Source organism: Budorcas taxicolor, chromosome 6, assembly GCF_023091745.1.
Source record: "Budorcas taxicolor isolate Tak-1 chromosome 6, Takin1.1, whole genome shotgun sequence".
NCBI classification, from domain to species: Eukaryota; Metazoa; Chordata; class Mammalia; order Artiodactyla; family Bovidae; genus Budorcas; species Budorcas taxicolor.
In genome coordinates this window covers 5,906,269-5,978,357 of record NC_068915.1, presented here as the reverse complement: position 1 = coordinate 5,978,357, position 72,089 = coordinate 5,906,269, and the positions used below count along the sequence as shown (strand labels likewise).

The 72,089-nt window shown below is 40.9% G+C and overlaps 3 protein-coding genes across 3 annotated transcripts; all 3 read right to left on the bottom strand.

Annotated features, from left to right (window-relative positions):
- Positions 1–11,419: 11,419 nt before the first annotated feature.
- Positions 11,420–21,132, bottom strand: LOC128049995 (rho GTPase-activating protein 20-like). Its single transcript, XM_052642299.1, has 7 exons — positions 21,105–21,132; positions 20,480–20,649; positions 18,539–18,700; positions 15,212–15,321; positions 14,512–14,698; positions 12,868–12,994; positions 11,420–11,541 (listed from the first exon to the last, which is right to left on the bottom strand). The coding sequence occupies exons 1-7, from the start codon at positions 21,130–21,132 to the stop codon at positions 11,420–11,422; spliced, it is 906 nt and encodes a 301-aa protein (XP_052498259.1).
- A 3,126-nt stretch (positions 21,133–24,258) lies between these two features.
- LOC128049994 (rho GTPase-activating protein 20-like) lies at positions 24,259–34,194 on the bottom strand. Its single transcript, XM_052642298.1, has 6 exons — positions 34,123–34,194; positions 32,182–32,343; positions 28,665–28,774; positions 27,965–28,151; positions 26,200–26,326; positions 24,259–24,308 (listed from the first exon to the last, which is right to left on the bottom strand). The coding sequence occupies exons 1-6, from the start codon at positions 34,192–34,194 to the stop codon at positions 24,259–24,261; spliced, it is 708 nt and encodes a 235-aa protein (XP_052498258.1).
- Positions 34,195–34,318: 124 nt separating this feature from the next.
- On the bottom strand, positions 34,319–45,408 carry LOC128049993 (rho GTPase-activating protein 20-like). The gene is made up of 5 exons (XM_052642297.1): positions 45,250–45,408; positions 41,921–42,030; positions 41,221–41,407; positions 39,866–39,992; positions 34,319–34,389 (listed from the first exon to the last, which is right to left on the bottom strand). The coding sequence occupies exons 1-5, from the start codon at positions 45,406–45,408 to the stop codon at positions 34,319–34,321; spliced, it is 654 nt and encodes a 217-aa protein (XP_052498257.1).
- Positions 45,409–72,089: the final 26,681 nt, after the last annotated feature.

The window sequence follows — 72,089 nt, the reverse complement described above, 5'->3', positions numbered from 1 at the left end:
GTAATGGGAGAGCAACATCTTTCTAAATTAGACAAGTACATTGTGCTATTTCCTCTTATAGGTCTCATATTTAAACTATGTATTATTAATGTTCTTCTGTGTATTCTTGCCACCTCTTCTTAATATCTTTTGCTTCTGTTAGGTCCATACCATTTCTGTCCTTTATTATGCCCATCTTTCCAGGAAATGCTCCCTTGGTATCTCTAATTTTCTTGAAGAGAGCTCTAGTCTTTCCCATTCTATAGTTTTCCTCTATTTCTTTGCATTGATACACAAAATACACAGAAGAACAATACAAAAAGGTCTTCATGACCTAGATAAACACGATGGTGTGATCACCCATCTAGAGCCAGACATCCTGGAATGCAAAGTCAAGTGGGCCCTAGGAAGCAACACCATGAACAAAGCTTCTGGAGGTGATGGTATTCCAGTTGAGCTATTTCAAATCCTAAAAGATGACACTGTGAAAGTGCTGCACTCAATATGCCAGCAAATTTGGAAAACTCAGCAGTGGCCACAGGACTGGAAGAGATCAGTTTTCATTCCAATCTCAAAGAAAGGCAATGCCAAAGAATGTTCAAACTGTTGCACAATTGCACTCATCCCACACAGTTGCAAAGTAATACTCAAAATTCTCCAAGCCAGGTTTCTACAGTATGTGAACCATGAATTTCCAGATGGATTTAGAAAAGGCAGAGGAACCAGACATCAAATTGCCCACATCTGTTGGATCATCAAAAAAGCAAGAGAGTTCCAGAAAACATCTGCTTTATTGACTATGCCAAAGCCTTTGACTGTGTGGATCACACAAAACTGTGGAAAATTCTGAAAGAAATAGGAATACCAGACCACCTGACTAGCCTCTTGAGAAATCTGTATGCAGGTCAAGAAGCAACAGTTAGAACTGGGCATGGAACAACAGACTGGTTCCAAATTGGAAAAGGACTATGTTAAGGCTGTATATTGTCACCCTGTTCATTTAACTTATATGCAGAGTATATCATGAGACATGCCAGGCTGGATGAAGTACAAGCTGGAATCAAGATTGCAGGGAGAAACATCAATAACCTCAGATATACAAACAACACTACCCTTAGGGCAGAAAGCGAAGAAGAACTAAAGAGCCTCTGATGAAAGTGAAAGACGAGAGTGAAAATTTGGCTTACAGATCAAGATGCAGAAAACTAAGATCATGGCATCCGGTCCTATCACTTCGTGGTAAATAGATAGGGAAACAGTGGAAACAGTGACTTTATTTTGGGGGGCTCCAAAATCACTGCAGATGGTGATTGCAGCCATGAAATTAAAAGACCCTTGTCCCTTGGAAGAAAATCTATGACCAACCTTGATGGCATATTAAAAAGCAGAGACATTACTTTGCCAACAAAAGTCTGTCTAGTCAAAGCTATGGTTTTCCAGGAGTCATGTATGGATGTGAGAGTTGGACCATAAAGAATGCTGAGTGCCGAAGACTTGATGCTTTTGCACTGTGGTGTTGGAGAAGACTCTTGAGAGTCCCTTGGACTGCAAGGAGATCAGCCCTGGGATTTCTTTAGAAGGAATGATGCTAAAGCTGAAACTCCAGTACTTTGGCCACCTCATGCGAAGAGTTGACTCATTGGAAAAGACTCTGATGCTGGGAGGGATTGGGGGCAGGAGGAGAAGGGGACGACAGAGGATGAGATGGCTGGATGGCATCACTGACTCGATGGATGTGAGTCTGAGTGAACTCCAGGAGATGGTGATGGATAGGGAGGCCTGGCGTGCTGCGATTCATGGGGTCGCAAAGAGTCGGACAAGACAGAGCAACTGAACTGAACTGAACTGATACAGTGGAAGTGACCAATTGATTCAAGGGATTAGATATGTTAGACAGAGTGCCTGAAGAACTATGCACAGAGGTTCATGACATTGTACAGGAGGCAGGGAACAAGAACATGCCCAAGGAAAAGAAATGCAAAAAGGAAAATCGTTGTCTGAGGAGGCCTTACAAATAGCTGTGAAAAGAAGAGAAGTGAAAGGCAAAGGAGAAAAGGAAAGATATACCCATTTGAACACAGCGTTCCAAAGAATAGCAAGGGAAGATAAGAAAGCCTTCCTCAGTGATTGGTGCAGAGAAATAGAGGGAAACAAGAGAATGGGAAAGACTAGAGACCTCTTCAAGAAAATTAGAGGTACAAAGGGAAAATTTCATGCAAAGATGGGCTCAATAAAGAATAGAAATGGTATGGACATAACAGAAGCAGAAGATATTAAGACGAGGTGGCAAGATTACACAGAAGTATACTGAAAAGATCTTCATGACCCATATAATGCTAATGGTGTGATCACTCACCTAGAGCCAGATATCCTGGAATGCAAAATCAAATGGGTCTTAGGAAGCATCACTGTGAACAAAGCTAGTGGAGGTGATAGAATTCCAGTTGAGCTATTTCAAATCCTAAAAGATGATGCTGTGAAAGTGTTGCACTCAATATGCCAGTAAGTTTGGAAAACTCAGCAGTGGCCACAGGACTGGGATAGGTCAGTTTTCATTCCAATCCCAAAGAAAGGCAATGCCAGAGAATGTTCAAACTACTGCACAATTGGACTCATTTCACACTTTAGCAAAGTAATACTCAAAATTCTCCAAGCCAGGCTTCAACTGTACATGAGCCATGAACTTCCAGATGTTCAAGCTGGATTTAGAAAGGCAGAGGAACCAGAGATCAAATTGCTGACATCTGTTGGATCATCCAAAGAGCAAGAAGGTTTCAGAAAAACATCTACTTCTGCTTTATTTACTATGCAGACTGTGTGGACCACATCAAACTGGAAAATTCTTAAAGAGATGGGAATACCAGACCACCTGACCTGCCTCTTGAGAAATCTGTATGCAGGTCAGGAAGCAACAGTCAGAACTGGACATGGAACAACAGACTGGTTCCAAATCGGGAGAGCAGTACGTTAAGGCTGTATATTGCCATCCTGCTTATTTAACTTACATGCACAGTACATCATGCAAAATACCAGGCTGGATGAAGCACAAGCTGGAATCAAGTTTGCCGGGAGAAATATCAACAACCTCAGATACACAGATGACAGCACCCTTATGGCAGAAGGTGAAGAAGAACTAAAGAGCCTCTTGATGAAAGTGAAAGAGGAGAGTGAAAAAGTTGACTTAAAGCTAAGTATTCAGAAAGGTAAGGTCATGGCATCTGGTCCTATCACTTCATGGCAAATAGATGGGGAAACAGTGGGAACAATGACAGACTTTCTTTTGGGGGGCTCCAAAATCACTGCAGATGGTGACTGCAGCCATGAAATTAAAAGTCACTTGTTCCTTGGAAGAAAAGTTATGACAGCATATTAAAAAGCAGAGACATTAGTTTGCCAACAAAGGTCTGTTTAGTCAAAGCTATGGTTTTTCCAGTAGTCATGTATGGATGTGAGAGTTGGACTATAAAGAGCTGAGTGCCAAAGAAGTGATGCTTTTGAACTGTGGTGTTGAATAAGACTCTTGAGAGTCCCTTGGACTGCAAGGAGATGAATCAATCCTAAAGGAATTCAGTCCTGAATATTCTTTGGAAGGACTGATGTGGAAGCTGAAAGTCCAATACTCTGGCCACGTGATAAAAAGAACTGACTCACTTGAAAAGACGCTGATCCTGGGAAAGCCTGAAAGTGGGAGAAGAAGGGGACAACAGAGGATGAGATGGTTGGATGACATCTCTGACTTGATGGACATGAGTTTGAGCAAGCTCTGGGAGTTAGTGACGGACAGGGAAGCCTAGTGTGCAACTGAGCAACTCTACTGAACCGAACTTACACACACACACACACACACACACACACACACACATTACGTTTCCCAGGTGGTGCTAGTGGTGAGGAACCTGCCTGCCAGGAGATGTTAGAAATGTGGGTTTGATCCCTGGGTCTGGAAGACCCACTGGAGGACAGCATGGCAATCCCCTCCAGTATTCTTGCCTGGAGAATCCCATGGACAGAGGAGCCTGGTGGGCTATAGTCCATAGGGTTGCAAAGAGTCAAAGACAACTAAAGCAACTTAACATGCATGTGTACATACATACATACATATATATCCATGCTTTATCCATTCCTCTGTTGATGGATGTTTAGAATGCTTTCATGTCCTGGCTATTGTAAATAGTGCTGCAATGAACATTGAGGGGCACGTAACTTTTGGAATTATGGTTTTCTCCAGGCGTATGCCAAGAGTGGGATTTCTGGGTCATATGATAGTTCTATTTTTAATTTTTTAAGGAACCTCTATACTGTTCTCCATAGCTGATACAGTGGCTGTATCAATTTATATTCCCAGCAACAGTGTAAGAGTGTTCCCTTTTCTCCATACCCTCTCCAGCATATATCTTGGGAATAATCCTCTTTGGCTCCACGCCCCACCTTCTGGACCCACTGGGGTGGCAGTCCTGTGGCTTTGCCAGGTGGAGGTCTCATCCCCAAGGCTTCAGTTGGAGGCCATATGACCTGTTGAAACCAAGGTGATGGCCCTACTTTCAAGCTTAAGAAGGAATCTGATGATCTCTGAATGGCCTTTGGAGTCTCTTTTTGTTTCTTAAAGGATAGTGTACATTTGCAGCCAAATAGCTCTGTGCTTCCCTCTTACAGAATCTAAGCAGTTTAACAGCCTTCTTTCATTTCATCCTGTTTCAGTATCCCTAATTGGCAGTGTTTCTGCTAATAAAATCCTATATCTATTCCTGGTTTTTGCTGAGGTGGTGGATAATTTTGTGATTCTAATCCCTAGTAGTCTTATTTTCAAAGGTTGTATAGCCATACCCTCTGTTTTTTCTTTAGCAAACCCTACTCTTTTTTTTTTTTTTTTTGTAAAATGTATAGATGGAAAATTTTCTAAGTGTTCAAGTGCTGCTTCCTTTTTGCGCAACAATTCCTTCTTCATTTCAGCTCCCTCTTCTTGCATTTTATTGTAAGCAGTCAGGAGGAACCACACTGGTCCTTTAACACTTTGCTGAGCAACCTGTACAGATAAAAACCCACTTTTTTGGATATTCCATTTTATTTTATTATAAAAATCAATTTTTAAAGTATAGTTGCTATATGTTGTCAGTGTCTGATACAGTAGTTCACAATTTGTAAAGGTTATATTCCATTTATAGTTATCATAAAATATTTGCTGTTATTTGCTTGTTGTACAATATCCCCTTGTAGCTGATTTTATACTTAATAGCTTGTACCTAATTCCCTATTCTTATCATGCCCTTCCCCTCTTCCTTTTCCCAGTTTGTAACCGCTATTTGTTCTCTATATCTGTAAGTCTGCTTCTTTTTTCTTTTATTCACTAGATTCCACATATCAGTGATATCATCCAGTATTTTTCTTTGTCTTATTTCGCTTAGCATAATGCTCTGCCCCAGGTCCATCCATATTGCTGAAAATGGAAAAAATTTATTCTTTTTTATGGCTGAGTGGTATTCCATTGTATATATGTGCATTCCATTCATCTGTCAATGGACCCTTAGGTTGCTTCTGTGTCTTGAAAGTGGAATAATACTGCTATGAACATTGGGGTGCATGTATATTTTCAAGGGAATTTTTGTATTTTCCAGATATATACCCAGTAGTGAGATTGCTGAGTCATATGGTAATTCTCTTTTTAGTTTTTCTTAGAAACCTCCAAAGTGTTTTCCACAGTATGAGTGGATGCACTACGTGAGAAGTTAAAAGCTTTTAACAAAGAGTCAAACAACCGAATAGAGGTGAAGAGCACAATAACTGGAATAAAAAATACACTCGAAGGAATCAACAGTAGATTGAGTGATACAGGGCAACAGATCAGTGAGCCAGAAGACAGAGTAGTGCAAATCACTGCCGCTGAACTAAATACTCATTTTTATTGCTTGCAAGTTCTTTTTTTCACAGAACTAGAACACCAGTTCAACCAAGTTCTTTGCCTTTTATCACGTGGTTATCTTTTCTTAGTTTCCAGTAACATGGTCTTCATTTCCATCTGAGGTTTCACCAGGATGAAACCTGGTGAATGTCCATATTTCTACTAACATTCTGTTCATAATTATTTGTTTATTCTCTAAGAAGATAGACTGCCTCTCAAGCTCTCCTCTTTTCTTTCTGAATCCTTACTAGAATCACCTCTAACTTCTATAGTTCTAACAATATTGTCGTCACAGTAACTCAGGCTTTTATTAGCATATATCTCAAAAACTCCTCCAAGCCTCTGCTCACTACCCAGTTTACCTTCCACATTTTTAGGTATTGTTACAGCAGCAGCCTACTTCTTGGTACCAGAATCGGAAAGGAAAAGGAATGATCAGTATTAAAATATATGTATATATAATCATTTGGATAGGAAAAAGATCCAGTTGGTAACCCTAGAAAATAAATCAGCATTTGAAAACTCATAAAATTTAAAACATAAACTCTGGAATGGGACAAACTTAAAGACCTAACAAACTGGAAGAGAGAACTAAGAATTGTACCCAAGATGCAGCATAAAGAAAAAAATTGAAAAAAATTTGAGATATGATGTTCAATAGAGGAATGTTACAGCAACATATTCAGTGAGATAATGTCTGAGAAGTTTTAATGTGTATAAATAGGAAAAATACTCATCTACAGTGTACTAATCCAAGAAAAGTTAGAAGAAGGAGGACAAATGAAGCCATTATAAACTGCTGATGAAACTAAACTATGGAATAAAATGGTGTAACTTCAAAATACATTGTAGTGACAACAAATGTAAATAGATTACATGACTGGTTAAATTAAAAATAAAATTACTAGCTTATATATTTAAAAAATCAGTTATATGGTGTTTATAGGAGACACTGACACAAAAACACACACACCACCAAATCGGTGCATACGCACCCTAACACAGAAAATTTAAAAGAGAAAACGCAAAAGAGATATTCCAGGCATATATGGACCAAAAGAAGAGCTGAAATAAAAATATTATTCAAAATAGAATATAAGGCAGATGCATTAACATTAATAAAGAATATTTATGAAAAGAGTATAAAAATTATAACTTTGTGTATGCTTAATATAGATGTAGGCTGTAACCCCCCTCCAAAAACAACTATAAAAACTCAGAATTACAAAATAAAATTGACAAACTTATTATCATAATGGGAGAGTTTAACATCTCTCTTAGAAACTACTAATTTGGAGAATATACAAAGAGGATTTGAGTAAAACATATGCTGCTGCTAAGTCGCTTCAGTCGTGTCCGACTCTGAGTGACCCCATAGACGGCAGCCCACCAGGCTCCTCTGTCCCTAGGATTCTCCAGGCAAGAACACTGGAGTGGGTTCCATTTCCTGCTCCAATGCATGAAAGTGAAAAGTGAAAGTGAAGTTGCTCAGTCGTGTCTGACTCTGCGCGATCTCATGGACTGTAGCCTACCAGGCCCCTCCATCCATGGGATTTTTTCAGGCAAGAGTACAGAAGTGGGTTGCCATGTCCTTCTCCAGAGTAACATATATAGCACAATTTTAAATATATATGCATCTTTGTACCCAAAAGAGAACCCAACAGAGAATACACACTCTTCTAAAGCATGCATACAACATTTAAAAGTTTAAAATTTACTATATACTTGCAGTCACAAAGAACCACAATCATTCACATATTATCTAGTCACTACTCTATTAAAATTATAAATTAACTATTACAAATAGTAATGAAAATCCTTCAGTATAGGAACCTGAAAAAAAAGAAAAGCATAAACAATGTATGGATTAAAGAATAATTCACAAAATTATAACATGTATTAACTGAATGATTAAAAAACTAAAATACTAAAAAATAAAAATAATTATGATATAGCTAATGCAATGGAATAAAAATAGAATATATGTATTACATTCATATTCTAGTCAATATATCATAATTATTAATCACCATAAAGAATTGGTTTCCTCTTAAAGCCTTTGAATAGCTTTCTTTCTGGAATAAATCAGTATTTTCATCCTTAGTATCTTTGCTTTGCTTTTGAAAATATTTAACCTTAATTACATCACTAAGTGAAAGTTGTCTGATGATTACACAGATCTTACTAGCTATAGTAAAGACTAATATCAGAAAATCGAATTGCCTTTTATTCATTCTACATTAGACAAGTGGGTCCTTTTATAGTTTATCAGTTCCTAGAATCTTTTCTAAAAATTAATAACTTGATTTTCTTGGTGAGTCTCCTATGGGAAAGCTAACCTTTATTTGCCATTTCCACATGGCAAGAATCTCCTCTGTGAGTTACAGTTGACAGACTGTTTTCAGCTTGTCTTTATCTCCTGTTATTTCTCCTTTTCAGATTTGAGAGACTTTGGTTTATCTTTCTTGGCCTAAAAACTCACAGATACACTGCCCAGCCATGTTTTTACCCCTTTTTGTTATGGAATTGTTTCTACTTAAAAGAAAATTTATACAAGCATGCAATTATCCCCAAATATATCACACCAATATCCCATTTTTGCTAGATGAAGAAAAAGAGTGATTATAAGAACTTGTGAACAGTAAACACTGTAAAGTCATATCTAAAACTTATGTCTTACTGCTACTCATTAAAATTCCATTTGCGTTGTTTTCTACCTCTTCAGATTTAAAATTTGCAGTCATTACCAGTCAATGTAAAATTTCCGTACTTAGAAAAATTCACAAATTCATTTATACCTTTCTTAGTAGACATTTACCCAGGCATTAAAAGTAATATAAAACTAACACAACGAATAATCACTTACCACAGGAATTTGGATTGTTGAGCTGTGTATAAAAACACCAGTGTAGCTCCTGATGGTGCATAGCAGCATGTGAGCCAGTATCTAATGGGGCCAAATGTTTACGCATTATAAAAGAGCAATTCGTTTGAGCTGGAATGGTCACGGATATCTTTTGTGAAATTTCTGAGTGAGTAGAACCCAAGTAGCTATCTAGTTTGTGTATTTTTAGAGACAAAGAGGAGTTGATAATTATACTTAGAGATATGTGTGTATCTTGTTCAGGAAACAGTGAAGTGTCTGACCTAGCTAAAGAAAAGGATCTACACTGAGACATAGTGAAGAAAAAATGGATTAGTGGGGCAGGTCGCATTGCACAGGATCTTCTGTGACCTAAGAAGATAGAGCAGTGTTTATGTATGTATGTTCCTAGGATTGTTCATTAATAGGGTTCCTCCAAAACAACCTCTCAGGTCAGATGTGGAAAATACTGGGTTTCGTTACTGTGAGTCTTCTCTAAGACATTAATATGTTACTGGGCATTTTGATTTCCAGTAGGAAAATATAGCATTTCCCAAACCTGTCTGACCCTGGAACCCTTGCTAGGGAAACAATGCATGGATCGAGCATTCTATATATGTTGGTATCAATCTCAGTCTACAAACTGTGATATATTGATATGTACTGTTGTATAGGTTTAAATGGTACATTTTATTTCTAGTGTAATCCTTTGTTCCCAGATTGGCAGAAATTCAAGGTCTTTCCATTTTCTCCATGAATGGACCCATGTTCTGGAGTCTTCTAAGGCTAAGGAGTTAGGTGATTGTGGAGTGAGGCATGACATTTATCCACTGTGTCATCTGTGTATGCTGGACATCTGCTGAAATGTCCTACTTGCTCTCTTGTCCCAGGTGACTGGCCTGTACCACTCTTACTGAGACATGTGTTACTCAGATCCAGTGGTTCTCTTTGTTCCTTCCATATGGTAATTCTCATGTTGATGGGAATAACTTCACTGATCTGTTCCATGTTGAGGTACCAGTAATTCTGTATGAATGTACAATGCCCCATCTTTCTTAGACATGTTATTTAATTGTTCTCTGGGGGCTTCCTATTTCCCCTTGGTTTCTATTTATGAAATGTGGCATGTGTTCCATACACTTAATGATTTGAGGCTTTTCCCATGAGGTTTCTACCTAGATCTTTACCCTCTGCCATGCATTGTTTTTGTTTCTTAGGAAACTAAGTTTTCAAAACTCATAAGCCACAAAATGCTCTCTTTTTCTCTTATACTTCTGTAATTTCCTCTCCTCTGAGGAAATGATCTAGCTGTCCCTTAGTTTTTCTAATGGTTAGTTTCAAACCAGCTTTTTCACTCTCCTCTTTCACCCTTTTCAAGAGACGCTTTAGTTTGTCTTCACTTTCTGCCATTAGAGTGGTATCATCTGTATATCTGAGATTGTTGATAATTCTCCCAGAAATCTTGATTCCAACTGGATTCATCTAGCACAGCACTTCACATGATATACTCTGCATATCAATTAAATAAGCAGAGTGATGATATACAGCCTTTCTAAATTATGAACCAGTCCTCTGTTCCATGTTCGATTCTAACTGTTGCTTCTCGACTGGCATACAGGTTTCCCAGGAGAAGGTGGTCTGGCACTCCCATCTCTTTAATCATCGTTCAGTTTGTTGTGATCCATATGGTCAAAGGACTTCCCTGATAGCTCAGCAGGTAAAGATACCACCTCCAGCACAGGAGTCTCAAGAAACATGGATTTGATCCCTGGATCAGGAAGATTCCCCTGGAGGAGGAAATGGCAACCCACTCCAGTATTCTTGCCTGGAAAGCCCCATGAACAGATGGGCTGGTGGGCTACAGTCCATAGGGTTGCAAAGAGTCAGACATGCCTGAAATAACTGAGCACCATGCATACATACAGTCCAAGGCTTTAGCATAGTCACTGAAACAGACAGAGATGTTTTTCTGGAACTCCCTTACTTTCCTCAGTAAATAATGAATAACTCATTGTCTCTGTAGTCTTCTGTGGAGCCCTTTTCTACACTGACTCTTGAAAAGCCTCTCTTGCTGTTGGGAACTCTTCTTCCACCATATGAAGCAGCCAGTTTTCTTGTTGAAGACATGGGGATCAACCCAGAGCCAACTTCAAACAGCAGACATGTAGCTTACTCCAGGTTGAGCTGCCAACTGATTACAGGTTCATAAGCGATCTTAGTTGAGACCCAAACTGCCAGTTGAGCCTCTACCAAAGTGTTAAAATGAATCATAAGCAAATGAAATGGTTTTCTAACCTATTTTTATTGCATCAATATAAAAATGTATAATACAGTACAAAAAATAATATAATATGGTAGGAATGAAAGAAGAGATACTTTGGGGGGAATATTTTCTCAAATATGGATATACAGGGTCAAGAAAAACTGAAATGGCATAAGCTGGGACCTTGAAAGGTCTTCTTTTTCACTGAATGATCCAAAGTGGTTTTCTTGGAATAAGTGCCTCATGTTCATTCTTGTGCCAGGAAATTCATTTATTTCTGGATATATCTGAGCATTTAATTCAAACTCAACAAAATCGTGCGAATGTTTTATAACTAAGTGTTCTTGAAGTGAGATATTATAGGATAAAGAAAAAGGAAGGGTAAAGTGTGATTATGGGGACTGTAATCTTCAGGAATTTAGAATACTGTAGACAGGTCAGTGGATGGACCCATCCTTGATGAGGTCATAGCATCATATTGCAGTTGTGGCTTTTCGTAAATCATTGTCACCCTCACTGGCTTGGATTCAAGAGATTGTTCTGTTGTCCCTGATGAAATGAAAGCAAATAGTTGTCTTAGTTTGAGCATGTTCTCAGATATTAGACACATTTAAATGCCTAATTAAATGGATTGTCCTAAAGATTTCCTCAAAGCAATGAGATAAGTGTCATAAAACCAAGATATATTAAAAATATAAAGGGACTAATGATTCATGTCCTCAGGTTCTGAATCTAAATGCTGCCTTGTAACAATGGACTGCTACCAGGAAGCTGTGATTAGCTAGGCTCAAGTAGTACTAACTCTAATCTCATGAAAACTTCTACTAGCCCTATTAATTGCTTCTTTAAGGATTTATTTTATATCAATTATATATTTAATCTTTACAGCAATCCTAAGATTTAGGTATTTATTATTCACATCTTAGAGATGAAGAAACTGAAACTGAGCTAGAATAATTGGCCAAAGTTAACCCAACTGGTAAATAGTGGTACAAGAGTTTATAGTCTGGAAAGTTATTCTGATATTAGTCCTTTTTTTCTCAATGATGCTGGTTCTTTTCAAACTATTTCAAAGGCACTAGAAACCTGCAGTGCCTCAGGGACCACTGACCAGAAAAAGGAAGGAGAGGGGAATAAACCAGGCAGTGCTCCGAGCCCCTCGCCCTAGGTTCAGCCAGAGCACATCTTTTATATATGAGTTGCATTTAAAGTTTTATTTTAAATATTACCAAATGCAATAATATACTGAGATGTACATTGTGAACTGTGGTATTGGAGAAGACTCTTGAGAGTGCTTTGGACTGCAGGGAGATCCAACCAGTGCATCCTAAAGGAAATCAGTCCTGAATATTCATTGGAAGGACTGATGCTGAAGCTGAAACTCCAATGTTTTGGCCACCTGATGTGAAGAACTGACTCTTTGGAAAAGACTCTGATGCTGGGAAAGATTGAAGGTAGGAGGAGAAGGGGACGAGAGAGGATGAGATGGTTGGATGGCATCACTGATTCGATGGACATGAGTTTGAGTAAGCTCCGGGAGTTGGTGATGCACAGGGAGGCCTGACACGCTGCAGTCCTCGACCTCAAGGACTCGGGGTCACTCTAGTTCTTGGGGTCACAAAGAGTCGGACACGACTGAGCAACTGAACTCAACTGAACCGTGATGTCTCCTAAAGCTGTACTAGTTGCTTCTTGAAATCAGAACAGTCTTATCCTTTCTTTGATCTCACAAGTGGGAAACTTCCCATGTGTGGGGGCAGATGGAAATTACTGCCCTTAGAATGTGATTTGGGCTCTAGGATCTCCCATGGAGCCCTGGCAGCCTTGCTGTCTTTTGCATCAAAGCCAGTTACATTATTCACCTACCTGAAATCTCACTGTTATCAGTGATATCACTGTTATCACAACTCACTGAGTTCTCTCCAAAGAGAGAAGTGATATCTTCTCCAAATATCTTGAGACAGTTTTCAATGAGGAATTGTATCAAAGAAACCTGTAACACAAAGGGGCAAAAAAAAAATGGCGTATTACTATACATATGGCGTAATAGTGAATCACGTTTCATACATGAATCTGGGCTCTAACACAAAATGCAAAAGAGGTCTGAGAAAAATTAAGACTTGATTAAATATATATATATGTATGTGTGCATATATATATTATATATATATCAGTTTTTTCTATGAAATAACTGATACTTTCAAGAGTACTTTGGGCACAAATTTTAAAATTCTTTTAGTCATTGGGCTAAAGTTATAATATGTGGGCTGGTTTAATAGCTAAAATTTTGTAATGTTGCTTACATGCTTAAAACTAGGATGGTTTCTAAGTAGCCCACATAGGATGTTTGGGACAAAAATGTATATTCTCTTACTAAGTTTTATTTAGTTTTATTAAAATCTTTCTAGTTTTAATGATATAGAATTTATATATAGCATCTTATTAAAACTTATTAAGTATCAAATACAACACAAATTGTGAAATTCACTTCAGTGAAGAAATATCTGAAAGTTAGGTAGCAGAGGTTTCTGTGTGGGGTGGGGGGCGGGAGGGGGGTTGTGAAGGAAGAAAGCATCTGGAGAGAAAACATGTCTGTCTGTCTGTCTGTCTATCTACCTTGCCTTGCCTCACACTTGCTGTCTAGGGGAGCTTGGAGAAGAGCTGTGATCTTATTAGGCTTGTTATGGCTCTGTTAGGCTGTTCTGAAATATTTTACTAGCTTCCTCATCCTCTAGCGGAGACACAATAGAAGCCAAGTATTTTCCTGAATGAGCCACTGGCAGAGTGGGGCCAGCGTGTGTGGAGCCTCGGGTGCTCGTATGGCCCAGGCCGCCTAAGATGTGCCAACAGGGACCAGATGTATTGGGTCTGTCATCGTTGTGTAATGATGAACTCACAGTTTGGAGGCTCTTACACCCTCAGTGATGAGGCTGAGTGTTGAACCTTGGCTCTCCGGTTCCAAAGCCAGGTTCTTTTCTATCATTATCGTCCTACTCTTACCTCTCTGTTGTTTAATCCCTTGGATGGCAAAGGAGAAGTGACTCAGCTGTTCTCAGTTAAAATACACCTTCCCATGCCCAACCAGAGTAGGACGCTGCCACTCCAAGGCAGTGTAATTAAAATGTGCACTTTATTTTTTTTTTTTTTTTTATAATTGAAAAGTTTTCTTTATTTGTATTTTTTTTATTTATTTTTATTTATTTATTTATTTATTTATTTTTTATTTAATTATTTTTTTTATTTTTTTTAATTTTAAAATCTTTAATTCTTACATGTGTTCCCAAACATGAACCCCCCTCCCACCTCCCTCCCCATAACATCTCTGTGGGTCATCCCCATGCACCATCCCCAAGCATGCTGTATCCTGCGTCAGACATAGACTAGCGATTCAATTCTTACATGATAGTATACATGACTTTAAAACACGGGTTCACCAGCGTTAATACCACAGACTTCAGGTTCAAAATGGGGCGTCTGCCCCACAAGGCATAAAATGAGAGATCTTGTTACCTTTTTGGTGACGTTTTTAAATGCTGAGATGCCAGAATTAGGCAGACAAAGAATGCTTGGGGCGAGACACACGGATAAATTATAAGCTGTCATCTGATTGGATGAGGAATGTTTCTCGATATTGTGTAACACTCCAAAAAGGTATCTCAAAAACACTACATTGGCTCTCGGTAGCTGGTCTACAAGCCTAATGACAGAAAAAGCACTTATGAATAAAGCGAGTCATTTTGCTTAGTAAGTGGAAATACAGAGAACACAGTACTTCTTTTTCTACCAGGTACACAGTCCATTCTCACAGTGCCAGGCATGAATGCATACAAAAATGTTTCACTGATTTTAATTCCTGAACCAGATAAGCCCTACTCTGGTTAGTTATGTGTTTGTATTTAAGATCATACCCCTGGCGGATTGGTTCGTTATCATCTCTTTTTAGGCCAGTGAATTTCATCTCCAACAGTTTCATGTATTCAGAAGGTATAAAATGGACAAGCATTCCATGTTAATAAGATTAGGAGAAAAACACAGTGTCACCAATAAGGCATGCATCTCTCTTCAAACTGGCTTCCAGGGGTATGATCAAGTGAAAGCACTTGATACTGCTCATTATTTCAGAGGACACAGCTGTAAACTGTAAGCTAATATTTTCCTAAGAGTATGTTGGTTGTGTATTTTCAGAGTTGAGTAATTATTGCATCATTACCTCTGGGTCGCAGTTATTTTCTCCTCCTCATTCTCTTGATCAATAACATTAAGCCATTTATCGTAGAGACTGGATGAAAAGATGCTTCCTTGGATATTTCGAAGAAAATCCTTATGTAGATCAGAAAAATATATTTTATTCTTATGGTAAATTCAATGGAGAAATTGCAAAGAAAATATTTAGTTGAAAAATTCAATTCAGTCCGCAATTCCTTCACAGCCACGCAGACTGATTCACACAGAGCTTGGCTGTGATTCTCCACAGACTTGCACACTCCGAAGTACTGGTTGGATTTTCCCCAACTAAAATTAGAAGCCTAAAAGTAGAGTCTAGGCTTTAGTGAGAATGAGGCTAAAGCTCCTTCTATCACCTGGAGCTTACTCTTTGTGTACATGTTAACACATTAGTACAAACTGGCAAGGTCTGGTGATAATTCCGAAATCCTATTCGTTTCCTGAAAAGAAATGCACATACCCATTTTGTTTGTTTACTTCAGACACAGTGCTTGCTCTGAATTCAAGAAAGAGAAGTTCTGAAATAAAACAAAACTACACCCCTACATGCTCTTATACACATATTAAGAGAAAACCGGAGGTATGTGTGCTCTTTGGGAAAAAGCTAGTATCGAAATAGCTTCGATCTTTTACTTAAAAACAAAAAAAAGTTCAGTTCTACAGACTTTTAAGCAGCAGGTGTTAGAAATAAACCAAAAGCCCCAATGGGTAAACTACACGTTACCCTTACAACTCTTTGAATGGAATATATCCTCCCCAAAGAGGAAACTGAAAATTTACATACATGGCAACTTCACACCTGTGGGATAGAATATGCAAATGTAAGCTTCCTAAGTGGAGGCCTGGAAAGTTTATCCTGATGACCAAGTCTTAATATGACAGAATGGGGCCTATTAAAATGGATGAAGTTGTAAACTGTTGTGCAAGCCTGAGGGGAAATGATTGCATTGCCTTGCCAGTTTCAAAGGCACAACTTGCTTCCACTGGTCTTAATATACAGCCTGACTTCTCTGAAGAGTATCTGCTTCAGGTAGTGTTTCTACGGCAACCGTCATGATTATAATCCTGTCAGCGTTCACTTGTTTCAGTACTTATGGAGGTGCTGTTTGTGTCTGGCACTCTTTTGAGTACTGAGGATAGACTATGAAGATAACGTACAGAGTCTCAGTCCTCTCATACTTTTTCTTGTGATTGGTATACAGTACCCAATCATGGTCATTAGGTTTTCACTATGCTTCTTATGGAGTGTCCGCAGTATATTGGGAGGGAGGAAGCACTCCATTTCAGTTCAGCCGTTCAGTCCTGTCCTACTCTTTGCGACCCCATGGACTGCACGCCAGGCTTTCCTGTCCATCACCAACACCTGGGTCTTGTTCAGATTCATGTCCATCGAGTTGGTGATGCCATTCAACCATCTCATCTGGCTTTGGCTTCTGGGAGTCTGGGGGTGTGCATCAGGCCCTTTGTGGTTAAGCCAGGACATGACTCATACGGAATGTGCCGTGGCTATTTGCCATTGGCCCTCTGTTTACAGACAGTTTAATGGAAAACTCAATGTGGTTCTGACGATGTATTCACTTCTGATTTAGACCACCTCTGTGGTTGCTTGGACATATGGTATTATCAAGGCCAAAGGTGCAAAGTTTGATTCCCCACCAAGATCAATCAACTTTAGGAAGAGAAAACTCTGGGATTGTCTAAGACCTGTGCGCTTACAGCATGGAAACAGGCAAGAGCCTAGTAACACCTGCTCACAAATCAAATCAGTTCCAAGTGTGCAGCTTATAGAGGGTAGCACTCTACTTGCTATTTGCATCCCTAGTGTGTATTATGATGGTGCAAGTGTACTAGGGCTCACCTCTAAGTCATATCTCACTGTTGCTATTATCATGCAATCGAACATTAACAGGGGACAAGGAAACACACATGTTATTTAGTTTCTAAGATAATTTTAACAACCTGTCTATAGTGATTACTACATCAATATATTTTTCTTCATAGCTGCTAACAAGTTCCAAGATGGATTGATTAATTTTTTTTGTTTCTGTTCTGTTATCGCCCTGGTAGAAATTTAACTACACGCTTGTGATTTAGCTGTATCATTTCACACTCTGTCTATTTTTGTATAAATGTATGGAACTTTTCCAAATTCCAAACTGATTTTGACTGTTGGACTCAGTTTAAAAATAAGATTTTTAGATGGGGCATATAGTAAAACTGGTTACCATGTAAATACAACCTCGGGTGGTGGGTTACACTTACTGATATTAACAAAGGTTGTTAAAGATGGGAAGGGAGAAAAAAGGAGGAAAAAGGGGGAACAAATGGTGGAGACATCCCTACACTAATTTTAAAGTAAAAGGCATTGAGAGACAGGGGAAGGAAGGATGATGAAGTGATCAGAGATTTTGGTGGCCTCACTAAGCATTTTTTGATTCATTGTAAGAGAAATGGGCTTCCTAGGTGGGGCTAGTGGTAAAAAACCTGCCTGTCAATGCAGGAGATGCAAGAGAGGCAGGTTCAATCCCTGGCAGGAAGTTCCCCTGGAGTTGAGCATGGCAACCCACTCTAGTATTCTTGCCTGGAGGGTTGCATGGACAGAGGAGTCTGCTGGGCAACAGTTAAAGGGATTACAGAGAATCGGAGGCGACTAGCCGACTAACACACACACACACACACACACACACACACACACACTCACGAGTTTACCATAATGAGTAAACATCTGTCTTGCATCCATGCTAAGTTGCCACAGCCGTGTCCAGTTCTGGGCACCCTCATAAACTATAACCTGCCAGACTCCTCTGTCCATACGACTGGAGTCGTATGCCAGTCCCTGTTCCAGGGGATCCTTCCAACCTAGGGATTGAACCCAGGTTTCTTGCATTGTAGGCAGATTCTTTTACTGTCTGAGCCACCTGGGAAGTTACTTCTGTTAACTGTTTCCAAAAGCTTAAGATGAATTTTATTTTGGAAATGTTGCCTTCATTAGGAAGGTGATGAGGAAGTCATCCAAAGCTGGAAGCTTGTTTTGGTAAATGCTCAACGTGGTAAGTGGGTATTTTGAAATTTATTCTTCTTCTTCATGGAGTGTTCAGGAGCCAAGATGTGCAATGAAAAAGGAAAATATCTAATGTATGCGGCTCATAACATTTGAGGTACCTTCCTTCAATTTTGACTTTGTGACGTGTTTTCCACGTTTCAGATCCTTCCTCTCTTATGCCTATTATGTTTCTTGGGCATTCATAGTGAAGGACCAGTCATACAGCTTTAGACTGACTCTGTGTGTGGACGATGCTCAAACTTTCCTTACCTTTAAGACCGACGATACTACGAGAACGGATTCATCATCCAAGTTAACTTTGTGTCCAGCGTTGAGTTTGTTCTTCATGGCTATTACGGGTTTTCTACTGGCTGGTTTTCTGAAGATGCCTTCTGTGAATGGCCCTTTTTGATTGATAAAGGAAAGCATCTCCTATAGGGAAGGAAAGAAAAGAAAACTGTGGGACATTTCCTATCTAGAAGCCCAGAGCACAAGCTTGCTCCTATTTTGACAGAGCTGTGGTATATGAGGGTACAGTTCTAGAACAGCACCGAAGTCAATTTGAAATTTTTACTTCAGTGTCTGTAAATATATTTTCTACCCAACAATCAATTTGAGTCATACACTGAAACATTTTAAACACTTGTGTAGTCAGATTTTCTGTTTCAGCGAATTTACTGTATTAACTGTCTGTGCTTTGAGGCCTTTGTAGATTCACCCTCTCCTCCTTCACCGCTGCCTTCTCATTATTCCCTATTATAGATGCTCTTCCCTGAGTGTGGAAATCTTTTTGCCATATTCACGCGCCATTTGTTTATTCCCCTTCCAGGGACTGTCCACCCCATTCATTCCTGTTTCCTGTATTCCCTCCCCTCAAACTCAGGCTCAATAGGCCCCTCCTCTCTGATCTCATTCCTTTCTCATCAGCCTTTCTAGATCCTTTTCCTGTATGTTCATGTCCTCTGCTGTCTGCAAAGTTAGAGAGATAACAGATATTGGAGCCAGGTGTTTCAAGGATTGTGGAATCTGTTATGCTCCTCATCTACTGTGTGACTTTGGGCATAGCACATTCTTGGGTGAGGCTCTTTTGTTTTTCATTTATGAAGTGAGAGTGGTGATAGTCATGGCTACCGCCTAAATTTTCTGTGAAAGCGCAAGGTCTGGGGTAGTAGCTAGCACATAACTGGTATGATAAATTTCTCCATATATACCATAAAATTCCCTGCATCTAGTGTAGTGCTTGGAGAGACAGTGGACAGTGAACAAGAGTTAATGCTTACTCTTCAATACACTAGCTTGATATAGCACGGTCCAAACTGTGACTCTCTTTTGACACATTCTGGCAGGATCAAAGGATTCATCTTTGCCAGAGGATGCGTACTTTATGCTTAAACACTTGAGTTACATATCAAATCCGTGTGAGACATTGTGAGTCATAGGGTGAGCAGACTCAGCTGAAGGAGACTTGAGATTAGTGTGGACTTCAAGGGAGGAGACCAGGAGACAGTGTGAGGATGAGGTGGACTCTCAGAGCTTCTTACACACAGAGTCTGAAGGAAAGTTACAGGGCTCAAAATAGCCTGGAGCGAAAACTCCCCTCCAGGTCCTCCCCACCATTCTATGCAAAACCAAGAGCTCTCTCACCCAAAGAAAAAAATGGACATTGGGTTGATTACGCCCGGCTCCCAGCCGGTCCCAGCCTCTGGCCTATCTCCAAAATTCCTTGCCCCAGCTGTTTAAGAGATAACTACTCTGAACAACCTTGCAGAAGAACGGGCGCCCTTAAGACAGTAGCTTTCCACATCCATGCCTATATAGACTTCCTCTTCTTGGGTAAGGGCAGCAGCTCCCTAATCTGACTGCTGCCCCGTCTCGCACCCTTAAAGGTGATTTGTAAAGTGCCAGGTGTCATCCTTTTTCTCAACCTCGCCTTCTCTAACTGCCTTACTTCACAGAGTCCAGGTTAACTGGTCTGAGCTGGTATCGATGGGTGTTTGTTGAAATCGGTGGAATGGATGAGAGTAACTTTTCATCTTGTATTTGCCTTCTGACTCTGCAGTACCTAAATCAGATCTTTTTTTTTTGAAATAACATTGTGAAACTTATCGGACAAGGCCAGACTTCTTCATGTGGAGTAGATTGGGAAGAGAACACTTGATCTGTGAGAACTCACCTCCTCAGGAAGGTTACAGAAACCAAAAGAAGACCTACCAGAATTGGGGTGGGCAGGGTGTCATTATCACATACATCCTCAAGAGGAGCTCCAAAGAGCTGTTTTTGCTTTCTGGGTGGTAGAGGTGGGTGTTGGTTGTCCTCCCGAGTCCTGGGGCGACACCCAAAGGCCCAGTTTTTGACAGAAGTCTTACTAACTGTCTTCTTGTCTGAATCAAATGTAGAAGAGAGATTTTCAGTAGTAGTAGTTTAGCTTATTTAGCCTATTTCCACCACTTACATTCAGCAGCATATTCATGGCAGAGGCTGAAAGAGAGAAACTGAACCATTTGTTATATAGAATTCCCCACATTCTGAAACAGGCTAATTGCATCCTTGTGGTGTTAACATGTTCTTCTTCCCCATATTCTGCAAACCTAGAGGCGTGATCAGACTCAGGGGTGATTCCCCCTGTGACAGTATTCCCCAGACAGTGCTATCTATTCCCTTTGCCCTGAGTCATGAGGCACTTAAGCTGTAGTTATACGGGTTTCCTAATGGTAAGTATTATCAGTGGATTCCAGTATCAGATCTCATTTTAAAAGCCAAAATATTTAATATCAAATCAAGCAGCATTTGGTTATCATTTACTTTTGTAGTAAGTTTCCTCCCTCGGTTCAATTACCTGTTTGGCTTTCTGAGTACCCAGTCATGCCCAATTTTCTCCCATCAAAAGAATCACCTTTCATGAGACATCCTGCCTGATCCTGCTTTTCAGTCAGCCTCTGGACCTCTCCTCTGGGAGGCCACACACCTCAGTCAGCTCCAAGGATGACTTCCTGCCCTCAGGGTCTTGGGAAGTAGTCATTAAATGCAGACTACGTGCTTCCATTACAGTTGGGCATTTTTGTGTAACACCTTACTCAGCTAACCCAAAGATAGATGAAAACTACCAACAGCCCCTGTCAAAGGAATGCAGATGAAGGGCTTTTCAAAGAAAGAGTGATCAGCAATGAAAAATGGAGTTCAGAGTTTCTCAGGTCCAGCCAAGAATGTTTCCCTGATATTTGCTCAATAAACCTGCTTAATATTTCCTTAAATAACCTGCTTAAATAACCAGGTAAAGAAGTCAACAGAGGAGCCAAGTTGTAGAAAAATCAACAGGAGAATGTAACCAAATATTTTAAAATGCCCATCCACTTGTCTGTTCTGAGACATAGTGAGTACATCACCATGTCCTTTCAAGGGACTGAACCACTTGTGGTGCTGGGTGAGAGAACTAGAAGGCTCCTATTCTGCCTCTTAATTGGATAAGTTACCTAAAACTCTTTGAGCTTCACTTTGCTCAGACTTAACAGAAATGATGCTACTTACACCTCACCGGACTACATAACATCATGTACTAAACACAAGACATGGCACATAGCAGCCTTAATAAAGGTAATTTCCCTCCTTCAAAGGGCCGAAGGCAGCCTAGACATCAGTCACCTCCCCCCAAGCAGACTCCACCCCCATTCTCCATTTGATTTTGCAGCCTCCAGAAGGTGTACATTCCTAGAGGAATGCCATCAGTTTGCCCTAGGCTCCTCCTGCCCTGCCATTCATACTGCCATCATTTTAAAAGGAGATAATGAAGAAAGCAAAAGCATTCTTAAAAATTCAGGAAGAGGTTCTCCCAATAAACATGTACAAATGTCAAAAAAAAATAATACATGTTTATATGGTTTGAGTTGCTTTATGCACCCTGGTTTCCCTACTCTTGACCTGATTCTTTTATTTCTAAGCTACCCACAGGTATTCATATATTCCAAATGTATTCATTCATTGTTCAGCTTTAATAAGAATACTCGTAGGAAGAAAGCTCTATCAGTTGCTACAAACCTATACGTCCAGCTCATTTATAAGCATAGACGGAAAGCAAAATAGACATTAAGCCCTATACTTTTATTTTCTGGTCTAGATGGACCTTTCATCATGTACATTGGTTGGTGTTAGAGTTCTTGTTGGCTCTGTGACAAATAAAAATATATAGTATTGCCATGAAAAGTATGGTGCTCAGGTGTTCTGTCGTGTCCAACTCTTGCAACCCCATGGACTATAGCCTGTCAGGCTCCTGTCCGTGGATGTCCCAGTTAATAATACTGGAGTGGGTTGCCAGGGACTGTTAAACAGGTTAACTTTATAACCTCACCTTTCTTAAACAGTCCTGGCAAGATTTAGGTTAGTGTTTCCTCATGCTCAAATTAGGGTTTGAATGTTAAGAAGTGAAATTTTGAAATGTTGTGAGTGTAGAATAACAACTATAAGAAGACAAATAATTTCAGTAGAAATTCTACTCTGGCCCAAATACTTCCTAAATTAGTATGACATTTTATTCAGATGAAGAAATGTCCATGAGACAATATTGCAGTGGTATCAGGGATCATTGCGAGAGGAAAGATTTTAAAACAAACAAACAGACATATAAACATTCAGTCCAGTTCCATTTGCAACCTGGGTCTGAAGCAGAATGGAAAGTGAGCTTGCTGTGGAGGTAGAATCGAGAGTTCAAGTCTCAGGGGCGGTCCTAAGACAGCAGAGGGAATAGGATGGAAAGATCACTTTCTCCCCACAACTTCATGGAAAGAACATTTGAGCCTGAGCAAATTCCACAAAACAACTTCTGAATGCTGGCAGAGGACATTGGGCACCCAGAAAGGCAGCCCACTGTCTTCAAAAGGAGGTAAGAAAAAATATAAAAGATAAAAAGAGAGACAAAAGAGGTAGAGATGGAGATCTGTCCTGGCAAGGGAGTCTTAAAAGAGGAGAAGTTCCAAACACCAGGAAACACTCTCACTGGTAGGTCAGTGGGGAGTTTTGGAATCTCAGAGGGCAACATAACGGGGAGGAACACTAAATAAATAAATAAAACCCACCAATTACGTGCCTAACAGCAACTTCCAGCAGAGAAGTAGTCCAGACACTCACATTTGCCACGAGCAAGGGCGGGGGGGGGGGGTGGGGGGGGGGGCTGAACATGGAGGTATGGGCTGCATTGTAGGCACCTGGGCTGAATGCCCTGAGGGCAATCTGACCCAAACTGTGGGACAGCCAGACAGAAAGTAAAAAGAGAGAGAGAGAACTATCCTGGGAAAAGCCCTATCCTGTGGCACTTCCTGGCCCACTCAGAGAACCAAGGACTGCGCAGAGGAGAGCTAGCTGGCTGTGCACTGGCTGGAGACAGGGAGGCAGGCGGGGGCAGCCAGAGCCAGAAAGGGGCAATCTCAGCCCCAGAGGGGCATCCTCTGCAAAACTGCAAGCAGGCTCCCATTTGCCTACCAAGACTTCTTGGGATTCTGGGTGGTTGACATCCTCAGGGAGGGTCGCAGCCAGGGATCAGCTCCCCAGAAGAGACACATGGCATACCTGAGACGGGCACACCTGCTGCCACCCAGGAAACCGAGCGGCTGGGATGGAGGAGGTGAAAAGACGCACCACACCTGGGGGTCACTGTGCTCGCCAAGCACCTGGTCGCCTGAGCTGCTCGGACCGGGGAAGGGCACAAGAGGCAGGTCCAACCGAGTCTGAGCCTTTGTGGAGTACCTGAGAAACAACCTGAACCTGAGTGGCTTAGACCTGGGAAGTGCACCCAACCCAGGGCCCACCTCAGACAGTTCCAGGCAGAGCAACCTGGAGCCTGAGCAGTGTAGACTGGGGAAGCACACACACCGTGAGCGGGGGCAAACCCAGTGCGGCCGGGACCTTGTGAGCATACGCCAGTGATATTTCTTTGCAGTGTTCCAACCTGCCCACAGCACGACTGAATCAGTTAGCCTAAATGAGTGACCACCTTTGATCCCCTATGTCAGGGCGGAAATAAGACACTGAAGAGCCCAGCAAACAGAAGAAGCTAAAAGAAACAGAGGGAATCGCTCTGGAAATGACAGGTGCAACAGATTCAAACCTTGTAGTTAGCACTGACTACATTGGAAGGGGCCTATAGATCTTGAGAAGTATAAGCTGGATCAAGGAACTATCTGAAACTGAACTAACCCCACACTGCCCACAACAGCTGCAGAAAAATTCCTAGATATATTTTTAATATTATCATTTAAAAATTTTCTTTAAATTTTTAAGTCCTCTATTACTCCTTTAATTTTCATTTTTATAACCTACTATTACCTTGCAAAAAAAAAGGCCCTATTTGTAAAGCAAAGGTCATACATATATTTTAACATTTATTGTGATTTTTTTTTAAAGATTGTAGTTTGGGGAGTATCACCTTTACTCTAGACTTTTAATCTGTGCTTTTCGGTATTTGTTATCAATTTTGTACCTTTAGGAACCCAATCTTCTCTACCCATTTTTAGCTGGGAGTGTGATTACTGCCTTGATAGCTCTCTCCCCCTTTTCACTCGCCTTTTTCTCCACCAGGTCACCACCTCACCCTTCTCTTTCCTACCCAACTCTGTGAATCTCTTGTGTGTTCCGGGCTGTGGAGAACACTTAGGGATCTGATTACTGGCTGGATCTGTCTCTCTCCTTTTGAATCCCGGTTTTCTCCTCCCGGTCACCTCCGTCTCCTTCCTCCTTCTTCTCTTCTCTGTGTAACTCCATGAACCTCTCTGAGGGGTCCAGACTGTGGAGAGCACACAGGGAATTGACTACTGGCTAGCTTGCTCTCTCCCCTCTTGAGTCCCCCTCTTCTTCTCCTGGTCAACTCTATCTCCCTCCTCCCTCTTCTCTTTTCCGTCTACTCTGTGAACCTCTCTGGGTGTCCCTCACTGTGGAGAAGCTTTTCATCATTAACCTAGATGTTTTATCATCGGTGTTGTACAGATAGAGAAGTCTCGAGGCTACTGTAAGAATAAGACTGAAAACCAGAGGCAGGAGGCTTAAGTCCAAACCCTGAGAACACCAGAGAACTCCTGACTCCAGGGAACATTAATGGATAAGAGCTCATCCAAAGCCTCCGTACCTACACTGAAACCAAGCACCACCCAAGAGCCAACAAGTTCCAGAGCAAGACATACCACACAAATTCTCCAGCAATGCAGGAACATAGCCCTGAGCATCAATATACAGGCTGCCCTAAGTCACACCAAACCCACAGTCATCTCAAAACTCACTACTGGACACTTCATTGCACTCCAGAGAGAAATCCAGCCCCACCCACCAGAACATGGATGCAAGCTTCCCTAACCAGGAAACCTTGAGAAGCCACCTGCAAAACCCCAGCCACAGTGAGGAACCTCCACAATAAAGAGGAACCACAAGCTGCCAGAATACAGAAAGGCCACCCCAAACACAACAATCTCACTGTAGCTGAAGCTGAAACTCCACTGTTTTGGCCACCTGATGTGAAGAACTGACTCTTTGGAAAAGACTCTGATGCTGGGAAAGATTGAAGGCAGGAGGAGAAGGGGATGAGAGAGGATGAGATGGTTGGATGGCATCACCGATTCGATGGACATGAGTTTGAGTAAGCTCCGGGAGTTGGTGATGCACAGGGAAGTGTGGCACGCTGCAGTCCTCGACCCCAAGGACTCGGGGTCACTGTAGTGACACGACTGAGGAACTGCACTCAACTGAACCGTGATGTCTCCTAAAGCTGTACTAGTTGCTTCTTGAAATCAGAACAGTCTTATCCTTTCTTTGATCTCACAAGTGGGAAACTTCCCATGTGTGGGGGCAGATGGAAATTACTGCCCTTAGAATGTGATTTGGGCTCTAGGATCTCCCATGGAGCCCTGGCAGCCTTGCTGTCTTTTGCATCAAAGCCAGTTACATTATTCACCTACCTGAAATCTCACTGTTATCAGTGATATCACTGTTATCACAACTCACTGAGTTCTCTCCAAAGAGAGAAGTGATGTCTTCTCCAAATATCTTGAGACAGTTTTCAATGAGGAATTGTATCAAAGAAACCTGTAACACAAAGGGGCAAAAAAAATGGTGTAGTACTGTACATATGGTGTAATAGTAAATCACACTTCATACATGAATCTGGGCTCTAACACAAAATGCAAAAGAGGTCTGAAAAAAATTCAGACTTGATTAAATATATGTATATATGGATGTATATATATATAATATATATATCAGTTTTTTCTAAGAAATAACTAATACTTTCAAGAGTACTTTGGGCACACATTTTAAAATTCTTTTAGTCATTGGGCTAAAGTTATAATATGTGGGCTGGTTTAATAGCTAAAATTTTGTAATCATGGTTACATGCTTAAAACTAGGATGATTGTAAGTAGCCCACATATGATGTTTGGGACTAAAATGTATATTATTAATTTTTAATTAGTTTTATTAAAATTTTTGTTTTACTGATAATTTATACATAACATCTTATTAAAACTTATAAAGTATCAAATACAACACAAATTGTGAAATTACTTCAGTGAAGAAATATCTGAAACTTGGGTAGCACAGGTTTCTGTCTGGGGTTGGGAGCTGGATGGGGGTTGTGAAGGAAGAAACCATCTGGAGAGAAAACATGTCTGTCTGTCTATCTACATTGCCTTGCCTCACACTTGCTGTCTAGGGGAGCTTAGAGAAGAGCTTGATCTTATTAGGTATTTATGGCTCTGTTAGGATATTCTGAAATATTTATCTAGCTTACTCATCCTCTGGCAGAGACACAATGCTGCTGTTGCTGCTGCTGAGTCGCTTCAGTCGTGTCCGAATCTGTGCGACCCCACAGACGGCAGCCTACTAGGCTGCCCCGTATCTGGGATTCTCCAGGCAAGAACACTGGAGTGGGTTGCCATTTCCTTCTCCAATGCATGCAAGTGAAAAGCGAAAGTGAAGTCGCTCAGTCGTGCCCGACTCTTAGCGACCCCATGGACTGCAGCCTACCTGGCTCCTCCATCCATGGGATTTTGCAGGCAAGAATACTGGAGTGGGGTGCCATTTCCTTCTCCAATGCATGAAAGTGAAAAGTGAAAGTGAAGTCGCTCAGTCGTGCCCGACTCTTAGCGACCCCATGGACTGCAGCCTACCTGGCTCCTCCATCCATGGGATTTTGCAGGCAAGAATACTGGAGTGGGGTGCCATTGCCTTCTCTGGGAGGCACAATAGAAGCGAAGTATTTTCCTGAATGAGCCACAACTGGCAGAGTGCGGCCAGCGTGTGTGGAGCCTCGGGTGCTCGTATGGCCCAGGCCACCTAAGATGTGCCGACAGGGACCAGATGTATTGGGTCTGTCATCGTTGTGTAATGATGAACTCACAGTTTGGAGGCTCTTACACCCTCAGTGATGAGGCTGAGAGTTGAACCTTGGCTCTCCGGTTCCAAAGCCAGGTTCTTTTCTATCATATCGTCCTACTCTTACCTCTCTGTTGTTTAATCCCTTGGATGGCAAAGGAGAAGTGACTCAGCTGTTCTCAGTTAAAATACACCTTCCCATGCCCAACCAGAGTAGGACGCTGCCACTCCAAGGCAGTGTAATTAAAATGTGCACTTTAAAACACGGGTTCACCAGCGTTAATACCACAGACTTCAGGTTCAAAATGGGGCGTCTGCCCCACAAGGCATAAAAATGAGAGATCTTGTTACCTTTTTGGTGAAGTTTTTAAATGCTGAGATGCCAGAATTAGGCAGACAAAGAATGCTTGGGGCGAGACACACGGATAAATTATAAGCTGTCATCTGATTGGATGAGGAATGTTTCTCAATGTTGTGTAACACTCCAAAAAGGTATCTCAAAAACACTACATTGGCTCTCGGTAGCTGGTCTACAAGCCTAATGACAGAAAAAGCACTTATGAATAAAGCGAGTCATTTTGCTTAGTAAGTGGAAATACAGAGAACACAGTACTTCTTTTCCTACCATGTACACAGTCCATTCTCACAGTGCCAGGCATGAATGCATACAAAAATGTTTCACTGATTTTAATTCCTGAACCAGATAAGCCCTACTCTGGTTAGTTATGTGTTTGTATTTAAGATCATACCCCTGGTGGATTGGTTCTTTATCACCTCTTTCTATGCCAGTGGATTTCATATCCAACAGTTTCATGTATTCAGAAGGTGTAAAATGGACAAGCATTCCATGTTAATAAGATTAGGAGAAAAACACAGTGTCACCAATAAGGCATGCATCTCCTTTCAAACTGGCTTCCAGGGGTATGATCAAGTGAAAGCACTTGATACTGCTCATTATTTCAGAGGACACAGCTGTAAACTATAAGCTAATATTTTCCTAAGAGTATGTTGGTTGTGTTTTCTCGGAGTTGTGTAATTATTACATCATTACCTCTGGGTCGCAGTTATTTTCTCCTCCTCATTCTCTTGATCAATAACAATAAGCCATTTATCGTAGAGACCACCTGAAAAGATGCTTCCTTGGATATTTCGAAGAAAATCCTTATGTAGATCAAAAAATATATATTATTCTTATGGTAAATTCAATGGAGAAATTGCAAAGAAAATATTTAGTTGAAAAATTCAATTCAGTCCGCAATTCCTTCACAGCCACGCAGACTGATTCACACAGAGCTTGGCTGTGATTCTCCACAGATTTGCACACTCCGAAGTACTGGTTGGATTTTCCCCAACTAAAATTAGAACCCTAAAAGTAGAGTCTAGGCTGTAGTGAGAATGAGGCTAAAGCTCCTTCTATCACCTGGAGCTTACTCTTTGTGTACATGTTAACACATTAGTACAAACTGGCAAGGTCTGGTGATAACTCACCCGAAATCCTATTCGTTTCTTGATAAGAAATGCACATACCCATTTTGTTTGTTTACTTCAGACACAGTGCTTGCTCTGAATTCAAGAAAGAGAAGTTCTGAAATAAAACAAAACTATACCCCTACATGCTCTTATACACATATTAAGAGAAAACCGGAGGTATGTGTGCTCTTTGGGAAAAAGCTAGTATCGAAATAGCTTCGATCTTTTTCTTTTGTTAAAAAAAAACCATATAAAAGTTCAGTTCTACAGACTTTTAAGCAGCAGGTGTTAGAAATAAACCAAAAGCCCCAATGGGTAAACTACACGTTACCCTTACAACTCTTTGAATGGAATATATCCTCCCCAAAGAGGAAACTGAAAATTTACATACATGGCAACTTCACACCTGTGGGATAGAATATGCAAATGTAAGCTTCCTAAGTGGAGGCCTGGAAAGTTTATCCTGATGACCAAGTCTTAATATGACAGAATGGGGCCTATTAAAATGGATGAAGTTGTAAACTGTTGTGCAAGCCTGAGGGGAAATGATTGCATTGCCTTGCCAGTTTCAAAGGCACAACTTGCTTCCACTGGTCTTAATATACAGCCTGACTTCTCTGAAGAGTATCTGCTTCAGGTAGTGTTTCTACGGCAACCGTCATGATTATAATCCTGTCAGCGTTCACTTGTTTCAGTACTTTTGAGCTGCTGTTTGTGTCCGGCACTCTTTTGAGTACTGAGGATAGACTATGAAGATAACGTACAGAGTCTCAGTCCTCTCATACTTTTTCTTGTGATTGGTATACAGTACCCAATCATGGTCATTAGGTTTTCACTATGCTTCTTATGGAGTGTCCGCAGTATATTGGGAGGGAGGAAGCACTCCATTTCAGTTCAGCCGTTCAGTCCTGTCCTACTCTTTGCGACCCCATGGACTGCACACCAGGCTTTCCTGTCCATCACCAACACCTGGGTCTTGTTCAGATTCATGTCCATCGAGTTGGTGATGCCATTCAACCATCTCATCTGGCTTTGGCTTCTGGGAGTCTGGGGGTGTGCATCAGGCCCTTTGTGGTTAAGCCAGGACATGACTCATACGGAATGTGCCGTGGCTATTTGCCATTGGCCCTCTGTTTACAGACAGTTTAATGGAAAACTCAATGTGGTTCTGACGATGTATTCACTTCTGATTTAGACCACCTCTGTGGTTGCTTGGACATATGGTATTATCAAGGCCAAAGGTGCAAAGTTTGATTCCCCACCAAGATCAATCAACTTGAGGAAGAGAAAACTCTGGGATTGTCTAAGACCTGTGCGCTTATAGCATGGAAACAGGCAAGAGCCTAGTAACACCTGCCCACAAATCAAATCAGTTCCAAGTGTGCAGCTTATAGAGGGTAGCACTCTACTTGCTATTTGCATCCCTAGTGTGTATTATGATGGTGCAAGTGTACTAGGGCTCACCTCTAAGTCATATCTCACTGTTGCTATTATCATGCAATCGAACATTAACAGGGGACAAGGAAACACACATGTTATTTAGTTTCTAAGATAATTTTAATAACCTGTCTATAGTTATTATGACATCAATATATATATATTTTTTTGCCCAGCTTTTCCTTCTTTTATTTAATTACCATACAGGAATAATATTTTCCAGTTTAGATACATAGCATTTTAAATGAAATTATTTTAATTTTTTTTAGTTTTCTGTTTTTTTTTTTAATTTTTATTTTTACTTTATTTTACTTTACAATACTGTATTGGTTTGCCATACATTGACATGAATCCACCACGGGTCACTATATTTTTGTTCATATCTGCTAACAAGTTCCAAGATGGATTGATTAATTTTTTTTTTCCTTTCTATTATACTCCTGGTAGAAATTTAACTACACGCCTGTCATTTAGCTGTATCATTTCAAACTCAGTCTCTCTGTTGCATAAATCTATTGAGTTTTTCCAAATTCCAAACTGATTTTGACTGTTGGACTCACTCTAAAAATGAGCTTTATAAGATGAGGCATGTAGTAACACTGGTTACCATGTAACTGTAACCTTGGGTGATGGGTTAAACGTACAGATATTAATAAAGGTTGTTAAAGATGGGAAGGGAGAAAAAAGGAGGAAAAAGGAGGAACAAATGGTGGAGTCATCCCTACACTAATTTTAAAGTAAAAGGCATTGAGAGACAGGGGAAGGAAGGATGATGAAGTGATCAGAGATTTTGGTGGCCTCACTAAGCATTTTTTAATTCATTGTAAGACAAATGGGGCTAGTGGTAAAGAACCTGCCTGCCAATGCAGGAGATGCAAGAAAGGCAGGTTCGATCCCTGGCAGGAAGATCCCCTGGAGTCGAGCATGGCAACCCACTCTAGTATTCTTGCCTGGAGGGTTGCATGGACAGAGGAGTCTGCTGGGCAACAGTTAAAGGGATTACAGAGAATCGGAGGCGACTAGCCGACTAACACACACACACACACTCACGAGTTTACCATAGTGAGTAAACATCTGTCTTGCATCCATGCTAAGTTTCCACAGCCGTGTCCAGTTCTGGGCACCCTCATAAACTATAACCTGCCAGACTCCTCTGTCCATACGACTGGAGTCGTATGCCAGTCCCTGTTCCAGGGGATCCTTCCAACCCAGGGATCGAACCCAGGTTTCATGCATTGCAGGCAGATTCTTTACTGTCTGAGCCACCTGGGAAGTTACTTCTGTTAACTGTTTCCAAAAGCTTAAGATGAATTTTATTTTGGAAATGTTGCCTTCATTAGGAAGGTGTTGAGGCAGTCATCCAAAGCAGGAAGCTTGTTTTGGTAAACGCTCAATGTGTAAGTGGGTATTTTGAAATTTATTATTCTTCTTCTGCATGGAGTGTTCAGGACCGAGATGTGCAATGAAAAAGGAAAATATCTAATGTATGGGGCTCATAACATCTGAGGTACCTTCCTTCAATTTTGACTTTGTGAAGTGTTTTCCACGTTTCAGATGCTTCCTCTCTTATGCCTATTATGTTTCTTGGGCAACATAGTGAAGGACCAGTCATACAGCTTTAGACTGACTCTGTGTGTGGACGATGCTCAAACTTTCCTTACCTTTAAGACCGATGATACTACAAGAATGGATTCATCATCCAAGTTCACTTTGTGTCCAGCGTTTAGTTTCTTCGTTAGGGCTCTGCATGATTTTATACTGGCTGGTTTTCTGAAGATGCCTTCTGTGAACGGCCCTTTTTGATTGATAAAGGAAAGCATCTCCTATAGGGAAGGAAAGAAAAGAAAACTGTGGGACATTTCCTATCTAGAAGCCCAGAGCACAAGCTTGCTCCTATTTTGACAGAGCTGCGGTTATGAGGAAACAGTTCTAGAACAGCACCGAAACTAATTTGAAATTTTTTCTTCAGTGTCTGTAAATATATTTTCTACCCGACAATCGATTTGAGTCATACACTGAAACATTTTAAACACTTGTGTAGTCAGATTTTCTGTTTCAGCGAATTTACTGTATTAACTGTCTCTGCTTTGAGGCCTTTGTAGATTCACCCTCTCCTCCTTCACTGCTGCCTTCTCATTATTCCCTATTATAGATGCTCTTCCCTGAGTGTGGAAATCTTTTTGCCATATTCATGCTCCATTTGTTTAATCCCCTTCCAGGGAGTGTCCACCCCATTCATTCCTGTTTCCTGTATTCCCTCCCCTCAAACTCAGGCTCGATAGGCCTCTCCTTCTCTGATCTCATTCCTTTCTCATCAGCCTTTCTAGATCCTTTTCCTGTATGTTCATGTCCTCTGCTGTCTGCAAAGTTAGAGAGATAACAGATATTGGAGCCAGGTGTTTCAAGGATTGTGGAATCTGTTATGCTCCTCATCTACTGTGTGACTTTGGGCATAGCACATTCTTGGGTGAGGCTCTTTTGTTTTTCATTTATGAAGTGGGGGTGGTGAGAGTCATGGCAACCGCCTAAATTTTCTGTGAAAGTGCAAGGTCTGGGGTAGTAGCTAGCACATAACTGGTATGATAAATTTCTCCATATATACCATAAAATTCCCTGCATCTAGTGTAGTGCTTGAAGAGAGGGTTGACGGTGAACAAGAGTTAATGCTTACACTTCAATACACTAACTTGATATAGCACAGTCCAAACTCTGTGACTCTCTTTTGACACATTCTGGCAGGATCAAAGGATTCATCTTTGCCAGAGGATGCGTACTTTATGCTTAAACACTTGAGTTACATATCAAATCCGTGTGAGACATTTTGAGTCATACGGCGAGCAGACTCTGCTGAAGGAGACTGGAGACTAGTGTGGACTTCAAGGGAGGAGACCAGGAGACAGTGTGAGGATGAGGTGGACTCTCAGAGCTTCTTACACACAGAGTCTGAAGGAAAGTTACAGGGCTCAGAACAGCCTGGAGCGAAAACTCCCCTCCAGGTCCTCCCCACCATTCTATGCAAAACCAAGAGCTCTCTCACCCAGAGAAAAAAATGGACATTGGGTTGATTACGCCCGGCTCCCAGCCGGTCCCAGCCTCTGGCCGATCTCCAAAATTCCTTGCCCCAGCTATTTAGGAGATAACTACTCTGAACAACCTTGCAGAAGAACGGGCGCCCTTAAGACAGTAGCTTTCCACATCCATGCCTATATAGACTTCCTCTTCTTGGGTAAGGGCAGCAGCTCCCTAATCTGACTGCTGCCCCGTCTCGCCTCATTAAAGGTGATCTGTAAAGTGCCAGGTCTCATTCTTTTTCTCAGCCTCGCCTTCTCTAACTGCCTTACCTCACAGAGTCCATGTTAACTGGTCTGAGCTGGTATAGACGGGTCTTTGTTGAAATCGGTGGAATGGATGAGAGTAACTTTTCATTTGGATTTGCCTTCTGACTCTGCAGTAGCTAAATCAGATCTTTTTCTTTGAAGTAACTTTGTGAAATTTATCGGACAAAGCCAGAGTTCTTCATGTGGAGTAGATTGGGAAGAGAACACTTGATCTCTGAGAACTCCCCTCCTCAGGAAGGTTACAGAAACCAAAAGAAGACCTACCAGAATTGGGGTGGGCAGGGTGTCATTATCACATACATCCTCAAGAGGAGCTCCAAAGAGCTGTTTTTGCATTCTGGGTGGTAGAGGTGGGTGTTGGTTGTCCTCCCGAGTCCTGGAGCGACACCCAAAGGCCCAGTTTTTGACAGAAGTCTTACTAACTGTCTTCTTGTCTGAATCAAATGTAGAAGAGAGATTTTCAGTAGTAGTAGTTTAGCTTGTTTAGCCTATTCCTACCACTTACATTCAGCAGCATGTTCATGGCAGAGGCTGAAAGAGAGAAACTGAACCATTTGTTATATAGAATTCCCCACATTCTGAAACAGGCTAATTGCATCCTTGTGGTGTTAACATGTTCTTCTTCCCCATATTCTGCAAACCTAGAGGCGTGATCAGACTCAGGGGTGATTCCCCCTGTGACAGTATTCCCCAGACAGTGCTATCTATTCCCTTTGCCCTGAGTCATGAGGCACTTAAGCTGTAGTTATACGGGTTTCCTAATGGTAAGTATTATCAGTGGATTCCAGTATCAGATCTCATTTTAAAAGCCAAAATATTTAATATTCAAATCAAGCAGCATTTGGTTATCATTTACTTTTGTAGTAAGTTTCCTCCCTCGGTTCAATTACCTGTTTGGCTTTCTGAGTACCCAGTCATGCCCAATTTTCTCCCATCAAAAGAATCACCTTTCATGAGACATCCTGCCTGATCCTGCTTTTCAGTCAGCCTCTGGACTTCTCCTCTGGGAGGCCACACACCTCAGTCAGCTCCAAGGATGACTTCCTGCCCTCAGGGTCTTGGGAAGTAGTCATTAAATGCAGACTACTGCTTCCATTACAGTTGGGCATTTTTGTGTAACACCTTACTCAGCTAACCCAAAGATGAATGTTAACTACCAACAGCCCCTGTCAAAGGAATGCAGATGAAGGGCTTTTCAAAGAAAGAGTGATCAGCAATGAAAAATGGAGTTCACACTTTCTCATGCCCGGTGAGAATGTTTCCCTGATATTTGCTCAATAAACCTGCTTAATATTTCCTTAAATAACCTGCTTAAATAACCAGGTAAAGAAGTCAACAGAGGAGCCAAGTTGTAGAAAAATCAACAGGAGAATGTAACCAAATATTTTAAAATGCCCATCCTCTTGTCTATTCTGAGACATAGTGAGTACATCACCATGTCCTTTCAAGGGACTGAACCACTTGTGGTGCTGGGTGAGAGAACTAGAAGGCTCCTATTCTGCCTCTTAATTGGATAAGTTACCTAAAACTCTTTGAGCTTCACTTTGCTCAGACTTAACAGAAATGATGCTGCTTACACCTCACCGGACTACATAACATCATGTACTACTCATCACAAGACATGGCACATAGCAGCCTTAATAAAGGTAATTTCCCTCCTTCAAAGGGCCTAAGGCAGCCTAGACATCAGTCACCTCCCCCAAGCAGACTCCACCCCCATTCTCCATTTGATTTTGCAGCCTCCAGAAGGTGTACATTCCTAGAGGAATGACATCAGTTTGCCTTAGGCTCCTCCTGCCCTGCTATTCATACTGCCATCATTTTAAAAGGAGATAATGAAGAAAGCAAATGCATTCTTAAATTCAGGATGAGATTCTCCTAATTAATATGTATAAATGTTAAAAAAAATACATATTTATATGGTTTGAGTTGCTTTATGCACCCTGGTTTCCCTACTCTTAACCTGATTCTGTTATTTCTAAGCTACCCAGAGGTATTCATATATTCCAAATGTATTCATTCATTGTTCAGCTTTAATAAGAATACTCTTAGGAAGAAATTTCTATCAGTTGCTACAAAATTATATGTCCAGCTTGTCTATAAGCATAGACGGAAAGCAAAATAGACCTTAGGCCCTGAACTTTTATTTTCAGGCCTAAATGGACCGTTCGTTTTGTACATTGGTTGGTGTTAGAGTTCTTGTTGGCTCTGTGACCAATAAAAATATATAGTATAGCCATGAAAAGTATGGTGCTCAGTTGTTCAGTCCTGTCCAACTCTTGCGACCCCATGAATATAGCCTGTCAGGCTCCTGTCCGTGGATGTCCCAGTTAATAATACTGGAGTGGGTTGCCAGGGAGTGTTAAACAGGTTAACTTTATATCCTCATCTTTCTTAAACAGTCCTCGCAAGATTTAGGTTGGTGTTTCCTCATGCTCAAATTAGGGTTTGAATGTTAAGAAGTGACATTTTGAAATGTTGTGGTTGTAGAAAACAACTATAAGGAGAAAAATACTTTCAGTAGTAATTCTGTTCTGGCCCGAATACTTCCTAAATTAGTAGGCCATTTTATTCAGATAGAGAAATGTCCATGGGACAATATTGGAGTGGTAGCAGGGATCATTGCGAGAGGAAAGATTTTAAAACAAACAAACAGACATATAAACATTCAGTCCAGTTCCATTTGCAACCTGGGTCTGAAGCAGAATGGAAAGTGAGCTTGCTGTGGAGGTAGAATCGAGAGTTCAAGTCTCAGGGGCGGTCCTAAGACGGCGGAGAGAATAGGATGGAAAGATCACTTTCTCCCCATAACTTCATGGAAAGAACATTTGAGCCTGAGCAAATTCCACAAAACAACTTCTGAATGCTGGCAGAGGACATTGGGCACCCAGAAAGGCAGACCATTGTCTTCAAAAGGAGGTAAGAAAAAATATAAAAGATAAAACGACAGACAAAAGAGGTAGAGATGGAGATCTGTCCCAGGAAGGGAGTCTTAAAAGAGGAGAAGTTTCCAAACACCAGCAAACACACTCACTGGCAGGTCAGTGGGGAGTTTTGGAATCTCAGAGGGCAACATAACGGGGAGGAACACTAAATAAATAAATAAAACCCACCAATTACGTGCCTAACAGCAACTTCCAGCAGAGAAGTAGTCCAGACACTCACATTTGCCACGAGCAAGTGGGGGGGCTGAACATGGAGGTGGGGGGGCTGAACATGGAGGTATGGGCTGCACTGTAAGCACCTGGGCTGAATGCCCTGAGGGCAATCTGACCCAAACTGTGGGACAGCCAGACAGAAAGTAAAAAGAGAGAGAGAGAACTATCCTGGGAAAAGCCCTATCCTGTGGCACTTCCTGGCCCACTCACAGAACCAAGGACTGCGCAGAGGAGAGCTAGCTGGCTGTGCACTGGCTGGAGACAGGGAGGCAGGCGGGGGCAGCCAGAGCCAGAAAGGGGCAATCTCAGCCCCAGAGGGGCATCCTCTGCAAAACTGCAAGCAGGCTCCCATTTGCCTACCAAGACTTCTTGGGATTCTGGGTGGTTGACATCCGCCGAGAGGGTCGCAACAGGAGTCAGCTCCCCAGAAGAGACACATGGCATACCTGAGACGGGCACACCTGCTGCCACCCAGGAAACCTAGTGGCTGGGATGGAGGAGGTGAAAAGACGCACCACACCTGGGGGTGACTGTGCTCTCCAAGCACCTGGTCGCCTGAGCTGCTCGGACCGGGGAAGGGCACAAGAGGCAGGTCCAACCGAGTCTGAGCCTTTGTGGAGTACCTGAGAAGCAACCTGAACCTGAGTGGCTTAGACCTGGGAAGTGCACCCAACCCAGGGCCCACCTCAGACAGTTCCAGGCAGAGCAACCTGGAGCCTGAGCAGTGTAGACTGGGAAAGCACACACACCGTGAGCGGGGGCAAACCCAGTGCGGCCGGGACCTTGTGAGCATACGCCAGTGATATTTCTTTGCAGTGTTCCAACCTGCCCACAGCACGACTGAATCAGTTAGCCTAAATGAGTGACCACCTTCGATCCCCTATGTCAGGGCGGAAATAAGACACTGAAGAGCCCAGCAAACAGAAGAAGCTAAAATAAACAGAGGGAACCGCTCTGGAAATGACAGGTGCAACAGATTCAAACCTTGTAGTTAGCACTGACTACATTGGAAGGGGCCTATAGATCTTGAGAAGTATAAGCTGGATCAAGGAACCATCTGAATCTGAACTAACCCCACACTGCCCACAACAGCTGCAGAAAAATTCCTAGATATATTTTTAATATTATCATTTAAAAATTTTCTTTAAATTTTTAAGTCCTCTATTACTCCTTTAATATTCATTTTTATAACCTACTATTACCTTTCAAAAAAAGTCCCTATTTTTAAAGCAAACCTCATATATATATTTTATCATATTTGTGACTTTTTTTTAATATTGTATTTTGGGGAGTGTCACGTTAACTCTAGACTTTTAATCAGTGCTTTTTGGTATTTGTTGTCAATTTTGTACCTTTAGGAACCCAATCTTCTCTACCCATTTTTACTTGGGAGAGTGATTACTGGCTTGATTGCTCTCTCCCCCTTTTGACTCTCCTTTTTCTCCACCAGGTCACCTCTATCTCCACCTCACCCTTCTCTTTCCTACCCAACTCTGTGAATCTCTTGTGTGTTCCGGGCTGTGGAGAACACTTAGGGATCTGATTACTGGCTGGATCTGTCTCTCTCCTTTTGAATCCCTGTTTTCTCCTCCCGGTCACCTCCGTCTCCTTCCTCCTTCTTCTCTTCTCTGTGTAACTCCATGAACCTCTCTGAGGGGTCCAGACTGTGGAAAGCACATAGGGTATTGATTACTGGCTAGCTTGCTCTCTCCCCTTTTGAGTCCCCCTCTTCTTCACCTGGTCAACTCTATCACCCACCGTTCTCCCTCTCTCCATCTAACTCTGTGAACCTCTCTGGGTGTCCCTCACTGTGGAGAAGCTTTTTACCATTAACCTAGATGTTTTATCATTGATGCTGTACAGATAGAGAAGTCTCGAGGCTACTGTAAGAATAAGACTGAAAACCAGAGGCAGGAGGCTTAAGTCCAAACCCTGAGAACACCAGAGAACTCCTGACTCCAGGGAACATTAATGGATAAGAGCTCATCCAAAGCCTCCGTACCTACACTGAAACCAAGCACCACCCAAGAGCCAACAAGTTCCAGAGCAAGACATACCACACAAATTCTCCAGCAATGCAGGAACATAGCCCTGAGCATCAGTATACAGGCTGCCCTAAGTCACACCAAACCCACAGTCATCTCAAAACTCACTACTGGACACTTCATTGCACTCCAGAGAGAAATCCAGCCCCACCCACCAGAACATGGATGCAAGCTTCCCTAACCAGGAAACCTTGAGAAGCCACCTGCAAAACCCCAGCCACAGTGAGGAACCTCCACAATAAAGAGGAACCACAAGCTGCCAGAATACAGAAAGGCCACCCCAAACACAACAATCTCACTGTAGCTGAAGCTGAAACTCCACTGTTTTGGCCACCTGATGTGAAGAACTGACTCTTTGGAAAAGACTCTGATGCTGGGAAAGATTGAAGGCAGGAGGAGAAGGGGATGAGAGAAGATGAGATGGTTGAATGGCATCACCGATTCGATGGACATGAGTTTGAGTAAGCTCCGGGAGTTGGTGATGCACAGGGAGGCCTGGCACGCTGCAGTCCTCAATGCCAAGGACTCGGGGTCACTGTAGTCTTTGGGGTCACAAAGAGTCGGACACGACTGAGCAACTGAACTCAACTGAACCGTGATGTCTCCTAAAGCTGTACTAGTTGCTTCTTGAAATCAGAACAACAGTGTTATCCTTTCTTTGATCTCACAAGTGGGAAACTTCCCATGTGTGGGGGCAGATGGAAATTACTGCCCTTAGAATGTGATTTGGGCTCTAGGATCTCCCATGGAGCCCTGGCAGCCTTGCTGTCTTTTGCATCAAAGCCAGTTACATTATTCACCTACCTGAAATCTCACTGTTATCAGTGATATCACTGTTATCACAACTCACTGAGTTCTCTCCAAAGAGAGAAGTGATATCTTCTCCAAATATCTTGAGACAGTTTTCAATGAGGAATTGTATCAAAGAAACCTGTAACACAAAGGGGCAAAAAAAATGGTGTAGTACTGTACATATGGTGTAATAGTAAATCACACTTCATACATGAATCTGGGCTCTAACACAAAATGCAAAAGAGGTCTGAAAAAAATTCAGACTTGATTAAATATATGTATATATGGATGTATATATATATATTATATATATATCACTTTTTTCTTAGAAATAACTGATACTTTCAAGAGTACTTCGGGCACAAGTATTAAAATTCTTTTAGTCATTGGGCTAAAGTTATAATATGTGGGCTGGTTTAATAGCTAAACTTTTGTAATCATGGTTACATGCTTAAAACTAGGATGATTGTAAGTAGCCCACATAGGATGTTTGGGACAAAAATGTATATTGTCTTTTTAAGTTTTATTTAGTTTTATTAAAATCTTTCTAGTTTTAATGATATAGTATTTATATATAGCATCTTATTAAAACTTATTAAGTTTCAAATACAACACAAATTGTGAAATTCACTTCAGTGAAGAAATATCTGAAAGTTAGGTAGCAGAGGTTTCTGTGTGGGGTGGGGGGGCGGGAGGGGGGTTGTGAAGGAAGAAAGCATCTGGAGAGAAAACATGTCTGTCTGTCTGTCTGTCTATCTACCTTGCCTTGCCTCACACTTGCTGTCTAGGGGAGCTTAGAGAAGAGCTGTGATCTTATTAGGCTTGTTATGGCTCTGTTAGGCTGTTCTGAAATATTTTACTAGCTTCCTCATCCTCTAGCGGAGACACAATAGAAGCCAAGTATTTTCCTGAATGAGCCACTGGCAGAGTGCGGCCCGCGTGTGTGGAGCCTCGGGTGCTCCTATGGCCCAGGCCGCCTAAGATGTGCCGACAGGGACCAGATGTATTGGGTCTGTCATCGTTGTGTAATGATGAACTCACAGTTTGGAGGCTCTTACACCCTCAGTGATGAGGCTGAGAGTTGAACCTTGGCTCTCTGGTTCCAAAGCCAGGTTCTTTTCTATCATATCGTCCTACTCTTACCTCTCTGTTGTTTAATCCCTTGGATGGCAAAGGAGAAGTGACTCAGCTGTTCTCAGTTAAAATACACCTTCCCATGCCCAACCAGAGTAGGACGCTGCCACTCCAAGGCAGTGTAATTAAAATGTGCACTTTAAAACACGGGTTCACCAGCGTTAATACCACAGACTTCAGGTTCAAAATGGGAACTCTGCCCCACAAGGCATAAAAATTAAAGAACTTGTTACCTTTTTGCTGACGTTTTCAAATGCTGAGCTGCCAGAATTAAGCAGACAAAGAATGCTCGGGGTGAGATACAAGGATAAATCATGAGCTGTCATCTGACTGGATGAGGAATGTTTCTCAATGTTGTGTAACACTCCAAAAAGGTATCTCAAAAACACTACATTGGCTCTCGGTAGCTGGTCTACAAGCCTAATGACAGAAAAAGCACTTACGAATAAAGCGAGTCATTTTGCTTAGTACGTGGAAATTCAGAGAACAAAGTACATCTTTTTCTACCAGGTACACAGTCCATTCTCACAGTGCCAGGCATGAATGCATACAAAAATGTTTCACTGATTTTAATTCCTGAACCAGGTAAGCCCTACTCTGGTTAGTTATGTGTTTGCATTTAAGATCACACCCCTGGCGGATTGGTTCTTTATCATCTCTTTCTAGGCCAGTGGATTTCATCTCCAACAGTTTCATGTATTCAGAAGGTGTAAAATGGTCAAGCATTCCATGTCAATAAGATTAGGAGAAAAACACAGTGTCACCAATAAGGCATGCATCTCTCTTCAAACTGGCTTCCAGGGGTATGATCAAGTGAAAGCACTTGATACTGCTCATTATTTCAGATGACACAGCTGTAAACTAAAAGCTAATATTTTCCTAAGAGTATGTTGGTTGTATTTTCTCAGAGTTGAGTAATTATTGCATCATTACCTCTGGGTCGCAGTTATTTTCTCCTCCTCATTCCCTTGATCAATAACATCAAGCCATTTATCATAGAGATGGGCTGAAAATACACTTCCTTGGATATTTCGAAGAAAATCCTTATGTAGATCAGAAAAATATATATTATTCTTATGATAAATTCAATGGAGAAATTGCAAAGAAAACATTTAGTTGAAAAATTCAATTCAGTCGGCAATTCCTTCACAGCCACGCAGACTGATTCACACAGAGCTTGGCTGTGATTCTCCACAGGGTTGCACAATGAGAAGTACTGGTTGGATTTTCCCCAGCTAAAATTAAAAGCCTAAAAGTAGAGTCTAGGCTGTAGTGAGAATGAGGCTAAAGCTCCTTCTATCACCTGGAGCTTACTCTTTGTGTACATGTTAACACATTAGTACAAACTGGCAAGGTCTGGTGATAACTCACCCGAAATCCTATTCGTTTCTTGAAAAGAAATGCACATACCCATTTTGTTTGTTTACTTCAGACACAGTGCTTGCTCTGAATTCAAGAAAGAGAAGTTCTGAAATAAACAAGACTACACCCCTACATGTTCTTATACACATATTAAGAGAAACCAGAGGTATATGTGCTCTTTGGGAAAAAGCTAGTATCGAAATAGCTTCGATCTTTTACTTAAAAACAAAAAAAAGCTTATAAAAGTTCAGTTCTACAGACTTTTAAGCAGCAGGTGTTAGAAATAAACCAAAAGCCCCAATGGGTAAACTACACGTTACCCTTACAACTCTTTGAATGGAATATATCCTCCCCAAAGAGGAAACTGAAAATTTACATACATGGCAACTTCACACCTGTGGGATAGAATATGCAAATGTAAGCTTCCTAAGTGGAGGCCTGGAAAGTTTATCCTGATGACCAAGTCTTAATATGACAGAATGGGGCCTATTAAAATGGATGAAGTTGTAAACTGTTGTGCAAGCCTGAGGGGAAATGATTGCATTGCCTTGCCAGTTTCAAAGGCACAACTTGCTTCCACTGGTCTTAATATACAGCCTGACTTCTCTGAAGAGTATCTGCTTCAGGTAGTGTTTCTACGGCAACCGTCATGATTATAATCCTGTCAGCGTTCACTTGTTTCAGTACTTATGGAGGTGCTGTTTGTGTCTGGCACTCTTTTGAGTACTGAGGATAGACTATGAAGATAACGTACAGAGTCTCAGTCCTCTCATACTTTTTCTTGTGATTGGTATACAGTACCCAATCATGGTCATTAGGTTTTCACTATGCTTCTTATGGAGTGTCCGCAGTATATTGGGAGGGAGGAAGCACTCCATTTCAGTTCAGCCGTTCAGTCCTGTCCTACTCTTTGCGACCCCATGGACTGCACGCCAGGCTTTCCTGTCCATCACCAACACCTGGGTCTTGTTCAGATTCATGTCCATCGAGTTGGTGATGCCATTCAACCATCTCATCTGGCTTTGGCTTCTGGGAGTCTGGGGGTGTGCATCAGGCCCTTTGTGGTTAAGCCAGGACATGACTCATACGGAATGTGCCGTGGCTATTTGCCATTGGCCCTCTGTTTACAGACAGTTTAATGGAAAACTCAATGTGGTTCTGACGATGTATTCACTTCTGATTTAGACCACCTCTGTGGTTGCTTGGACATATGGTATTATCAAGGCCAAAGGTGCAAAGTTTGATTCCCCACCAAGATCAATCAACTTGAGGAAGAGAAAACTCTGGGATTGTCTAAGACCTGTGCGCTTATAGCATGGAAACAGGCAAGAGCCTAGTAACACCTGCCCACAAATCAAATCAGTTCCAAGTGTGCAGCTTATAGAGGGTAGCACTCTACTTGCTATTTGCATCCCTAGTGTGTATTATGATGGTGCAAGTGTACTAGGGCTCACCTCTAAGTCATATCTCACTGTTGCTATTATCATGCAATCGAACATTAACAGGGGACAAGGAAACACACATGTTATTTAGTTTCTAAGATAATTTTAACAACCTGTCTATAGTGATTACTACATCAATATATTTTTCTTCATAGCTGCTAAGGTTCCAAGATGTATTGATTTTTTTTTTTTTTCTGTTCTGTTATCGCCCTGGTAGAAATTTAACTACACGCTTGTAATTCAGGTGTATCATTTCAAACTCTGTCTATTTTTGTATAAATGTATGGAACTTTTCCAAATTCCCAACTGATTTTGACTGTTGGACTCACTCTGAAAATAAGCTTTATAAGATGATGCATGTAGTAAGACTGGTTACCATGTAACTGTAACCTTGGGTGGTGGGTTAAACGTACAGATATTAACAAAGGTTGTTAAAGATGGGAAGGGAGAAAAAAGGAGGAAAAAGGAGGAACAAATGGTGGAGTCATCCCTACACTAATTTTAAAGTAAAAGGCATTGAGAGACAGGGGAAGGAAGGATGATGAAGTGATCAGAGATTTTGGTGGCCTCACTAAGCATTTTTTGATTCATTGTAAGACAAATGGGCTTCCTAGGTGGGGCTAGTGGTAAAGAACCTGCCTGCCAATGCAGGAGATGCAAGAGAGGCAGGTTCGATCCCTGGCAGGAGGATCCCCTGGAGTCGAGCATGGCAACCCACTCTAGTATTCTTGCCTGGAGGGTTGCATGGACAGAGGAGTCCATTGACTGGGCTACAGTCAATGGGATCACAGAGAGTCAGATGCGACTAGGTGACTAACACACACACACACACACACACACACTCACGAGTTTACCATAATGAGTAAACATCTGTCTTGCATCCATGCTACGTTGCCACAGCCGTGTCTAGTTCTGGGCACCCTCATAAACTATAACCTGCCAGACTCCTCTGTCCATACGACTGGAGTCGTATGCCAGTCCCTGTTTCAGGGGATCCTTCCAACCCAGGGATTGAACCCAGGTTTCTTGCATTGCAGGCAGATTCTTTACTGTCTGAGCCACCTGGGAAGTTACTTCTGTTAACTGTTTCCAAAAGCTTAAGATGAATTTTATTTTGGAAATGTTGCCTTCATTAGGAAGGTGATGAGGAAGTCATCCAAAGCTGGAAGCTTGTTTTGGTAAATGCTCAACGTGTAAGTGGGTATTTTGAAATTTATTATTCTTCTTCTGCATGGAGTGTTCAGGACCAAGATGTGCAATGAAAAAGGAAAATATCTAATGTATGGGGATCATAACATCTGAGGTACCTTCCTTCAATTTTGACTTTGTGACGTGTTTTCCACATTTCAGATCCTTCCTCTCTTATGCCTATTATGTTTCTTGGGCATTCATAGTGAAGGACCAGTCATACAGCTTTACACTGACTCTGTGTGTGGACGATGCTCAAACTTTCCTTACCTTTAAGACCGATGATACTACGAGAATGGATTCATCATCCAAGTTAACTTTGTGTCCAGCGTTGAGTTTGTTCTTTAGGGCTATTGCGGATTTTCTACTGGCTGGTTTTCTGAAGATGCCTTCTGTGAACGGCCCTTTTTGATTGATAATGGAAAGCATCTCCTATAGGGAAGGAAAGAAAAGAAAACTGTGGGACATTTCCTATCTAGAAGCCCAGAGCACAAGCTTGCTCCTGTTTTGACAGAGCTGTGGTATATGAGGGTACAGTTCTAGAACAGCACCGAAGTCAATTTGAAATTTTTACTTCAGTGTCTGTAAATATATTTTCTACCCAACAATCAATTTGAGTCATACACTGAAACATTTTAAACACTTGTATAGTCAGATTTTCTGTTTCAGTGAATTTACTGTATTAACTGTCTGTGCTTTGAGGCCTTTGTAGATTCACCCTCTCCTCCTTCACCGCTGCCTTCTCATTATTCCCTATTATAGATGCTCTTCCCTGAGCGTGGAAATCTTTTTGCCATATTCATGCTCCATTTGTTTATTCCCCTTCCAGGGACTGTCCACCCCATTCATTCCTGTTTCCTATATTCCCTCCCCTCAAACTCAGGCTCAATAGGCCTCTCCTCCTTCTCTGATCTCATTCCTTTCTCATTAGCCTTTCTAGATCCTTTTCCTGTATGTTCATGTCCTCTGGTGTCTGAAAAGTTAGAGAGATAACAGATATTGGAGCCAGGTGTTTCAAGGATTGTGGAATCTGTTATGCTCCTCATCTACTGTGTGACTTTGGGCATAGTACATTCTTGGGTGAGGCTCTTTTGTTTTTCATTTATGAAGTGGGGGTGGTGATAGTCATGGCTACCACCTAAATTTTCTGTGAAAGCGCAAGGTCTGGGGTAGTAGCTAGCACACAACTGGTATGATAAATTTCTCCATATATACCATAAAATTCCCTGCATCTAGTGTACTGCTTGGAGAGAGAGTGGACAGTGAACAAGGGTTAATGCTTACACTTCAATACACTACTGCAGTTCAATACACAGTCCAAACTCTGTGACTCTCTTTTGACACATTCTGGCAGGATCAAAGGATTCATCTTTGCCAGAGGATGCCTATTTTATGCTTAAACACTTGAGTTACATATCAAATCCGTGTGAGACATTTTGAGTCATAGGGCGAGCAGACTCAGCTGAAGGAGACTGGAGACTAGTGTGGACTTCAAGGGAGGAGACCAGGAGACAATGTGAGGATGAGGTGGACTCTCAGAGCTTCTTACACACAGAGTCTGAAGGAAAGTTACAGGGCTCAAAATAGCCTGGAGTTAAAACTCCCCTCCAGGTCCTCCCCACCATTCTATGCAAAACCAAGAGCTCTCTCACCCAGAGAAAAAAATGGACATTGGGTTGAATACGCCCGGCTCCCACCCAGTCCCAGCCTCTGGCCGATCTCCAAAATTCCTTGCCCCAGCTGTTTAAGAGATAACTACTCTGAACAACCTTGCAGAAGAACGGGTGCCCTTAAGACAGTAGCTTTCCACATCCATGCCTATATAGACTTCCTCTTCTTGGGTAAGGGCAGCAGCTCCCTAATCTGACTGCTGCCCCGTCTCGCCTCATTAAAGGTGATTTGTAAGGTGCCAGATGTCATCCTTTTTCTCAGCCTCGCCTTCTCTAACTGCCTTACTTCAAAGAGTCCATGTTAACTGGTCTGAGCTGGTATCGATGGGTGTTTGTTGAAATCGGTGGAATGGATGAGAGTAACTTTTCATCTTGTATTTGCCTTCTGACTCTGCAGTACCTAAATCAGATCTTTTTCTTTGAAATAACATTGTGAAACTTATCGGACAAGGCCAGACTTCTTCATGTGGAGTAGATTGGGAAGAGAACACTTGATCTGTGAGAACTCCCCTCCTCAGGAAGGTTACAGAAACCAAAAGAAGACCTACCAGAATTGGGGTGGGCAGGGTGTCATTATCACATACATCCTCAAGAGGCGCTCCAAAGAGCTGTTTTTGCTTTCTGGGTGGTAGAGGTGGGTGTTGGTTGTCCTCCCGAGTCCTGGAGCTACACCAAAAGGCCCAGTTTTTCACAGAAATCTTACTAACTGTCTTCTTGTCTGAATCAAATGTAGAAGAGAGATTTTCAGTAGTAGTAGTTTAGCTTATTTAGCCTATTTCCACCACTTACATTCAGCAGCATGTTCATGGCAGAGGCTGAAAGAGAGAAACTAAATCATTTGTTATATAGAATTCCCCACATTCTGAAACAGGCTAATTGCATCCTTGTGGTGTTAACATGTTCTTCTTCCCCATATTCTGCAAACCTAGAGGCGTGATCAGACTCAGGGGTGATTCCCCCTGTGACAGTATTCCCCAGACAGTGCTATCTATTCCCTTTGCCCTGAGTCATGAGGCACTTAAGCTGTAGTTATACAGGTTTCCTAATGGTAAGTATTATCAGTGGATTCCGGTATCAGATCTCATTTTAAAAGCCAAAATATTTAATATCAAATCAAGCAGCATTTGGTTATCATTTACTTTTGTAGTAAGTTTCCTCCCTCGGTTCAATTACCTGTTTGGCTTTCTGAGTACCCAGTCATGCCCAATTTTCTCCCATCAAAAGAATCACCTTTCATGAGACATCCTGCCTGATCCTGCTTTTCAGTCAGCCTCTGGACCTCTCCTCTGGGAGGCCACACACCTCAGTCAGCTCCAAGGATGACTTCCTGCCCTCAGGGTCTTGGGAAGTAGTCATTAAATGCAGACTACGTGCTTCCATTACAGTTGGGCATTTTTGTGTAACACCTTACTCAGCTAACCCAAAGATGAATGTTAACTACCAACAGCCCCTGTCAAAGGAATGCAGATGAAGGGCTTTTCAAAGAAAGAGTGATCAGCAATGAAAAATGGAGTTCACACTTTCTCATGCCCGGTGAGAATGTTTCCCTGATATTTGCTCAATAAACCTGCTTAATATTTCCTTAAATAACCTGCTTAAATAACCAGGTAAAGAAGTCAACAGAGGAGCCAAGTTGTAAAAAATCAACAGGAGAATGTAACCAAATATTTTAAAATGCCCATCCACTTGTCTGTTCTGAGACATAGTGAGTACATCACCATGTCTATTCAAGGGACTGAACCACTTGTGGTGCTGGGTGAGAGAACTAGAAGGCTCCTATTCTGCCTCTTAATTGGATAAGTTACCTAAAACTCTTTGAGCTTCACTTTGCTCAGACTTAACAGAAATGATGCTGCTTACACCTCACTGGACTACAAAACATCATGTACTACTCATCACAAGACATGGCACATAGCAGCCTTAATAAAGGTAATTCCCCCCCTTCTAAGGGCCTAAGGCAGCCTAGACATCAGTCACCTCCCCCCAAGCAGACTCCACCCCCATTCTCCATTTGATTTTGCAGCCTCCAGAAGGTGTACATGCCTGAAGGAATGCCATCACTTTGCCTTAGGTTCCTCCTGCCTGACATTCATACTGCCATCATTTTAAAAGGAGATAATGAAGAAAGCAAATGCATTCTTAAAATCAGGAAGAGATTCTCCTAAATAGTATGTGCAAATGTTTTTAAAAAATACCTGTTTATATGGTTTGAGTTGCTTTATGCACCCTGGTTTCCCTACTCTTAACCTAATTCTTTTATTTCTAAGCTACCCACAGGTATTCATATATTCCAAATGTATTCATTCATTGTTCAGCTTTAATAAGAATACTCTTAGGAAGAAAGCTCTATTAGTTTTTACAAACGTGCATGTCCAGCTCGTCTATAAGCATAGCTGGAAAGCAAAATAGACATTAAGCCCTATACTTTTATTTTCAGGCCTAAATGGACCGTTCGTTATGTACATTGGTTGGTGTTAGACTTCTTGTTGGCTCTGTGACCAAGAAAAATATATTGTATAGCCATGAAAAGTATGGTGCTCATGTGTTACGTCGTGTCCAACTCTTGCGACCCCATGACTATAGCCTGTCAGGCTCCTGTCCGTGGATGTCCCGGATATTAATACTGGAGTGGGTTGCCAGGGACTGTTAAACAGGTTAACTTTATAACCTCATCTTCCTTAAACAGTCCTGGCAAGATTTAGGTTGGTGTTTCCTCATGCTCAAATTAGGGTTTGAACGTTAAGAAGTGAAATTTTGAAATCTTGTGGGTGTAGAATAACAATTATAAGAAGACAGATACTTTCAGTTGAAATTGTCTTCTGGCCTGAGTACATCCTTAAATAGTCAGACATTTTATTCAGATGAAGAAATGTCCATGAGACAATATTGCAGTGGTATCAGGGATCATTGCGAGAGGAAAGATTTTAAAACAAACAAACAGACATATAAACATTCAGTCCAGTTCCATTTGCAACCTGGGTCTGAAGCAGAATGGAAAGTGAGCTTGTTGTGGAGGTAGAATCGAGAGTTCAAGTCTCAGGGGCGGTCCTAAGACGGCGGAGGGAATAGGATGGAAAGATCACTTTCTCCCCACAACTTCATGGAAAGAACATTTGAGCCTGAGCAAATTCCGCAAAACAACTTCTGAATGCTGGCAGAGGACATCAGGCAACCAGAAAGGCAGCCCATTGTCTTCGAAAGGAGGTAAGAAAAAATATAAAAGATAAAAAGAGAGACAAAAGAGGTAGGAACGGAGATCTGTCCCGGGTAGGGAGTCTTAAAAGAGGAGAAGTTTCCAAACACCAGGAAACACTCTCACTGGCAGGTCAGTGGGGAGTTTTGGAATCTCAGAGGGCAACATAACGTGGAGGAAAACTAAATAAATAAGTAAAGCCCACAGATTATGTGCCTAACAGCAACTTCCAGCAGAGAAGTAGTCCTGACACTCACATTTGCCACCAGCAAGCGGGGGGCTGAACAGGGAGTTGCGGGCTGCACTGTAAGCACCTGGGCTGAATGCCCTGAGGGCAATCTGACCCAAACTGTGGGACAGCCAGACAGAAAGTAAAAAGAGAGAGAGAGAACTATCCTGGGAAAAGCCCTATCCTGTGGCACTTCCTGGCCCACTCAGAGAACCAAGGACTGCGCAGAGGAGAGCTAGCTGGCTGTGCACTGGCTGGAGACAGGGAGGCAGGCGGGGGCAGCCAGAGCCAGAAAGGGGCAATCTCAGCCCCAGAGGGGCATCCTCTGCAACACTGCAAGCAGGCTCCCATTTGCCTACCAAGGCTTCTTAGGATTCTGGGTGGTTGACATCCGCTGAGATGGTCGCAGCCAGGGATCAGCTCCCCAGAAGAGGAGCATGTCATACCTGAGACGGGCACACCTGCTGCCACCCAGGAAACCGAGTGGCTGGGATGGTGGAGGTGATAAGAGGCACCACACCTGGGGGTGGCTGTGTTCTCCAAGCACCTGGTCGCCTGAGCTGCTCGGACCGGGGAAGGGCACAAGAGGCAGGTCCAACCGAGTCTGAGCCTTTGTGGAGTACCTGAGAAGCAACCTGAACCTGAGTGGCTTAGACCTGGGAAATGCACGCAACCCAGGGACCACCTCAGACAGTTCCAGGCAGAGCAACCTGGAGCCTGAGCAGTGTAGACTGGGGAAGCACACACACCGTGAGCGGGGGCAAACCCAGTGCGGCCGGGACCTTGTGAGCATACGCCAGTGATATTTCTTTGCAGTGTTCCAACCTGCCCACAGCACGACTGAATCAGTTAGCCTAAATGAGTGACCACCTTCGATCCCCTATGTCAGGGCGGAAATTAGACACTGAAGAGCCCAGCAAACAGAAGAAGCTAAAATAAACAGAGGGAACCGCTCTGGAAATGACAGGTGCAACAGATTCAAACCTTGTAGTTAGCACTGACTACATTGGAAGGGGGCTATAAATCTTGAGAAGTATAAGCTGGATCAAGAAACTATCTGAAACTGAACTAAGCCCACACTGTCCACAAAAGCTCCAGAAAAATTCCTAGATATATTTTTACCATTGTCATTGAAAAAATTTTTTTTAAATTTTAAAGTCCTCTAGTACTCCTTTAATTTTCATTTTTATAACCTACTATTACCTTGCAAAAAAAAGGACCCTTTTTTTAAAACAAACTTCATATATATATTTTATCATTTTCTGTGACTTTTTTTTAAAGATTGTAGTTTGGGGAGTGTCACGTTTACTCTAGAGTTTTAATCTGTGCTTTTTGGTATTTGTTGTCAATTTTGTACCTTTAGGAACCCAAATTCTCTACCCATTTTTAGCTGGGAGTGTGATTACTGGCTTGATGGCTCTCTCCCCCTTTTGACTCTCCTTTTTCTCCACCAGGTCACCTCTATCTCCACCTCACCCTTCTCTTCCCTACCCAACTCTGTGAACCTCTTTGTGTGTTCCGTGCTGTGGAGAACACTTAGGGAACTGATTACTGGCTGGGTCTGTCTCTCTCCTTTTGAATCCCTCTTTTCTCCTCCTGGTCACCTCTGTCTCCTTCCTCCTTCTTCTCTTCTCTGTGTAACTCCATGAACCTCTCTGAGGCGTCCAGACTGTGGAGAGCACACAGGGAATTGACTACTGGCTAGCTTGCTCTCTCCCCTTTTGATTCCCCCTCTTCTTCTCCTGGTCAACTCTTTCTCCCTCCTCCCACTTCTCTTCTCCGTCTCACTCTGTGAACCTCTCTGGGTGTCCCTCACTGTGGAGAAGCTTTTCATCATTAACCTAGATGTTTTATCATCGGTGCTGTACAGATACAGAAGTCTCGAGGCTACTGTAAGAATAAGACTGAAAACCAGAGGCAGGAGGCTTAAGTCCAAACCCTGAGAACACCAGAGAACTCCTGACTCCAGGGAACATTAATAGAAGAACTCATCCAAAAGCCTCCATACAGTGAAACCAAGCACCACCCAAGAGCCAACATTTCCAGAGCAAGACATACCACACAAATTTTGCAGGAACTCAATAACATAGCCCTGAGCTTTGTATACAGGCTGCCCAAAGTCACATCAAACCCAGAGACATCTCAAAACTCACTAATGGACACTTCATTGTACTCTGGAGAGAAATCCAGCTCCTCCCAAGAGAACATGGATGCAAGCTTCCCTAACCAGGAAACCTTGAGATGCCACCCGCACAAGCCCAGCCACAATGAGGAACCTCCACAATAAAGAGGAACCACAAGCTGCCAAAATACAGAAAGGCCAACCCAACACAGCAATCTAAACAAGATGAAAAGGCTGAGAAATACTCAGCAGGTAAAGAAGCATGATAAATGCCCACCAAACCAAATAAAAAAGGAGGAGACAGGGAGTCTACCTGAAAAAGAATTTAGAGTAATGATAGTAAAAATGATCCACAATTTTGAAAACAAATTGGAATTATAGATAAATAGCCTGGAGACAAGGATTGAGAAGATGCAGGAAAGGTAACAAGGACCTAGAAGAAATAAAAAAGAGTCAATATATAATGAATACTGCAATACATGAGATCAAAAACACTCTGGAGGGAACCAGCAGTAGAATAACAGAGGCAGAAGATAGGAGAAGTGAGGTAGAAAACAGAATGGTAGAAATAAATGAAGCAGAGAGGAAACAAGGATAAAGAATTATAAGAAATGAGGACAACCTCAGAGACCTCTGGGACAATGTGAAACACCCCAACATTTGTATCATAGGTGTCCCAGAAGAAGAAGACAAAAAGAGAGGCCATGAAAAAATACTCAAGAAGATAGTAGTTTAAAACTTCCCTACAATGGGGAAGGAAATAGTCACACAAGTCCAAGAATCCCAGAGAGTCCCAAACAGGATAAACCCAAGGCAAAACACCCCAAGACACATACTAATCAAATTAATGAAGCTCAAACATAAAGAACAAATATTAAAAGCAGCAAGGGAAAAACTACAAATAACACACAAGGGGATTCCCATAAGGATAACAGCTGATCTTTCAATAGAAACTCTTGAGGCCAGAAGGAATGGCAAGACATACTAAAAGTGATGAAAGAGAAAAACCTACAACCCAGATTACTGTACGCAGCGAGGGTCTCATTCAAATATGAAGGAGAAATCAAAAGCTTTACAGACAAGCAAAAGCTGAGAGAATTCAGCACCACCAAACCAGCTCTCCAACAAATGCTAAAGGATCTTCTCTAGACAGGAAACACAGAAAGGGTATATAAACTCGAACCCGAAACAACAAAGTAAATGGCAACGGGGTCATACTTATCAGTAATTACCTTAAATGTAAATGGGTTGAATGTCCCAACCAAAAGACAAAGACTGACTGAATGGATACAAAAACAAGCCCCCTATATATCCTGTCTACAAGAGACCCACCTCAAAACAAGGGACACATACAGACTGAAAGTGAAGGGCTGGAAAAAGATATTCCATGCAAGTAGAGACCAAAAGAAAGCAGGAGTAGCAATACTCATATCAGTTAAAATAGACTTTGAAATAAAGGCCGTGAAAAGAGACAAAGAAGGACACTACATACTGATCAAAGGATCAATCCAAGAAGACTTAACAATTATAAATATAACAAGTATGAAAGGGGAAATTAACAGTAACACAATAATAGTGGAAGATTTTAATACCCAATCACACCTATGGATAGAGCAACTAAACAGAAAATTAACAAAGAAACACAAACTTTAAATGACACAATGGACCAATTCGACCTAATTGATATCTATAGGACATTTCAAGCCCCAAACAATGAATTTCACCTTTTTCTCAAGTGCACACGGAACCTTCTCCAGGATGGATCACGTCCTGGGCCATAAATCTAGCCTTGGTAAATTCAAAAAAATTGAAATCATTCCAAGCATCTTTTCTGACCACAATGCAGTAAGATTAGATGTCAATTACAGGAAAAAAAAAAACTATTAAAAATTCTAACATATGGAGGCTGAACAACACGCTTCTGAATAACCAACAAATCACAGTTGAAATCAAAATATGCATAGAAATGAATGAAAATGAAAACACAACAACCTAAAATGTATGGGACAGTGTAAAAGCAGTACTAAGAGGAAGGGTCATAGCAATACACGCTTACCTCAAGAAACAAGAAAAACATCAAACAAATAACCCAACTCTACACCTAAAGCAACTAGAAAAAGAAGAAATGAAGAACCCCAGGGTTAGTAGAAGGAAAGAAATCTTAAAAATTAGGGCAGAAATAAGTGCAAAAGAAACAAAAGGGACCATAGAAAAAAATCAACAGAGCAAAAAGCCGGTTCATTGAGAGGATAAATAAAGTTGACAAACCGTTGGCCAGACTCATCAAGAAACAAAGGGAGAAGAATCAAATCAACAAAATTAGAAATGAAAATGGAGAAATCCCAACAGACAACACAGAAATACAAAGGATCACAAGAGACTACTATCAGCAACTATATGCCAATAAAACGGACAACTTGGAAGAAATGGACAAATTCTTAGAAAAGTATAACTTTCCAAAACTGAACAGGAAGAAATAGAAAATCTTAACAGACCCATCACAAGCACGGAAATTAAAACTGTAATCAGAAATCTTCCAGCAAACAAAAGCCCAGGACCAGATGGCTTCATAGCCAAATTCTACCATAAATTTAGAGAAGAGCTCACACCTATCCTATGCAAACTTTTCCAGAAAATTGCAGAGGAAGATAAACTTCCAAATTCATTCTATGAGGCTACCATCACCCTAATACCAAAACCAGACAAAGATGTCACAAAAAAAGGAAACTACAGGCCAATATCACCAATGAACATAGATGCAAAAATCCTTAACAAAATTCTAGCAAACAGAATCCAACAACATATTAAAAAGATCATACATCATGACCAAATGGGCTTTATCCCAGGGATACAGGATTCTCCAGTATCTACATATCAATCAATGTAATACACCACATTAACAAACTAAAAAATAAAAACCATATGATTATCTCAATAGATGCAGAGAAAGCCTTTGACAAAATTCAACAACCATTTATGATAAAAACCCTCCAGAAAGCAGCAATAGAAGGAACATACCTCAACATGGTGACAAACCCACAGTAAACATATCCTCAATGGTGAAAAATTGAAAGCATTTCCCCTAAAGTCAGGAACAAGGCAAGTGTGCCCACTCTCACCAGTACTATTCAACATAGTTTTGGAAGTTTTGGCCACAGCAATCAGAGCAGAAAAAGAAATAAAAGGAATCCAGATTGGAAAAGAAGAAGTAACTCTCACTGTTTGCAGAATACATGATCCTCTATATAGAAAACCATAAAGACTCCACCAGAAAATTACTAGAGCTAATCAATGAATATAGTAAAGTTGCAGGATATAAAACTAACACACAGAAATCCCTTGCATTCCTATACACTAACACTGAGAAAACAGAGAAATTAAGGAAGCACTTCCATTCATCATTGCAACGAAAAGAATAAAATACTTAGGAATATATCTACCTGCTTCCCTGGTGGCTCAGAGGTTAAAGCGTCTGCCTGCAATGCAGGAGACCTGGGTTCGATCCCTGGGTTGGGAAGATCCCCTGGAGAAGGAAATAGCAACCCACTCCAGTATTCTTGCCTGGAGAATCTCATGGACAGAGGAGCCTGGTGGGCTACAGTCCACGTGGTTGCAGAGTCAGACACGAGAAACTTCACTTTCACTTTCAAAGAAATAAAAGACCTATATATAGAAAACTATAAAACACTGATGAAAGAAATCTAAGAGGACACAAATAGATGGAGAAATATCATGTTCATAGATTGGAAGAATCAATATAGTGAAAATGAGTATACTACCCAATGCAATCTATAGATTCAATGCAATCCCTATCAAGCTGCTGCTGCTGCTAAGTTACTCCAGTCGTGTCCGACTCTGTGCGACCCCATAGACGGCAGCCCACCAGGCTCCCCTGTCCCTGGGATTCTCCCTATCAAGCTACCAATGGTATTTTTCACAGAACTAGAACAAATAATTTCACAATTTGTATGGAAATACAAAAAAACCTTGAATAGCCACAGTATTCTTGGGAAAGAAGACTCGAACTGGAGGAATCAACCTGCCTGACTTCAGGCTCTACTACAAAGCCACAGTCATCAAGACAGTATGGTACTGGCACAAAGACAGAAATATCGATCAATAAAACAAAATAGAAAGCCCAGAGATAAATCCACACACCTATGGACACCTTATCTTTGACAAAGCAGGAAAAAACACACGATAGAGGAAAGACAATCTCTTTAAAAAGGCGGTGCTGGGAAAATTGGCCAACCAATGAATGAATGAAAGAATGAAACTAGAAAACTTTCTAACACCATACACAAAAATAAGCTCGAAATGGATTAAAGATCTAAATGTAAGATCAGAAACTATAAAACTCCTAGAGGAAATCATAAGCAAAACAGTCTCTGATATAAATCATAGCAGGATCCTCTATGACCCACCTCCCAGAGTAATGGAAATAAAAGCAAAAATAAACAAATGGGACCTAATTAAACTTAAAAGCTTTTGCACAATGAAGGAAACTATAAGCAAGGTGAAAAGACAGCCTTCAGAATAGGGGAAAATAATAGCAAACAAAGCAGCTGACAAAGAATTAATCTCAAAAATTGACAAGCAACTCCTGCAGCTCAATTCCAGAAAAATAAACCACCCAATCAAAAAATGGGCCAAAGAATTAAGCAGACATTTCTCCAGAGAAGACATACAGATGGGTAACAAACACATGAAAAGATGCTCAACATCACTCACTATCAGAGAAATGCAAATCAAAACCACAATGAGGTACCATCTTATACCGGTCAAAATGGCTGATATCAAAAAGCCTACAAACAATAAATGCTGGAGAGGGTGTGGAGAAAAGGGAACCCTCTTACACTGTTGGTGGAAGTGCAAACTAGTACAGCCACTATGGAGAACAGTGTGGAGATTCCTTAAAAAACTGGAAATAGAACTGCCATATGATCCAGCAATCCCACTGCTGGGCATACACACCATGGGATTGCTGGTGGGATGATCTGAAAGAATAACATTGAAACATGAATATTATCATATGTGAAACAGATCGCCAGTCCAGGTCTGATGCATGAGACAGGGTGCTCAGGGCTGGTGCACTAGGATGACCCAGAGGGATGGGATGGCGAGGGAGGTGGGAGGGGGGCTCAGGATGGGGAACACATGTACACCTGTCGCGGATTCATATCAATGTATGGCAAAACCAATACAATATTGTAAAGTAATTAGCCTCCAATTAAAATAAATAAATTTTTTTAAAAAGAAAAAAGATTGCCAGGAGAAATATCAATAACCTCAGATATGCAGATGACACCATCCTTATGGCAGAAAGTGAAGAAGAACTAAAGAGCCTCTTGATGAAAGTGAAAGAGGAAAGTGAAAAAGGTGACTTAAAACTCAACATTCCAAAAGCTAGGATCATGGCATCTAGTTCCATTACTTCACGGCAAATAGATGGGGAAACAGTGACAGACTTTATGTTTTTGGGTGCCCAAATCACTGCAGATGGTGACTGCAGCCATGAAATTAAAAGATGCTTGCTCCTTGAAAGAAAAGTTATGAGCAACCTACACAGCATATTGAAAAGCAGAGACATTACTTTGCCGACAAAGGTCTGTCTAATCAAAGCTATGATGTTTCCAGTAGTCATGAATGTATGTGAGAGTTGGACTATAAAGAAAGCTGCTGCTGCTAAGTCACGTCAGTCATGTCCAACTCTGTGCGACCCCACAGATGGCAGCCCACCAGGCTCCTGTCCCTGGGATTCTCCAGGCAAGAATACTAGACTGGGTTGCCATTTCCTTCTCCAGTGTATGAAAGTGAAAAGTGAAAGTGAAGTCACTCAGTTGTGTCTGACTGTTCATGACTCCAAGGACTGTAGCCTACACCAGGCTCCTCCGTCCATGGGATTTCCCAGGCAAGAGTACTGGAGTGGGTTGCCATTGCCTTCTCCGATAAAGAAAGCTGAGCACCAAAGAATTGATGCTTTTGAACTGTGCTGTTGGAGAAGACTCCTCAGAGTCCCTTGGACAGCAAGGAGAACCAACCTGTCCATTATAAAGGAAATCATTCCTGAATGTTCATTGGAAGGACTGTTGCTGAAGATGCAACGTCAATATTTTGGCCACATGATGCAAAGAACTATCTCATTTGAAAAGACCCTGATCCTGGCAAACATTGAAGGCAGGATGAGAAGGGGCGACAGAGGATGAGATGGTTGGATGGCATCACCGACTCGATGGACATAGGTTTGAGTAAACTCTGGGCATTGGTCATGGACAGGGAGGCCTGGCGTGTTGCAGTCCATGGGGTGGCAAAGAGTTGGCCATGACTGAGTGACTGAGCTGAACTGAACTGAACAATGTTGTTTAGTTTTTATTGCTATTTTTGTCTTCTGCGAAAGTTTATTTTCTTTTTTTAATGCTTTATTTTATATTGGAGTATAACTGGTTAGTAATGTGGTGGTGGCTTCTGGTGTACAGCAAAATGATTCAATTATACATATATCTATTTTTTTTCAAATTCTTTTCCTATTTAGGTTCTTACAGAGTATTCAGCAGAGTTCCCTGTGGTATAGAATAGGTCCTTGTTGGTTATCCATTTAAATAGAGCAGTGTGTACATGTCAATCCAAAACATACCTAATTGATATATGTCTTTTATCATAGGTCGCTTTAAACCAGCATAAGTAATCAGAATTAACATTTTACTAATGATAACATTAATTAGTATTAGTTAAGTATTCAGTAGGCACAATACCAGACATTTGAACACAAGTGTCTTAAGATTTCTCTTCTCTTGAAAATGAAAAGCATAGGAAAATATTGAGTAAAATAGTCGTCCCCAGAGAGAACTAGCACATTCAGTTTACTGACAGGAAAAACAAGAATGTTGATAACTGAATTATATTGCAAGACTCTAAGTTAAACTAGTTAAAACCAAATATTAGATTTTCTATAAATAGATATTTGACCAAGGTGCTTGCTAATTTACCTTCTATGCTTATAGTGTATATGCAGGAGCATTTGGACTTTCATAATTACAAAATACACTGAGAGAAAATTAATATTGCTAGCAAATAGCAAATGGTTTAGTTACTGTTTTTTTTTGAAACATATTTTCTTCAATAACTATACTAACGTTAAAAAAAAAGAGAGAGTTCAAGTCTAACCAGAGTGACCAAGGACACTTCAGCCTAAGCCCAGAATAGATTCTGGGTTTTATCTAAACCACACAGTCATCTAAGCACCTCCTGTGAGGGGCCCAAGATACTGGACAAAACCTTGGGATGGGGAACGTGTGTTCCCAGGCCGTAAGAAGCTCATGTTTTAATAAGATACATAGGTGTGTGTGTGTGTGTGTGTGTGTGTGTATGCATGTATGTGTCTTTAAATTTTTCAGTTGTGCCCAACTCTTTATGATCCCATGGACTGTAGGCTGCCAGGCTCCTCTGTCAGTGGGATTCTCCAGTCAAGAATATTGGTGTGGCTGATAGTCATTCCCTTTGCCATGGGATCTTCCTGACCCAGGGATTGAACTCAGGTCTCCTGTGTTGCAGGCAGATGCTTTACCATCTAGGCCACCAGCAAAGCCCACACAGGTGTGTGAATACGTAATTATATGTAGGAAGTGCTATGCTGTTTACCTCGAGGAATTTAATATAAAAAAAAGCCTTCCTAGAAGTGAATTGGGTCTTGATTTCAAACCTCTGGGGCTTCGCTGGGCCTGATTCTGGGTGGAATTGGTGCCTGCCTATACTGCCCTCCAGCCCCACATGGAGAACTGTCTGAACGTCAAGAGTTTGTTTTCAGGAGTAGAGACAAGCCAAGAGAAGCCACTTGCAGGAAGGGAAGGGGCTCACCTTTCCCTCGCTGATTCCTGGCTTGGTTCGTGGCTGAGTGCCTGGGTTTCAGGATAAACTGTTCTTGGATCTCTTGGGGCCCCTCCAGGAAGCCCTCCTGGAGGGCAGAAGCAGAAGTGGAGCCCTCCAGTCCCTGCTGCAGCAGCCCAGTAGCTGGAACATCTCTCATTTTAATTCCATAGGGATGTTCATGACCTATATGGAGAAAAATCTAAATATAGATTCAGACCGATGGTGATGGTGTGATCAAACCCACGTTACCGTGAGCGAGTGTGCCACACTGGTGTGACTGCTGACCTTCAGGGGCTTCTGGACAGAGAAGGCTGTGACTCCTGAGTAAGCACAATGTGCACTCTCAAGGGGACGTGCTGCGAAAAGCAGGTGCCCAAGCAGAAGAGTTTAAAACAGAACAAGAAAAGTGTTTTTAGACACCTTGCTTGGCTTGGAAGGTATATATTCATCAGTGAATTGCACAGTATTGACTTTCATCATGTTTCCATCTGAGAATATTTGTGGCCTTCTAGTTTCTGCCTTGACACACTACACCTGTAAATCTTAGGCAAAGTGCTAGCCTTAACATTCCTCCTTTGAAACACTGACCCTCACACATAGACTCATAAGGATCAAAGTAAATATATTAATAAGCATTGGTGCTTAATATTTTTAAAATAATCAGACTATGTATGTTAAGAATGGCTCTTATCAGTGTTCTGCCCCACATGTCAGTTTAACAGATTTTCCATTTCCTATTGTCAGTTCAGCAGGCAGAGTGCAGTGGGGTGGTTTGCCTTAATGTTTCCCTCCCACTGCTGCTTCCCTCTAAGGGGTTTCCTACGAGGCAGTGATCAGAGACAAGCCTGCACGGCTGAGAAAACCCAGACGTAAAGTGCAAAACAGTGTTTACATGGTGGAAAACCACACCAGAAATCATCGGGAGGTGCCTGCCAAGTGATTTGTTTTGCTCTTTCATGCTATAGATTGCTTCCTTTCCATAGAATTCTCTAAGACCCTGTGCTGTCCTGTGGATTCCATCTTTAAAGAATTGCATGAAAGCTCCTTTTCTTTTGCTTCTGATTTATTAAATGCAACTGGAGTTCTTGCTTTTGCTTTACATCTGGCATAAACACAATGTCAGTGCTCTATTCAGAACAAGAATCACAGCGACTTCCATCCTTTAAGGCAAAAGAAGCTTCTGTGAGAGTAATAAAATACAACCAAGTCACCAGGATAACCAGGAGCTAATCCATAATTGTGAACTGAGGATATGTTAAGAAATGCATTCAGAATGACTGCTGAGGCAGCATCATGAAAGACAGCCTCTGAGGAGTCCTTAGAGCCAGCCATGGTGTTTGAAGCTGTTCTAAGCTTAAAAGTTGTCATCTACATGGTTTTATTTAAATTAATACATTTTATTAAACTAAATATGTTTAAATATTCAATTTACTGCTGACTGACTTTTACAAGGATGTCAACAAGACAAGAAAAACACGTGAAATGGGTGAGGTGATTTTGTCTTTAGCTTTATACTTGGTGACTCCATGTATTCTAAGACTGGGAATATACGTATCACAGAAAAAACGTAGTTGTTTAGATTCTCCAGACCACATGAAAATGTTTCTCAGATGGAGTAACAGACTCACAGGATTGTTGAACAGATGAAAAAAGTTAAAAGAAGAAGTGCTCTAAGGTTTCTAGCAGAAGTCATTGTCACCGTGACTATATTGCAAGTTCCACTACAGATTTTGTCTTTTCCCTTGTTTTAATCCCTCCTTTTTTCACTGACCACCCTGCCAGATTTGCTCATCCAAGAATGGGCATTATTATTTGTAGTTAACTTGCTATGATAACTACTTTAGGAAAGATGTAGTCTATTTATCAAAAATTTCAAGAGCACTGCTAGTGAACTCAGCTTGAGAAACAGCAAAGCACATGCAGGTGGTTTAGTCAGTGAAGAGTCTAAGCATCTGAGGGTGATTATTTCATTTTCTTTATGATGCTGAAAAAAGATTTGGGCACAGAATAGGTATTAAATAAATGTATTTCAGGTCAGAGGTATGGCTGGATTTTAGAAGATTATCACAAAATAGAGACAACTTAGTAGTTAGAAAGTGGAACTGAGAACGTCAAGACTGGAATATGAAAAATAATGTATGAGCAAAAGAAATTCCCGCTGGTGTTGCTTTCATACCTAAGTGAGTAAATAAAGAGTAAGTAAGTAATTGTTTTCAAGACAACTCTGTCAAGTGGAAAAAGTAAAGAAGAAAAATTTACACTGCTGTTCCCAAATAGACCATAAGCTGCTGCATGAAGAGACGCTCTCTGTGCTTGGGATAGAGCAGGTGCTTAGAATTATTTAAGACGTGTATAAATGAATACTGCAAGAGATTTTCAGTTTAAGGGCATTTAAGCTTAAGACTGATCAACCATTACTTTGAGATTTTAAAGTTGCAATTTGGATCCCAACCAGCTCCATCTTAGGTTTTCCCTGACGCTTACCAGTAAGTGGATATGAGGCCTTTTTCTCACCAAAACTGATCCACTGGTAATCTTTCTTAGAGCCCTTGGAAAGAAAAAGAAACTATGTGTCACAGTAGTAGTAGTAGTAGTAGTAGGTACTTGAAGAACTCATTTCCTTAGCATTTCTATACTTCCAAAAGGAGAATTTGGGCCAGTATAAATGCTTTTTGGTCCATGGGAGTGGCAACAATTTTTGAGTTAACAATGCTGATTCCAGTAGCCCCTGTCCTTTTCTCATAGCCTCCAATGGACCATCTGAGATTCTTGTCCTTTTTGATAAAGGGTGAGGATCTGTGGAACCACAGTGCAGTCAGTCAGCCTCTCACTTTGTGGGTGGTCCATGTATAAAGAAATCATAGTAATTTTAAATAAAATTATAAATAAATATATAAATAAAATTTATAAATTAAAAATTAAAAATAAAAAAACCTCTCTTCACTATGCAACAGAAGTCTAATCTCAAGAATCCTGCTTTCTGCTGTTTTGAGACTCCTTGGAGAATGCTGGCTTTTGCCTTAAAATGCCCCTGCCCAGTCAAGCATGTTGTCCAGAAAGCCACATACTCTGCCATGACTATTCCTGAACAAAGTAAAACTTGAAAGGCAGCATTAGCTCAGCAACCGTTAACAAAATGAGACAGATGCCCAGGAGGCCTTGAGTAGGTGGCAGCCTACTGGCTGTGATGTAGGCAAGCACCACTCAAGAGAGAGAAGGGACAAGGACTCTAACCTGAAGAAGGAGTCAGATGAAGAAAACAGTTTCTTCCAGCAGAATCACTGCCTAGGAATTCTGAATATTCCATTTGAAACAAGTATAAATTACAAAGACTGCTCAATTAAAGAGCCCTCCAGGAGAAGAGAAAGCAAAAAATGTTTGAAATAGAGTTGTTGGTGATAGGTACTAGGTACTATGCTTACCTTTGACTCCTGATTAAAAATCATGGCCTTGCCATGAAGGAAGCAAACTCCCAGGTATGGACGCAATCACACACACAAACACACACACGTAACTAAATAGGCTCAAAATTGCATTGCAAATAGAAATGAGAGAGCTGATAAAAATCTTTTAAGATAAAAATTGGAAAAACTATGATGGAATCCCTTAAATCAGGCATATGTATATAGGCAAATAACCTTAGTTATTCACTGAAATAGAAATTTTTTGTCTAGTGAGATTGACCACGTTAAGCAAAGGAAAGTTACAAAAATGAAATAAAATGAGTTTTAACATTAATCAGTCTCCCCAACCTTATCCCTAAAGCCACTTTCTTCTAAGATTTAATTCTCATTCAGGGCATATATATCATATAGATTAGAAATCAGTGCAGAGGGGTGCTGTACTCAATGCATATGAATTCAATTTTATTTAAAATGTATTATTAAATTATATTTTTACAGAAATCTTGATGTCTTATGCCAAATTCTGGCTGCCTTGAGGTTTTAAGGGGCTTTATTATACCGTTGAGAAACACAAATACAAATATTATAATTATGTCATATCACAATAGCAAGACATTTTCACATTTATGTATAAATATGTTTTCATAATTATATTTATATGTACATTTTACACATTGATATATATATATATACTTTTATATAAGGATCTATGCTTTACAAGTGCTTTCTTCAGTTCTGTCCATCTGAATGTTCCACTCCTCTTTCCTCTTTCCTCTTTCCCTCATCCTCAAACATAGCCATCTCTTTCACTAAAAAATTTTTAACAAGCATAACAGTCCTATCAAAACATAAAAGAGCAGACACTTGAAAACAAAATGAGATGAAAGAGATGTGTACACAAACGCCCCCAGACCCATGGTCTTATTCAGAACTTGTCTTCTTCAGCAGTTCACAAGAAGCATTAGCGATTGCGTTCTAGGACCTGCATCAAGGGGATGTAGCCTCTTGCCAGGTGGTCTTTATGTCAAATTTACAACAAAAAACATATCATTTAGGATTTTCTCATACTGAGATTGAGTCCTCAGGTGCAATCGGGGTAAATGGAGATGGGACAAGAGGAATCAGGAAAGAAGATACAAAAAGAATAATCCAATAGAGGAGGAAATATTTAGAATCATAAATATTTTCTTGTCTATGTGTATATATATAATAAAAATAAAATTTTTCATTAACACTGTAAAATTATAGCCTGATGTCATTATGCTATGACTTCAGTTCACACAAAATTTACAGTGGGAATACACAAAAAACACATCTGTATAGATTATTAAGGGGCTTTCTTGGTGGCTCAGACAGTAAAGAATCTGCCTACAATATGGTAGACCCAGGTTTGATCCCTTGGTCGGGAAGATCCTCAAAGAAGGGAATGGCAACCTACTTCAGTATTCTTGCCTGGAGAATTCCATAGACAGATCAGCCTGGTGGGCTATAATCCATGGGCTCTCAAACAGTCGGACATGACTAAGTGACTAACACACGCATAGGTTATTAAATATAGTTTGGCTGCCTTCGAATTCTACAAAATATGATGGACTTATCTGAAATAATCGGCTGTCTTATGATAACAGATACATTATACACAAACACAGACACACACACACAAATCTCAAAAATCAAAGTTTGTTTTTTAACTAAAAATAACTTGCAGGTAACTTACAGTTATTCGTAGCTTTGAAAGTGACATATTGATAACATCACTCACTGTGTCTGAATTTGTCACTGTTACAGTAACAGACTGTAAAAAAGAAGCGAGAAAAGCTGCTATAAATTAAACATTTTTAAACAAGTGAGTAAATAACTATTGTTAAATTATTATCTATAGTCTAAAGGCAAAGCTTATAATTCAGGTAATGACAAAGTAAAATGCTTGTATATAGAATATAAGCCCCTAATTATAATCTATTTCCATTCCTTTATATAACATGAAGCTAGTAGAAAGCATTTCAGCAAAACAGATATTTCTGTTAAAGGATTTGAGGCACACAAAACATAACAGCTTAAGAAGAACTAGTAAGACAGAGAATTCCACAAGGGTACATAGGCTACCCTCAGCACCTTAAGGCTGCTTCCATAATGGAGGAAAGATAGTTTAAAAAACATACCATCTTGGTCTTCCCGAGTTGTGCCTTTATAATATGGATTTATTTCTTTGTTGTTACATAGTCAGTTTTAGTAAAATTAGAATGAGAACTGGTTATTAAAAAATTTTTTTAACTACTATTCAGTGATTACTTTCTTTTTGTCAGGTGTCATGATTACTAAGACTTTCATGATTGAAATCTAATGAATCAAATAAAACCAATGAATCTAGGAAATGAGACTGAAAATTTTTAAAATGTAAGTTCCATTCTAAACTCTGCCAGTGAACAGGGTGTTTATAATAGCTCTTGACCACACAACACATTAAAAAATTCTCCATAAAAATAGAAAGACAACTTATAGAAAATTAATATAAGAGAATGATGACTAAAATTTCTCAAACTTGGTGAAAGACATAAATTTATAAATTCAAGAGGTTCAGAAAATACCAAACAGGTAGATTAAAAGAAAACCATGCTTTGACACTTCATAGCCACACAGCTAAAAACCAAAACTAAAGTGAAAATCTTGAGAGCAGCTGAGGAAAAATGACAAGTCACATATAGAGGGTTGATGTTTGAGTGAGCACAGAGTACTCATCAGGAAACACAGAGATTAAAAGTGAAACATCTTTACAGTGTTGAAAGGAAAACATTTGCAAACAAAATTCTATATCCAGCAAAAATACCCTTCAAGAGTGAAGGTGAGATACAGACATTTCAGGTGAAAGAAAGTAAGAAAATCTGTTGGTACCAGATATGTACAAGGAAAGTTCTCCAGGATAAAATGAAGTACTAGAAGGAAACTTGAATCTTCAGGAATGAAGAACATCAGAAATGTTTATTTTGTGTAAGTTACACATAAATAAAGGTGATTTTTAAAAATTTCTAGGTGAAAAATTCTGAATGTAACCCATTGTCACCAATCAAAGTAGGCGGAGATGAAAGTGTGCTTTGCTGCAGGAGAACCCTCTAGTTCCATCTCTTAACAGCATTGCATTTATCTGGTGCTCAGGAACAGATTGGGATTTTGCCTGGCTTTGCTCTTGCCCAGGAAATAACTGTCTTAAATGACTTCCTTTTTCTATCTTCCAATACTGTTTTCTGTCATCTAGAGTTACTGTAAACTACAGTAGAACAAAGTATGGTTAAAAAAAAACATCCAGAATATGTTTTCATCACAAATGTCTAGGCTACAGCACTACACGTTCAGAAATCAAATTACATGCAAATAACTGGAGCTAATGGTATGATTTTCTTCCCCTCAGTAGCATAAACAAAATGAGGTAGGTAGAGATATGCTGATCCTTTCAAAGCATCATCCCTTTTGGCTCAGTTCTATCTGGACATTCCTCAGAATGAAAGACCTTTCAGAAGTCTTCTGCATTTAGCATTACCTTCCTCTTAATCCTGTGGATGGAAAGGGGCATTATTGAGATCAGCTAACAAAATGGGAAAGTAAATGGTTGATTAAAGTATTACATGTATGGTAATTTACTAAAGGTCATAGCTGTGTGATGGTTATATGACAGACAGACCATCCTTATTCTTAGGACATATGTAATTATTTAAGGAGAAAAGCCATGGTGTATGGATGACCCTCAAAAATAGTTAGACACACACACAAATATATATATAAATACATATATACATATATATAGAGAGAGAGAGAGAGGAGACAAATAAATGATCGAACAAATGGAACAAAAGGTTCATAAATAGGTGAATCTAGGTAAATGGCATACGGTGTGTTCTTTGTACTATTTTTGTAACTTTTCTGTAAGTTTACAATTGTTCCAAATAAAAACATCACAGGAAAAAAAAAACAAAACAAAACAGTGGAAACAATCCAGACCACAATGTAAAGACACTCATCTTTTTATGGGAAAATATGTGTTCTCACATAGTACTTGCTAAATTACTCCCCTCTCTCTTTTTTTTTTTTTGGTTTGTGGAGTTTCTGGGATTCTAGGCAGACTTCCCCTATTCTAACACAGGACTGTTCCCCCCTTAGATGCTTGGAAATCGAGATTGTGGTATAGTGTGTAAGTATCTGCTGTTTCACTGATAAGTTAATAGTAATCATCTTTTGATCTAAGTAAATTCATTTTCTTATTGTTTCTATATTCTGTAACAACTAAATGTGAGGATAGTGATGTCTAAAAATGGTGTTGGCTATGTATAGTCCCTTCCTGTTTGTTAATTCTTCATAGGCCTCTACTAGTATTAATATCTTAGTATTTATAAAGTAGATTCTGTTGTGAAAAATAAAAGTAATACTTTTATTTGAAAGATAGCTTATTAGCATTCTAATGAATATCGAAATGATGTTGAAGAAGTCTTGAGAACAGACATTTCTAATGTTTGTAGTATGGGAAAAAATGACCAAAAAATCTCAAAATAATTTTCACTGAATATTAACATCCCACAATTGGAGAAATATAATTTCTCTGTGAAGAAATAAATATTTAAATCCCCCTTATTACCTAGAAACTAAAATGTACTTATTCTGATCAAATCCAGAGGGAGAAGTTAGTAAACTATTTATTCCATTTGTGTTAATTTCTATAGCATCAGCCTCAAGATGAGTGAGTTTTCTGCTGAAGTCTGAAGGTGAGCTGAGGCAATAGGGAACCTCAGTGCCCCTACCTCTTCTTATGGCTAAGTGGCAAAATTAGGTGCTATACTCAGATTATTCATTTGAACAGATTGATTCAAGGCAGGATACAATATTCCATCTAAGAATGAAGCATGACAGGGAAGAAATATGTTTGTTATCACAGGAAGTGATTTCTTTTTAGTTGTTTCCTTCTGAAAATTTTTTTTATATTAAAAATGATCATGAATATACCTAAATGTTACTGTGGGAATGATCTTCTAGGTCTTTTTCTAAAACTTGTGGTGAAGTACAAGTACTCAGTACCGCAGTTACTGCAGTGGGGGAATTGTGTCCCCCCCACTGGCTGCTAAAGTCCTTAATACAGTGACGCCCTCAGTGCAAATATGACTATATTTGGAGATAGAGCTTTGGGGGATGTCATGGAGGCTAATGAAGTCATAAAGGGTAAGATTCAAATCCAGTAGGATTGGTGGGCTTATTGGCACCAAGGAAATGCCTTGTGAGCACACAATGAGAAGATAACCATCTGCAAGGCAGGAAGCGAGCTCTCACTAGAGCCTCACCATACTGGTACCTGATCTTGGATTTCCAGCCTCCAGAACTATAAGAAAATACATTTCTTTTGTTAAGCCACCAAGTCGATGGTGTTAGTTGCATCTATGTTGAGGGTTGAGAGGAAAGTACACCCCGCTGGTTCTGTCTCCAACATATATTCCACATCTGTGTGGCTGAATCTTTTGTTTTTACTGCCAACCCCAGGGTGGAGTCCTTGATACTGTTCACAGGACTGTTGCCTCCCTAACTAGTCTCCCTGCTTCCACCCTTGCTTACTCCGAAATCTGTCATCTACCAATAGCCAGAAAGCTTTGCTAAAAAGTATATGCCAGATACGGTTACTATCCTAGTTAAACACCTTTCAGCATAGTATTTTAACCCCTTACTGTGGCCTGTGGGGACCCTGTGTGGCTGGACCCATGACTACAGGGTTATATCTAATGTCATGCCCCTCACTTTAGGCTCCAGTCACCTTGGCCTTCCCAGAACTACCCCCATCAATGGGGCCCAGCTGCACCCAGTCAAGCCTGCTGCTCCCTCAGCCTGGAAGGCTCATCCTCCTTGGCTGGGAATGGTGGGTGCTTCTCAATGCACAGGTCTAGTTTAGAGGCTGCCTTCTTGAGAGGTCCTCCTGGACAAGCCCTTTCTAATATGGTCCCATCTTCTTCACGGTCCCCTGAATGACGCTCATGGTATCTACCTTGTATCACAAGCACTAGTCAATCTCTCCTTCCCTCCCCTTGTTTTTTATCATCTGTCTGTAAGCCACAGAGAAGAGAGACCCTGCCTGTCATATTTTCTTCAAGGTTAGCAAAGGTGCCATTTTATAATAATTAGGAAAGCATGTAATATGTACACACTTGGTATTAGACACAAGCAACAAATCACTAAATAAGGAGAGGTACCGCTTCTGCTTCCTCTAGCCGCTTTTGAGTTCTGCGGGGCTGTGGATCAGCAGGGCACCAGTAGCTCCCTCGGATGATGACGTATTCTCACTCTTGTTGCCCACCTCAACAGAAGGGCTTCTGAAAAACATCAAACACCACAGAACGACGAGTCACTGGTCAGATATACGATGGGGTTTATGTTACATGTCAAGATTGACACAACTCTGAAAATAAGCCTCAGTCTCACAAACAGAGCTTCACAGCTCAAATCCAGGAATTGGCAAGCTATAGAAAGTTACTGAGAGAAATGAGGTCACTTGGGGAGTTGATGTGGACAGGCAACAAGTTCAAGGACAAAGCCCTTGGGCATGTGGACTCTTCGAGGCAGGGGACAGAGAAAGGAGCGGAGCTGGTCATGAACTGTTAGGAAGAGGAGAACCAAGAGGCCAAAGGTAGAGAAGATGGCAGGAAGGCAAAAACAGACAACAGTAAAAACCCAATAACCACACAAAATAGGGTAATGTGTGGCCTATTATAGATAAAAAGACATGGAGATTTGCCAAGAAGTAATTACAACTTGGTTTCATGATAGCCTAAAATTTTAGATAACCGAGGATTCTGGAAAATGGACTTCAATCATATCTAAATCAATATTCAAATTTTGGGGAAAATTCTCTAAGATCAGCTAAATAATACTGGAAACATCAAAAAAGTTTCTAAATACTAGGCAGTGCCTAGTTATTAGTTGATTGAGCTATGACTAAGGTCTCACAGAACTGCCTGATCAAACTGAACATAAAGACTCTTTGATAAATAGAGTGATATTTTCATAGATCTACAGAAAATTCTAGCCTTGAAGCCAAGAAAATGTCCCCCTACACCCTGGCCCACCCTGAAGATGTAAAGCTGCTCACTTGTGTTCCACAGTATGAATCTTAGGAACACCCGTAGCTTTTCATGAAACCCATGCTGAAGTTAACAATTAGTTCATATGTCTTAGAAGAAACAAAATAAAATTCATCATGTGACCACCAGTTTGTTTGATGATTTAAAAAAATAGTATATTAAAGGATTACCTGATGTGGTAAAACCTTGAATGACAACCAAAAAGCTCAAAGTGCTTTTTGATTGCCGTGAAAATCCTTTTTTTCTCCAATTCTCAGCACTGAAAGCTGAGTATGTCTTCAGCACTTGGCAGAGTACTGTGGACAAACCTATGAAGCCAGAGGATTCTGTAGTAGCCCAGGTCACTGGCCATTATGATGTCATCGTTCTGAGGCTCATGCCATAACTGACAAGCCTCAATATTTGTTGCCCTGACTTTATGTCTATCTTTCTCCTCTTTTTAAGTAATGTTTTTATTTTGAAATAACTGCAGATTCACCTGCAGTTACAAGAAATAACACAGAGTCTATAACCTTTTACCCAGCTTCCCATGATGGTAGTCTCTCTCTAAACTATAGTACAATATAACTAGGATATTAACATTGAAACTGTCCAGATACAGCACATCTCCATCATCTCGATGGTCCTTTACAGCCACACAGACTCCCCTCCACTTCTGCCACCTCTTTAGTCCCTGCAGCCACTAATTTTTCTTTAATTTTGCCATTTTAAGAAGGTTATATCAATGGGATCACACAGGATGTAACATTTTGGGATTTGCTCCTGTTTTGCTCCTTGCTCAGCACAGTTGGAGATTCATCTAGACTGTTGCAGGTATTAACAGTTCATTTCCTTGTAACTCTCAGCAGCAGTCCATGAGAATGATGTATTACGGTTTGTTTAACCATGTTGTGGAACGCCTGTGCTGTCTTCAGTTCGGGGCCATTACAAATAAAGCTGCAGCAAACATTTGTGTACACTTTTTTTGGTGTCAAAGTATCCATTTCTCTAGGTTAAAGGCCTAGGAGTGTAAATGCCCGATTGTATGGTAGTTGTAGGTCTTCCCTGGTGACTCAGGGGTAAAGAATCTGTCTGCAAATGCAGGAGAGGAGGGGTTGATTCTTGGGTGAGCAAGATCCTCTGGAGAAGGACAAGGCAATCCACTCCACGATTCATCCCTGGAGAATCCCAAGGACAGAGAAGCCTGGTGGTCTATAGTCTACGAGGTCACGAAGAGTTGGACATAACTTAGCAAATAACAACAGCAGTGATATCTTGTTTTTAAAGAAAATGTCAAACTGTTTTCCAGAGTGGCTGTACCATCTCACATTCTCGCTGGCACTGTATGAGTGATTGAGTTTCCCCACATAAGCATTTGGTGGTGTCGTTTTGAGGCATTCTGATAGCTGTGTAGTGCCATCTCATTGTGGATTTAATTTGCATTTCCCTAATAGTTAATGATGTTGAGCATCTTTTCATGTGCTTATTTGCCTTCAGTGTGTCTTCTTCAGTGTTATGGAACCTACAGTCTTCTGCTAAAA

What these genes read in the sequence shown, in the direction of transcription:
- LOC128049995 (XM_052642299.1), bottom strand. Translation starts at nt 21,132, where the DNA reads ATGACTGGGTACTCAGAAAGCCAAACAG. An exon ending in TAGTATCGTCGGTCTTAAAG is followed by an intron (nt 15,322 to 18,538) that starts GTAAGGAAAGTT and finishes GATCTACATAAG; the next exon opens with GATTTTCTTCGAAATATCCA. An exon ending in TTAAAAACGTCACCAAAAAG is followed by an intron (nt 12,995 to 14,511) that starts GTAACAAGATCT and finishes TTTGTGTTACAG; the next exon opens with GTTTCTTTGATACAATTCCT.
- LOC128049994 (XM_052642298.1), bottom strand. Translation starts at nt 34,194, where the DNA reads ATGCAAAAACAGCTCTTTGGAGCTCCTCTTGAGGATGTATGTGATAAT. An exon ending in TAGTATCATCGGTCTTAAAG is followed by an intron (nt 28,775 to 32,181) that starts GTAAGGAAAGTT and finishes GATCTACATAAG; the next exon opens with GATTTTCTTCGAAATATCCA. An exon ending in TTAAAAACTTCACCAAAAAG is followed by an intron (nt 26,327 to 27,964) that starts GTAACAAGATCT and finishes TTTGTGTTACAG; the next exon opens with GTTTCTTTGATACAATTCCT.
- LOC128049993 (XM_052642297.1), bottom strand. Translation starts at nt 45,408, where the DNA reads ATGCTTTCCATTATCAATCAAAAAGGGCCGTTCACAGAAGGCATCTTC. An exon ending in AAAATAACTGCGACCCAGAG is followed by an intron (nt 41,408 to 41,920) that starts GTAATGATGCAA and finishes TTCTGTCATTAG; the next exon opens with GCTTGTAGACCAGCTACCGA. An exon ending in TTGAAAACGTCAGCAAAAAG is followed by an intron (nt 39,993 to 41,220) that starts GTAACAAGTTCT and finishes TTTGTGTTACAG; the next exon opens with GTTTCTTTGATACAATTCCT.